The following is a 72,089-nucleotide window of genomic DNA, read 5'->3' on the forward strand; positions in this document are numbered from 1 at the left end:
CCCAAGAAGAGATATATACTATATGAGAAATATTTGGAATCAAGTCTCCCCTCGCTGTTATTTCAGATAATTTGAAACCATAACAGTAGGTTTTAGTCTCCCATCCATCAAGACCCGTGGTTTTGGGGAAATATCAGATATTTCTAGGTTGGCAGTCTTTTGCGTGAACAGTCGCCAGAGACGTCAGAAATTATCTGTTTCTATGTCTATACTTGTAGCCATGTCATTAGTGAAAGGGTGCTGGAGGTAAACGTTTTATCTGGGCTGACGTTATCCGCCTGATAGTCAGGGGCCGGAACCTTAGATTAACCACTAAGGAGGCTGTCCTATCAGCAGATGCAAAGTACTGGGGCTGCTGTATTGCCATTTGGTGAATGGATTCTGGACCATGCAAGAGCTTCTGGTGGGGCCTCTCGGTGCCATTTTAGTGGGTAATTGTTACGGTTTTACCTTATCATGTGCTACAAAAATAAATAAATAAATTTCCTCGTCTCTTTTTCTCTCTTAGTTTCCCTCTCTGTCCTGCTCTAAACAAGTTTGTCGATCTAGTCCACAAATCCCAAAACTCCATCATGACACGTTTCAAGAAAGGATACACGATTAAAACCGGATCTACAACTTCTAACGTAGACGCTCACTACCATATCTCCTTCTCCAACATCAAGGATCTATGTTCTAACCTTCCAGAAGTTGAAAGCAAATTACAGACTTAACGAGACTTATTATTTCTAAGCAAAACTGGCATTGGACAGACTATTTCCCTAAATGAGTTCGTAATTAAAGGATACTCGTACTTAACATCCAAATCTGACCCCCAAGATCGGCATGGGCATGGAATATGTGACTATATTACAGATGGCTTTCCATGTGGTAAGGACATCTCCAGAGAAGATCCTATCTTACCCTATATGTGCTTCCGGGTTGCACTTGCTCGCACTACTGCGTTAATATTTACTCTCTATTGCCCCCATAACAGCGGAGTTACTATCTTTAAAGGCATATCTGAGAAAATTGACCACGTCCTATCTGCTTATCCTTAAGCTAACATTCACACACGTAATGTTCACAACATGGAATGGTTAAGCCACTCAAACAAGACCGATGATGAGAGGAGGTTCTGTCATGATTTCTCCATTGATGATGACCTCACTCAGATCGTTCATGAACCCACGCGTGTGCCCGGCACTGACGGTCAGTATGCGAGTCTCCTAGACCTTTTTCTCACAACTTACCCTGAACTATGCTCACTTTCCTTTTCTGAATCTTCGAACACACTGTTGTATTAATTAAGATAAAATGAAATGTAATAAGTCCTCAGATGTACCTCTCCATCGTACAGTATATCGATACACTATAGCAGACTGGGATAGTTTCCGTACATTTATATCAGATCTACCTCTGAGTTCCATGTTTAAAAAGGATGTGTCCTCTATAGTATCAGACCTGACGTAATGGTTAATTGTAGGTATAGACCGTTTTAGACACTCGAAAAAGTTCCACAAAAACCTGATAGCCAGCTATGGTTCTCTCCAGAATCTGCTATTGCTATTGTGCAGAGAAATCACCTTTTCCATTGCTTCCAACGTAATAGATGTACTGAGACTAAAGGCCCTTTCAGGACTGCCAGCAACCACTGTAAAAAAGTAATAAAGAACGCAAGAGAGTTGTATGCTCAGTCCGTCATATCCAAAGTAGCTGAGCAGCGGCTTGGTTCCCACCAGTTTTGGTACATAACAAACAGAATCCTGGAAAGAAGCGTGTACTCTATCCCAACTATCCTTAATGGACCTGAGGTAATCTCTTCAGCATCAGACAAAGCCAAACACTTTGCCAAGAAATTTGCAGCTAATTCTACCATTCGTGACAAAAGGCCCCAAACCCCAATTTTTCCTCCTGTATCAGAAAACACGCTATATATACAAATATATGTACGTGATGTTGCCAAGTTAATCAAAAACCTTGAGTCCAGTAAAACAACCGGCCCTGGCGGTATTCCAATTATAGTACTCAAAAAAACTTCAACCAGAACTAGCGCCCATCCTTACAAAACTGTTAAAACATTGTCTTAAGGAGAAATGCTCCCAATCACCCTGGAAAATCTCATCAGTATGCCCTGTATTTAAGAATTCGGGTGATCGCTCATCTCCCTCTCAGTATAGGCCAATAAGTCTCCTGTGCGTCGCGAGTAAGTTGCTGGAATCTGTGTTAAATAGAGAAGTAATCAACCATCTCAGCAAAAATAACCTTCTTAGTGACACAGAATATAGTTTCTGTTCTGCTAGATCAACATCAGATGTACTTTTTTTTACAAGGTAGTCACGACTTATCAAGGCCCGGAAGCCACTCGGGGATAAGGGTTATTGTGTGTACAGTACGTTAGTTTTGGAGATCTGATAAAGTGTCTTACTTAAGGAGGCGGTTCACATTGGACTTGAAGACATCCAGGTTATAGTAAGGTCAGAAACAGGTAACCGGAACGCAGTTCCACAGGCGTGTACTTCTAAGAAAGAAGCTTTGTTCATGGAATCTACGTTTTGATTTTTGCACAGATAAGGAGTGAGGAAAATTTTTGACAGTGGTTTAAGCTAGACGGGTGTTTTTCGTGAAAGATTTGCGAGGGGGGACCACAGATTGGAGTTCAGACGAGCACCTGCCATGGTAGTAACGATAAAACAAAGACAGGCTCGCAACGTCTCTCCTGTGGGAGAGAGGTTGCAGAGAAGAGAAAAGGGCATCATTCACTAAGCCACGAAGCCTATTTTGTACTCTGTCAAGGCAGGATAGGCTGTTTTTACCAGCTCCTGGCCAGATGTGGTAGCAGTACTCCATCCTTGGACGTACTTGGACGTGCTTACAGTTATATCATAGGATTAGCGAATCTCTACACGGAGGCAACCGTTCTAGGGCAATTGCTGTTGTCATATCAAAGGCCTTTGATAAGGTATGGCATAAAGGTTTACTTCACAGAATCTCCAGTTATGGTATAGCTGGAAATGTCTTTTCAATTATTAAATAATTTCTCTCTGATAGGTTCATAAGATAACATTCATAATAGGTTCATAATGATGGGGAAAAATCAGAGGCTCACAGTATTAATGCTGGACTCCCTCAGGGGTCCATCTTGTGCCCAACTCTTTTCCTGCTCTACATTAATGATCTTCCAAATCATATCCTTACATCATTCGTAGGCATTTATGGTGATGACACTTCCATCTATGGTAGCACGTCTAAGAGCGTAAGCAACCAAGTTTTCTCCGATTCTATCTCCTTTGATCTTGAGCACGTGGTATAATGGGGAAAGGAGTGGCTGGTAACTTTTAATGCATCTAAAACCTTTTAAAAGATTTTATCTTTACATTATCAACGTTCTGGTCCCCATCTGGCATCAATTGAAATGAATGGCTCTCATCTTGGGGAATTTGACAAGCTTCTAGGCTAGACCTTTACTCCTGATCTAAAATGGAACATGTACATCAAATTTATTGCCTAGGCCGCTGGAAAAATGGTCGGATCCTTCTATCGATCCAGTAGATATCTCACTGCGCATTCAATTCTCTATCTACATGAGAGCCAGGTACGTCTAAGGATGGATTATAGAAATAACTTGTCCTGCCTTGATAGACTTTGTAGCCTCGTAGGAGATGCCCTTTTCTCTTCCCTGCAACTTCTATTTCAGGGAAGAGATGTTGCGAGTTTGTGTCTGCATTATCATCTGAGCTCCAATCTATAGTTTCCCTTCGCCTAACTTTCACAAAAAAAAACACTCGTATAGCTGAAAACGCTATCAATAATTTCCCTCACTCTTTATTTGTGCCTAACCCTAAACGTAGATTCCAAGAACAAAACTTCTTTCTTAGAACTGCACACCTGTGGCACTGTCTTCTGTTTTCCTGCTTTCCAGCTGACTACAATCTGGTTGTCATCAAGTCCAACGTAAACAAGTTCTTGATAAGCCCTTCTCTTTAAGTTAACAAATTTACCGAATTTCCACTACGAACGATTACTTTATTGTCCAATAGACTAATGTATACTCTTAACCCTTATACTCGAGAGGTCTCTTCGCCTTGATAAGTGGTGATGCCTATGTAAAAAAAATGTAATTCATATGCCAAAAGCAGGCAAACAAATGACGGATTGAAATATTCGTAAAGGTGGAGTATATTTTTACCCACGAGAAATCCTTAAAAATAACCAATATATATATATATATATATATAAGATCATCGTATAACGATTAGATCACTGTCTGACTGACGTAAATGAAAATTTAAAATTAAAATGTTTAAATTCAACGTTATTTCACGCGGTTAATGGTAACCGAATTTATACGGTCTTCGCTAATCGAGCCAGAGATGTCCCGTGTTGCGGGGTTCGAATCGTTCGACTGGTGTTAATCGTGACACCCTGCACTGAAGATTCCCGAAAGGATGAAACACTAGTGTATGTAGGTATTTAATTATTATAGTAAAATAATAATTATATATAAATATTATTTGTTTTTGCGATACGTTTTGAATGAATTCAAATATTTACGAAATTGCATTTTTACCTAAATGAGAGTCGGGAATAATTTTCCCTTTAACCAATTTGGTACCCCCACATGGTGAGCAGCATATATATTATTAATACATGAATGTATATATATATATATATATATATATATATATATATATATATATATTAGTCGATGAATCTTATCTCGTCGGGCCTCTTTTTGCATTATATCAAATGATAATATGATACGCTTAAAAAGATCAGTTAACATCATAAATTGTACACAATATGAAAAAAGTGTATTTTGCCATTCATTATATATATATATATATATATATATATATATATTGTACTAGCATGGGTGCCCGGCGTTGCCCGGGTGTTTGGCGGTGTATGCTGAGCAAAAAAAAAAAAGCTCCCTATTATGACCCCTTAATATTTATTGTTTTGGTCTCAAATTAAGTTATTAAGTTAGATCCATGTCCAAGAGAACCTATATCTAAAATTTAAAGTGGTTAGACCCAAAATTCTCGGAGGAGTTTGGTAAAGTTCTCAAAGGTCAAATCGTTGAACTTTGACCCCTTAACAAACAAATGTGTGGCCGAAAACAGCCATCCACCCGGTCAACGCCGGGCTGAAATGCTAATATATATATATATATATATATATATATATATATATATATGTGTGTGTGTGTGTGTGTGCGTGTGTGTATGTATGTGTGTGTATGTGTGTGTGAGGACAAGTCTCAACATATACACTCAGCGGATGTTTTGCCTTATGGAATTGAAATTCGGTATATAGATCATCTAGACATGTAGAAAACTTTTTAATCGGGTTTTATCGGAAAAAAGATCTGATAAATGGTTAAAATTGAATAATATTAGTACACGAGGATCATCGGATTTTCATGTATTTGCCAACTGTTTAACGTATGCGCATGCCTGCATTATTCAGGTGACAGGTTCCTTATGTAAATAATAAGTAGGGTTTTTAAAGATGGTGCCCTTGCCTTATGGTTATCATACTTGACTCACTGTTTTTAGGTTTTAATTTCGATCTCAGCTCGAGAATATTATTTTTCTTACTAAAAGTGACCTGTTTAGAAAAAAACATAATACTCGCATGCACATGTCTCAATTTCTGTATGCATTAAAATATGATATTTATGCGTATTTTACGACCTGAAAACGACGGGCGGCCTGCTATATATATATATATATATATATATATATATATATATATATATATATATATATATATATATATATATATATATATATAAATATATATATATATTTATATATATATATATATATATATATATAAGTATGCTAGAGATACTTGGGAATCGATGGGTCACAATCGCTACTACTATTTATTTTACTTTTGTTTAAATTCACTATATTTTTTACATAACAGAAAATAATATATCTTTTTACTTCTATATACTTACCATTGTCCTCATAATTATAAATATATAAAATACTAAATGGTTGACCATTTGAGACTTCTAGGTGCTGTATGTGCTTTGCGCTTATGCCGGTATTGTTTCCAGTCGTCCTGGACTTCTCCTTGCCAGTGGATCCAAACCGTGCCGAATCAGGAGAGGTGTTGTTAGGGATTGCGCAATCCTTGCCTTACAATTACACGCGCAGCTGCCTCTACAGGGGGTATCCTTTTTTCTTTCGAGACTGAACAGAGGTATTGATTATTATTATTATTTGTTATTCTTATATAGCAGGTAAAAGATATAATTTTGCAAACTAATTGACATAGGTCTGTGCTATTTTACAAGTGAACAAGATAGCTAGTCTAAAAAGAGCTTTCAATGCTTATAAAAAACATTAAGAACAATTAGAGAATGGTTGAATACAGATAGAGTGAGGCAAAGAAAATACATGGCTATTTCAATGAGGGAGACACAGAGAGACAAACATAGAGTTCAATTACTCACATATTACAACTTATCACAATAATTAAACCGGATTCAAACATAATTTAATCGCAAAAATATGTACACTTTAGAATGTGTTAGATAAGTATATAAATAGAAACCTGAATGAAACAAATAATAATAACAATAACACACAACAAATACAGGGAAGCGGAGATGATCAAAGCGAAAACATATTGGAAGAAATGGTCAACTAATGCGAGATTACTACAGCAATCTCATAGTAGGAGGCTATCAGAAGCGAATTAAAAATGTATAACACTTATCTACTGACCTCTAGACAACAGAACAAAGGATTGCAAATGAAGCGAGGCATGTGCTGAATAAAGTTTGCTTTTCAAAGCTGAAAATAATGGAAACAAATTATCTGGTCAAGAAACCCATGCGTAGCACATCCATATGTCGTGCACAGGCAGAACTTAAGCACTAGAATATCGAGACCGATTCCTTCGATAACAGAACTAACCAAAGACGTGTAAAACAATAAAGACTTTTGAGTGGTTACCAAACATTATTCCAATCTGTGATGAATCAATGGAAGAAATTAAAAGTAAACATTTAATACAGCGAACATTCATCCTAATAAAATAATATAACAGACCTGAACAACTCAGTTTATACATTGACACAAGTCAATAAATATGTAAGTAAACTTAGATGCAACACCTTACCAAACAGTGACCTAAAAAGCATGGATAGGAAATATTGAAGACCAAGATGAACAATCTTCTAAAAAGGAGGCAAAAGACAATAAAAAAATGAAAGAGAACAGAGAACGATAGAAAATGAGAAATATAACTCACATGAAAATACCGAATTTTTAACATGTCAAATGAAAGCAAAAGAAATTAGTAAATAAAAACGATAGAGATGATACAGTTACAAATCTGAACATCGCAAACAAAACAGGAGATTTGAATACTATGAAATCTAATTTCATCAAAATCTAAAAAGTAGAGGAACAAGACACAAGCAATTTGATAAACGAAACATAAAGCGTTTATGATATTATTTTACACAATGGTTGTTGTTTTTTTAATATTTTATCCAACAATTGCTTATTCTACTACGTATTTTATTATCAAAGTTGCTTGATCTATTTTTGCATGAAAAAAAAAATATCAATAATTAAAGAGATATCCAACTGTAATGTAAATAGTATATATATCTATATATCTATATATCTATATATATATATTTATATTTATATTTATATATATATATATTTATATATATATATAATGATACACATATATATATATATATATATATATATATATATATATATATGCGTGTATTATTATATATATATTATTTCCATTTAATGTATTCGCATGAAACATTTTAAGGAGATATGTTTTTTAATATTTTCATATACTGAACAGAATCTTAATACGACGGGGTATTTTACGTTTACAAATAAGGCATGATAATTATAAAAGCACAACTAAACTATTCTAATGGATATTGAATTTGAAAAACATCTCTGTCCAAACTGGGATATTATTTAACTTTGCTTTTTCATTTTGAAATATTATGAACTATATATATATATATGTATATATATATATATATATATGTGTGTGTGTGTGTGTGCGTGCGCGGGTGTGTGTGTGTGGGGGCTTAAGACGCATAATGTGGCCATAACCGTTCATCCGCAAATATACCATTTTATCTATATTCATCAAGCACTAATAAAGAAACGTTCCATTAACTGAATTTGAGGTCCTTTAAAATTAAGGCTTAAACGTTCGATTTTATTCGAAAATTAAAGTCATGTAAGAGATTTTAATCAAAATTGCTTTAATGCCTCATTGTCGTCTCTATATGTAGACATAAAACTATTCTGTTCGGTGAATTAATTTAAATTGTTCTGCAACAGATATCCTACTAGCATATATATATATATATATATATATATATATATATATATATATATATATACATGCGACATACATTCTAAAGAGCAAGTGTAAATGTTTCGAACACAGGAGATGCCTGTCAATAACTGCACTAAGAATTTTTCTCTTTCGCTTCTCAACACGCACGTGCACGAGCACATGTTTCTCGACATCCTCGTTATCCATAAATATCAGTCTAACTCCACAGCAAGGATTGGTTTTGGCTCTGTCTATTCCAGTTCGTTAGTACTGTATGTGGAATGAATAAGCGCTAAACATTTTCTGCAAAATCGAAAGAGATAAAGAGTGTGTGAGAGATAGAAAGAGAAAGTGTGTATTTGGGAGAGAGAGAGAGAGAGAGAGAGAAGGAGAGAGAGTATGAAAGAGAAAAAGATTGAAGTGATTCCTTTCAGAGATCAATATCTAAAAGCGCTGGCTTTTTCTGTGCGTGCGAGTGCGCGTAGAATTATTTATAGATCAGTCATACATATACGTATGTATCTGACACGCATGTATGTGTGTTTGCATTCAAGCAAATATGTTTCCATGTGTTTTTGTGTATGCATGTTTTTACACGGAAAGTGTCTTTCCTTCCTGGAAGTATGTGTGCAAAGTATACATCAGTAGAATATATATATATATATATATATATATATATATATATATATATATATATATATATATAAATAATATATAAATATATTATATATATAAATATATTATATATATATATATCTATATATATATATCTATATATATCTATATATATCTATATAGATATATATATATATATATATAATACGCATTTGTTCGCAAGTCTGACTGGGAATATGTAAGTATATATGATACCTACGTAAGTCTGATACCTGCATGAGGTATGTGTAGCTGATATGATGAGTGTGTTTACCAGTGTAACGAGGATGTGTGTGCATTTTGGTAGGCAAGTGTGTCTATAGATTGCCTGAAAGTTTGCTGCTATGCTTGTCTGAAAATATGCATGTATCTTTGTCATGCATGTTTGCTTCTATGTTTGTATGTGCGTGTACTTCGATATGTCTAGTTGCCAGAAAATATATGTATGTATTTGTGTCGTTTGCATGTTTAATTTGTGTGTGTTTACATGCGCGCCTGGCGCATGTGTGTGCATTTGTCAAAAATGTCCGTGTGTGTATGTGGGGGGGTGTCTAGCGTCCGGTACGAGCAGGCGAAGATTCCAGTAATCTCAGATAAAGAATGCGTGCGGAAGTAAGCGTTTGCCTTTCGTAGATTGGCATATCTGGTGCATATCTATGTATGAATGAAGAAAGAGAAAATGATATAGATAGACACAAATTGAAGATAGTGTTTTTTGCTTATTTATTGTTGGCCTTTTGGCTAGGAACAAAGTGTAATATCTGTTCTATATGTTACACTTTATCTGTTCTAGCCTCGGTGAATAAAGAAGGAAAGTGTTACTTTGCTGCAATTCTAAGTGCCTTTGTGTGGAAAGCTGGATTCCAAAATGCTAAAAAGAAAAACATGTAAAAGTTACAGCAAAAGATTAAAACTGGTCAAAATAGATTATGTACATGAATGCGTATTATAGAATAAAATAGATTATGTACATGAATGCGTATTATAGGCGCGATTTATAGATTGCACTAGCTTGCACAGGTTACCACGTTAAGTAACGGAATCTAGTTGTGTATTTTAAGAATATTTAAATATAGCATATGTGAATATTAATTTATTTAGACGACATATACTTTCAAAACTGAACGGAAATTTAAGTTTTTTCTGGAACAGAATGAGTTAAAATGGTGGATAGCCTACAGTAGCTTCCTATTTAACAAATGGCTACTTAAGAGGATTACAGACTTTGCTAAAAATAAAAACGCTACTATTTATTGACCCAATCTTAACATGGGACTCACCTAACTATATAAACAAATATACAATACTCACCATATATACTTTTATTTTACTTGAACATAATAATATAAAATATAACATTGTTCGTATTATGGATGACAGGTGAATTTATATATATATATATATATATATATATAAATATATATATATGCGTGAGCGAGTGTGTGTGTGTGTGTGCGTGTGTGCATATCTAATATATACATAATATAAAGTTGGCTCAGATGCTAAGGGATATGAGTGTAGAGTTGTATGGTTTGGTTTCGATTCCAGCTAACGGTACTCGAGTCATACATATATTTTTTAGTTTTGGTATCACTAATATATACTAGGTCCAATACAGTAATTGATCAAGCATTGTCTCTATAATAAAAAATACTTCATTTGCTTAAATTAAAATATCATATTTAAGCGTATCCTATGTCCGGGCAACGCTGGGCGACCTGCTAGTATACATATATATATATATATATATATATATATATATATATATATATATATATATATATATATATACTCTAGACTCTCTTTCTCTCTCTCTCTTTCTCTCTGTACACACACACACACACACACACACACACATATATATATATATATATATATATATATATATATATATATATATATATATATATATTCCGGAGGATTCCTCTTAGTGTAAATCAATACGTTTCTTTAAAAAGAGTTTTCTCTCGGTTTCCCATATTGTCAAATTTTTATAAAAATATATTATTTTTAAAAGAATAACATTTCTTCCACTTCGAATTAACCACTATATTATGATGCCATTCAATACTCTCGGTCATTTTGTGGTTAACCTTGTGATGATGTAGCAGCCGAAATTTTGATCTAGTAGCATTTATATATAACACAATATTAAATAGCACTATCAATATTGTTTTTTGTTGTTTTTTTTTTACAAAGGCATCACCACATTATCAAGGCCCAGAGGCCACTCAAGGACAAGGGTTAAAGAGTGTACAGTAGAAGTCGGTCAATATAGTAATCATTAGTAATGAAAATTTGGTAAATTTAATAACTCATATGGAACGGCTCATCAAGAACTTATTCACTTTAGACTTGAACACAACCATATCGTAGTCAGCCGGAAAGCAGGAAAACGGAAGACAATTCCACAGGCGTGCAGTTCTAAGAAAGAAGCTTTGTTCATGGAATCTACGTTTAGGTTTAGGCACAGATAAAGAGTGGGGGGAATTATTGATAGTGTTTACAGCTAGACGAGTGTTTCTTGTGAAAGTTTGGCGAGGGGGGACCATAGATTGAAGCTCAGTTGAACACTTTCCATGAAAATAACGATACATCAGAGACAAACTCGCAACATCTCTTCTGTGAGATAGAGGTTGTAAGGAGGAGAAAAGGACATCTCCTACGAGGCTACGAAGTCTATTTTGAACTCTATCAAGGCAGGACAAGTCCTTTCTAGCAGCTTCTGCCCAGATGTGGCAACAGTATTCCATCCTTGGACGTACCTGGCTCTTATATAGATAGAGAATAGCATCAGCAGTGAGATATCTACTGTTGCTTAATGGCTTATATATATATATATATATATATATATATATATATATATATATATATATATAGTGAGATATTTATTGTTGCTTAATGGCTTATTTTCCTTGATGTTGTTCGCATTCTTGTACAGAGCTGCAGAATTGCAGATTAACTTCCCATCAGCGGAACACGTGGGAAGGGGAGAGATAAACGAGAGAGTATCTCTGTGTACTGCGACTGAACGCAATCAGCTCGTTCAAGAGAAAGCTTTTCGCCCTTTTTTATGCTACGTGCCAATTGGGACTTCCGCTCGTAATTCAACTGAATGTACACGTCGCATTCGTTCTACTCTTAATTCAATTAGCGTGCCTATTATCTCTGACGATTAGAAATCGAACATTAGTAGTTACGGTTATCAGTCGTTTAGGTTCGGCTAGCAAATATTGGGATCGATGATCTGTTTATATCTAGCCACATTGAGAAGCAGAGAAACGTATATATATATATATATATATATATATATATATATAGAGAGAGAGAGAGAGAGAGAGAGAGAGAGAGAAATTTTATTGTTAATTCAGATAAAGACCCAACCAGCAATTCTTCTTTTCATTAGCATTTCCTAATTTTGGGTGGAGTTTAAAATTCAAATTTTATCCATGTAAGGCAGTAAGTTATTTTTCTCAACTGCTACTACCATAGTTCTTTGCCACATGTCGCTACAAATAGGAAGGCTTAAGATTTACAACAGCAGTTCCTTCTGCCAACCGTCACCCACACTTTTACTCTCCGATTGACCTGCTACAAACGGCTCGATTTAAAAAAAAATCAAACACTGTCCTAATCTTACCTTTTGTGGCACGGAACACTGCCATCGAGAGTAATGCATTTTCCCCTCGCCCGTCAATGATGTGATAAATTATAATCACCTCTATTTAGTACATATCCCACATGCTTTATTCCAACGTGTAGGGCTTTTTACATTCCTACGATTAACTAATTTTACGATGCCCAGTTTATCACACTTACTCAAATTTAGAAAGAATTAAAGTGGTGGGGTATATAGTTGCAATTGGTGCCGTTATTAATATATAGTACGAGAAGCCCCTTTCCTTTATTTCACTGGGTATGGGCATGAGAATTATAAATCGCAGAATGTCTACTTTTTTAACATTCGTAGCACGTTACTGTGGATCTAGATGGTACCATCGAATCTTTAATTATGTGCGGTTCTCGCAATCTTGCCTTTGGGTCTTATTTCTCAGTGCAGTCCTTGGCGCATACATTACCATTGTTTCTCTATCTCTAATTCATTTCCTGACTAATAGTTTTGCAGCTGATATCAGTTTGCTTATACTACGTAAGACATGCTGTCAGAGAATTTTGTAAGGAAAAAAAATGCTCGTCTGATCCAGCTGTCTTTAATTAAATGAGCTATTTGTTTTTAATATTGGCGTAAACATCTACTAATTCCCAAATCTATCTGAATAATTTAAGATTTTCGTGTGCTTCAAACGGACTTAACACTGTCACTAGTTTTATTTCTAGTTTCGTCATCAAACTGATTTCCATTACTTATCTCAAGGTACAAGTCAAGTGCATTTTTGAGGAAACATTAGAATGAAGCTAAGACAACCACGCATTTTTTAAAGCTTAACTACCATCTTCCGTTTCTTCATTATCTTTTCCATAAAAGACAATATCACATTTGCTTATCTTTACGTTCTTCATTTTATAAGCTTTTTGCCAAAATAGCTGGTAATCTTGTACTGAAATAAGGTAGAATTCTGTTTAACAACACCGGAACAAACAACAGTAAATCTTAACTTGCATTCAACTGCTAGTTTTCCCCAAATTCTTTTGTTCAAGTAGTTGTTATGATTAGCAAATGAAATCTGCACGAAAAAAAAATCTAATTACAGTGACAAGTTAGTGTTTCAGTGATAAACAGATGGCGAACATGTGAGAGTCCACCTGTTTCGAAGCTACTTACGCTTCATTGTCTTGTTCATTGATACAGTATGTGATATTTTCTTTTATGTTTTTGTTGTAGACCCGTGCTAGGGGTCACAAATGAAAGAAACCACAAGTAGTGTAAAGTATATAAAATATAATATGTGTTTATCATAAAGAATACAGGAGCCACTAAAGTGGTATGAGGGGGACGTGTTCGTAGCATGCGGTTAAACATGATATGAATGCCTCCATTTAGTCTCTGAAACCAGTGGTACTCATAGAACTGGTTGATTCAACTTAGTTCTGAAATAAAGCTGATTTGAACCACGTAGAAGTTTTAAATCATCACTGATTATTATTTATTTAATTATTGAAATATTTACAATTGTTCTAAATAAATGATATCTACCCGTATTTTTTACTTTCACCACTTGCCCTTGTTCATTTCGTTCTTCATTTGATGGATAATGTTATATTTTCTGTGCGCAGTTCTCAACCAGCTTTGATTTTTTAAAATTGTAATTACAACATCTCATGACTGAGTGCCAAACAAATAAGATAACACATACGATTAACAGAGTTTTATTAATTATTAAATGACCAATAAGGTTTTATGTATGACTTTTGTATCGGAATGTTTGCAATAAGTATCGAAAATCGATAAACAATGTATTCTGATTAAGAGTCCGAGTTTGATCAAACTTAACACCCTTATACATCCTAACATCCAAAGTGTATTTGAGATTTTTTATTCTCGAAAAAGAAAGGCCCGGTTTATAAACTGTACAGTAGATTCTATGATAATACAAAGGCGTGTTCGAAATTACTGTTTCTGTTTATAGCGCAAGTGAACCATGATACTTGAAATTTGCATTTTAAACTTTACTTTAAGCTTTTATAAGTAAACAGTAGGCCGCAATGTTCAATTAACTTAGTCAATAAGGAGAGAAAAGTATTGGAAATGTATAACATTCGTTGATCCTTATTGAATCCCTGGAACCGTCACGTATTTTGCTAGTATATATATATATATATAGTAATAATTATATATATGTAGTATGTATGTATGTGAGAATTAGAAGGCTATCACAATGCGAGGAATGAGATATAGTCGTTGTTGTTGGAAGAAGACGAAGACAAGTGACGATTTACAAATCAATAAGTACATACATATATGTCTATATATACATATATTTATTCAGTTGTATTAAATACAAATGGCTTACTTGTTATGTCTGCGACAATATCCATTATTAATTTCGAAAAAAAAATTCTTTTTAAATGGTAGATGTGACAGATCGATTCAAAGCATGCTAGATGAAGGAGCGGAAATCGGATGGCTGTTTGGAGCCTCGGAGCAAATGTACTTCAATTTATCTCCTCCAAAGCTAACCAGTACCAGCCTACTAGCGACTTATGTGACCTAGATACACCAAGTCATCCCACTGAATATGCTAGTATGTTAATAAAATAAACAAATAAATGAATAATGCAGAGCAACAGAAAATAATAATAATAATAATAATAATAATAAAGACAAAAAATAGAGAGAGAATATACAAAATTAAAAATGATTACGCTAAAGCAACAAGTTATAAACTAAAAATAAATAAATAAATAAATATATATATATGTATACAAAAAATTATATAAAGAAAAAGGAACAAAAAATATTGTTAAACCCACTCCTTGCATTTGATCCAAGGCTCAACACAGCCATCTAATTGACCACAACACACGCACCTATGCTACACAAAATACACACAGCCATAGATAAATGCTATCATTACTCTCTACAGACCGAAAAAAGACTAAAAATAAATTCACATGGCTGCTACACAAATACAAACACGCACACACTCCCAGACAGGAAGACACCAGCCTCAGTACCCACACACCACAAGCAACGCACACCCAAGTCACAGACCTCACGAATTCCCTCACACATGAAGAAAAATACCTTCTTTGCCTTGGACCCAAATTCATCATTATTCAAACAGTAAACAACAACACCCTGTTCAACATAGAAACACCTTTCTGCAGAGCAGCTTACCAGCTAAAATGGCTGAAATAGATAACCAACGAAAACACTAAAACACCCCGCACCACCGATGACTTCCTTGTATATCAACTAGACCGCCCACTACATCATCCACCCAAAGACCAGGAACACGACACTAAGCTTGCAAGATTAAAACGAACGACATTCGACATCATAAAACATGAACAAGGAAGAATTATACAAAACATCTGATATAAACAACGCTGTTCACTTAAGAGCCTCAAGCGCAAAGACTTTGTTTACCTTCCGATAAGGGAAAGGAGTTCTGCGTCATACCCCCTTTTTTACACAGTGATCACGACTTATCAAGGCCCGAAAGCCACTCAGGGATAAGGGTTATTGCAAGTACATTACGTTAGTGAAGGACATATACGACCACCTTGCACTCACACACCTACGCAACAAAACCTTATACACGCCAACTACTGACATTACATCTACACATATCGAAAACAACATCAACACCGCATGGGCCGACATATGTAGAATTAGAAAGCTCCCCAACAAATACAAACAGAACTTCACTACTAAAAAATAGCAGACTCCCTACTTTTTACCACCTCATCAAAACAAAAAAATCAGCAACCCACAAATTAGACCAATAGTTTCAAGCATTGAAGGACCCTTATATAAGATCTCTTGGCTACTCTCTCAACTACTTAAACCTCTTCTCTCCTCCTTCCCCGGACACGCCAGCAGTTCCGATGAAGTGCTCCGCCGTCTAACCACCAACCACAACAACTAAAACAAGGTAAATACGCCTTTAGCCTCGATGTAGTTTCCCTCTACACCACAGTACCTGCACATCCAGCAGTAGATCTAATCATCGACCATATCTCTTCCTGCAACTTACACTGCTCCGGTCTCAGACACCCACAACCTCTTACTTATAATAGCAGACAACCCTTACTTCACCTACCAACGCCAAACATACAGATAAATTACAGGACTGCCCATGGGTTCCAGTCTCTCAGGAATACTGGCCATCTCGTACATGGACAGACTAGAACGCCGAGCCCTCAACACGTGCAACTCGGTCATATTTCTCTCGAGATATGTCGATGATGTCCTGACCTCACATCATCACGCGCCGACGCTGAGAACATCTACACCATATTCTCCGATACCGACGCACACATTTTATATTTATTTCCCCGTATATTCTACTCTTACTTTTCGATATTTCTTTTCATGTTCTTTATTATTTCGCATTATTTAATCCCCTACTTTTTCCTTTCTTTTCTAAATTTTCCTAAGATCATTTTATCTTTTTTACAGTTATTCTTGTATACTGCCGGCTTGTCTCTTCTTCTGATACAAAGCATTGGATTTCGAAATGCATTGGCCTAAAATGTGTTTCAACATGTTTTCACTTTCGTCATTATTGATCTGATAATATAATAAAGTTCTTTGTGCTTTTATAAATGTTCTTTTTTCCGGTAGTAAAATACGCATAAATATATTTTATTCCATGCAGATTTCTAATTCATAATTACAGAGCCAATTTCCTATTACTTATCATTCAATTTATAATAATGATTTGATAAGTTATAAAAAAATCTGGTACTGTCTGCTAGAACCTAAATCATAAAATTTGGTGTTCCAGCCTTAGTGGTTACTAGCTTGGGTTCCCGGCGTTGCAAATGGGGTTGGAGGTGTGTGTTGAGCAAATAAAGAGTCCTAGTAAGCAGACCCTACAGCGAAGGAGAAGAACGTGAAAAACTAAACGTGGCGTCATTGTTGTTGCGCCCATCGCCAAACCGCAAGTAACGTATGTTTAAATTAAAACTCGACACTCGAAAAGAGAGGGTTACTTTCGAAAATATCGACGAAAAAACGATTTCTTTCTGTAGAAAAGTACCCAGTTGCGAATGAAGGAATTAATATTTTGGGCCAATGTTTCGATATTTAACGTCCGAATGGTTGACCTTCAAAATTATACCAATTTCGTGAAAATCCGACGCTTCTGTCGAAAGTTTTAGGCACACACACACACACACACACACACACACACACACATATATATATATATATATATATATATATATATATATATATACATATACATACATACATTTAAACAGAAAGATTTATTTCTCCAGCGTTGTTATCGTCTGAACTACCGACAGATGAATAGGAAATGTTAATCATTTAGCTGCTTATAGCTATAAATGTTTAATTTTGCGCATGTGTAAAATTAACAATAGGAGTAATGTTTTATCTACTTTACCCTGCAAAGTTCAACTGTTTATTTCTCAATTTTTTTCACATTAGTAGAAATTTTCACAGGATAAAAAACAAATCGAAAGTGTGTTACAGGTCCAAATGGCCTATAGATCAAATTTCAACTTTTTAGGCCAAATATTCAGAGAGTAGTTTGGTAGATAAATTTTCGTACACACATCGACAAGGTAACTTTTATATATGCATATAAATATTTCCGTATGCTAGAACTTTTTCATCTTAAATCCTCCGCAATTATGCAGAATGTAGAAACTACGAATTTTTTTTTATTACATTTCCACCCCAAACAAGGCAAATTGCCACTTGGGTGTAGGGGGCTACTATCAGGGGTAACAACTACTGGGGTACTATGTAGGGATTTGGGCAGCAAAATGTCGGTTCACGTTACACTTGAACTTCTGCACGTCAGTACTGTTGGGAAGCAGGCACCTGGAATGGAATTCTAGAGTCTAGCGGTTCTGGGGAAGAAACTATTGGAGTAAAAATATCTTTTACATCTAGGGATCTCTACAGTGTGGGGGTGGGATTTAGTAGCCTGTCGGGTTTGTCGAGGGTGCTCACGTCGTGGGGGCACAAGTGATTGCAGTTTGTCAGAGCATTCACCACTAAAATACTTCTAGAAAAGGCAGAGGGATGCAACATTTCGTCGATGAGACAAAGGCTGAAGCTTAGATGCCAGTTCAGGGTCTATCAGGTTTGCGACTCTCTTTTGAACCTTGTCAAGGAGCGAGGTACTAGTAGCAGATGCACCAGTCCAAATGTTACAGCAATACTCCATGCATGGGCGAATGGTGGCCTTATAGTGGTACAGGATACTTTCGGGAGTTAGTAGTTTTCTAGCACGGTAAAGAGAGCCCACCTTTCTTGGAGCGGCCCTGGCAATGACTTCAATGTAATTGTTCCAACTCATGTTTACTGTGAACGTTAGGCCAAGGAGTTTAAAAGATGTACTCTTAGATAAAGAGTCGTTGGCCATTGCTATATGTGGAAGAGAGGGTTTCTTGTAATTATTTAAAAAAATTAGTTCAGTCTTGTCAGCATTGAATGCGACCAACCACTTTTGCCCCCATCCCACCACAGATAGGATGTAATCCTCTAGTGTTTCTGCCATTTCTTTTAGAAATGTGTTCATTCGTCTTCCTGTCGTGCCTGCCATAGAGTGTAGTGTCATCAGCATATATACCCATCTCAGAGGCAATTTTGTCGGGGAGGTCATTTATGAATATCAGGAACAATAGAGGTCCAAGGATAGATATATCATATTGTTTAGATGTACGACCGTCGAGGACAACCTGGATTTTTCTCTTATCTAAGAAGGATTTAATTATGTTAAGTATTCTACCAGTGATACCGTATGATCTAATTTTCCTGAGGAGGCCATCATGCAATACCCTGTCAAAAGCCTTAGATATATCTAGAGCTACCGCTCTGCCCTCTCCCGCTTTGTCCAGTGAATGGTATATGCGTTCAGAGATCACAGTTATGATGTCTGCTGTGGAACAGGCTTGTCTAAATTCATATTGTTTGTCACTCAGAAGTTTAGCATCTGTAAGGTGCTGGACTAGAGCATGGTTTATTAAGGTCTCAAATATTTTGGCAAAAAGTGGGAGGAGGATAATGGGGCGATAATTTGATGGGTCGGTCCTTTCGCCAGACTTCTTGAATACTGGTACAACAGAAGCAGTTTTCCAACAGCCCGGAAAGCAAGCTTCATTAAGGCATTTGTTGTAGAGTTTCGAGAGAACTGGAGCTACTTCGGCTGAGCACTTTTTTAATAGCACAGCTGGGATAAGATCTGGTCTACATGCTTTTCAAGTGTCAAGGATTTTTTATGATAGCATGCACCTGAGCAGGAGTGGTTTTCAGATCGTCTAGCGTGGCGTGTGTCCGCATAGGAAAGTCAGGTAGGGGGGGGTGGAAGGGTCCAGTGTGGAGTTTGAGGCAAACCGACTGGCAAGCATATTAGCCTTGTCGGTTGCTGAGGAGACAACCTCGTGATTGTTGGTTAGTGGGGGAATTGTTGATTGCTCATTATTTACTACACTGTTGTAGATTTTCCAGAAGTCTCGAGTTCCTAGTTTTTGTGCTTCGATGCGTTTTTTAGTGGTTTCCATAAATTCTCTCTTAGCTGTCGCTATTTATTTCTTAACGTTATTTCTAGCTTCTATATACTTCAGTCTGTTTGAACTGGACTTATGTCGGTTAAATCTACGGTATGCATGCTGCTTTTGAGCAATGGCAGTTGCGCAAGTCGAGCTAAACCATTGGGTGAGTGGGGCTTACTATTAAATTTCCGCATGGGAACATGCGCTTCGATTGCAGTATTGAACCATTCAGTGGTCTCGTTTGCACACTGTTCAGCAGGGAGATAAAAATATTTCTCCATGGGGCATCTCTGATTAGTTCCCTGATGGCTTCCCAGTCAGCCTTTTAATAATATCTCGTTGTTTTGAGCACTGGCTCTTCTGTTTTGGCTCAAGAGTTTAGGGCGATTTCAACCATTATCACTGCATGATCAGCGTTCCCGAGTGGGCTATGGGCCTTCGTTATGCAGTCATCGGGAACTGTGGTCAAAATTCATCGTAACAGTGAAATGAAATCATCAAATAAAAAACTCATGTGTGGAAACTCCCTTAATATCACCTGTAAAAATAATAGCCGTCCAATTGAGCGTTAATTATTCCAACTTTTTCATTGAATGTCAAACGAAATAGATGAAATAAAGTGAAGCTAGTATTACGAAGTTGCCACATTGAAACCCAAGGTAGTCTGTCTACTATCAATAATATGGTACACTATAATAATATAATAATATATATTAAAAACCTTTTTATATCTTAAAAGAAGGATTTGAATTATCTGAGCATTAATCGACTTTCATGGACAATATTATCAATGAGTGGCCGATTAAATTGGTTCGTTACCCTAATATTAAGTCCGGTGACTTAAGCTCAATAGATGATTCGTGACCTCTTATTAAATAAGGTAGTTACCTACGCAAACGCACGTGACTACTAAAAGTAACGTTACACGTTTAAATACATATTTATCTATTTCAAATGTCTCAAGTCATCTATCAAACATGTTCAATAGTTCTATCAATTATAAATGTTTAATACCGCTTTGTCATTCGATCTGTCAATTCATGTATCTTTTCACTGCAATTTGTCATTAGTCACAATGTGCGAAATCAATTGAAATTGAGAAATGTACTGCAATTCTGTAAAATTTCAAAAGTCTTTTCCCAGTTAATCAATTGCTCACTTAGGGATTAAATCTCTATGATGCTTATTTTCTGTTTCCTTGTTTTCTAAAATCCAACTATGTCAAAGAGAAGTCCAATATTTTACAAGATATATATATATATATATATATATATATATATATATATATATATATATATATATATATATATGTAGATTTGGAAGTCCAGCAGATAGTTCTATAGTAAGTCTCTCGTACTATCTCTAGCCATTGTTGAAAATCCATGGATTAAGGAAATTAAACAAACTCCTTCTATATATTCTTTTAGTCAAGCAATAAATTCTTAAATCAAATATATGCCTCTATATGTTGTTTTTTTTCAGAATTTAAAATTTAACTACTAAACTTAGAGAGAGAGAGAGAGAGAGAGAGAGAAATAAGATAAATATTTAAGTAAATTCTGAAGCACAATAAGTGGTATGTTTTAAGCCTACCACTCCCGTATTTATGGCTATTCAACTTTTTTTAAGATAAAAAAATAGAATGATGTACTGTGAACCGAACCCCGTACAACAAACCGAGCTCCGGACCCGCATGTGCAGCCATGGTTCATCGATGGCAAAAGTGTGAGTATAATAATTGCTAAATTAATTCTTGTGCAAAAAAATGGTCGATCGTATTAACAGTATCACCCCCGTCTTCGTAGCATTCTAAATTTTGAGTTAGATAGAAGACGTTACTTTTGAAACGACCCTCGTACACACACATAAATACACACATGTACACACTGACACACACACACACACACACACACACACACACACATATATATATATATATATATATATATATATATATATATATATATAGTTTCGGGAGCATTTTTCATGTTAAAACCAAATAAATTATTTGCTTTGCTGGAAAATTATTTTGTCAGTAAGTCATTTAAACTCCTGCAACCGCTGAACAAACTTTCTTTCTCGAACTCACAGTTTAAAAGTTGTTTACCGCGAAAAACTGTTTCTGGAATTTGATATATACACACACAAAACACACACATATCTTTGTATATATATATATATATATATATATATATATATATATATATATATATATATATACACACATATCTATGTGTGTATAAATATATATATATATGTATATATAATATATAATATATAACATATATATACGAATATATACATACATATATATGCATAGATTATATATATATAGAGAGAGAGAAAGAGAAAGAGAGAGAGATAGAGATAGAGAGTATAATTTAAAAAGGAGGAGGCAGTTTTTGTGGGGAATCCTTAGTGTGAGAACTCACTACGAAGCAAAGCATAACTTATGGTTAAAACAAAGACATAACACGAACACATAACAATCTCATTATAAATTCATTTCAAGCTCCAAACCTGCATTTTCAAACCGAGATGATCCAGCATTAGTATAAAACTAAGAAAATAATAATAAAATAAAAATTCAGAAGCTTATAACTGTTATTCGTATTTATTGGGAAAATAAGTAAAGAAAATGTAAGGAAAAATGAAAGTGGAACATAAAATATCTTTTAAGAAAAAAGTTAAAAAGTATTGAATTTCTCCTTTCCTTCATACATTATGGCTTAAGCCAGAATGTATGAAGGAAAGGAGAAATTAAATTGACTAGAGAGGAGGGGGCACTGAGAGATATATATTGAGAGGTACAGAAAAACAAAACGAAAGAAGACAAAGAAAGAAGAAAAGGACGCGGGAGGACTGACCCATAATAGTATCTGCCGGCTGCTCCCCTCTCCCCAACAATCTGGCTAGTGATCTAAATGTTCTAACGATTTAAGATTGAGTCTGATTAAACGGACCCTTTTACATTGTACACATCTATAATCTTAAGCTTTATTTTCAACAGATTGGTCCAACTTCTAAAACCTGACTATACGTTGTCAGCCATTGAATGGCTTGAACCCTCTTTATATGTTTAGATATCTTCTTTGTTATTGTTTAGATATCTTCTTTGTTATGGCCTCCCTTTTCTTTATATACAAAATGTATGTATGGATTGTAGGTATTAAGTAGGTTACCATTTCTGATGAAGATATCTTACATACATTTTATACATAAATGTACATACCCTAACTCCTCCAAATCTAATCTCTCCTTCTCTCTCTGTCCCTCTCTCACTCTCTCTCTCTCTCTCTCACTCTCTCTCTTTGTATTTGATGCATCCGTTCAATCTCAAAAGACAAAGGATAGCCCATCCAGGGGCAGCTGCACGTGTAATTGTGAGACAATGATTACGCAATCTCCAATCACACCTCTCCTGGATCGACACTGTTTGAGTCCAGTGGTCAGGAGAAGTCAGAACTACTAGAAACAATCTCGGGATTAGCGAAGAGTAAATACAGCACCTGCAAGTTCTAAATTGTCATCCATTTAATACTGACCAGGTTCAACGTTGATTAACTTCAGTGACCCAGCGGGAACCGGTGTATTTCTTTCTGTATATATATATATATATATATATATATATATATATATATATATATATATATATACATATATATATATATATATATATATATATATATATATATATAGTGTAGTAAATAATGGGCAATCAACAATTGCCCCATTAACCAACAATCACGAGGTTGTTTGCTCGGCAACCGACAAGGCTAATATGCTTGCCAGTCGGTTTGCCTCAAACTCAAGACTGGACCCTTCCACCCCCCCCTGCCTTACTTTCCTTTGCGGACAGACGCCACGCTAGACGATCTAAAAATTACCCCTGCTCAGGTGCATGCTATCATAAAAAACCTTGACACTTCAAAAGCATGTAGACCAGATCTCATCCCAGCTGTGCTATTAAAAAAGTGCTCAGCCGAAGTAATTCCAGTTCTCTCCAAACTCTACAACAAATGCCTTAATGAAGCTTGCTTTCCGGGCTGTTGGAAAACTGCTTCTTCCAGTTTTCAAGAATTCTAGCGAGAGAACTGACCCATCAAATTATCGCCCTATTAGCCTCCTCCCACTTTTAGCCAAAATATTTGAGACCATAATTAACCATGCTCTAGTCCATCACCTTACAGATGCTAAACTTCTTACTGACAAAAAATATGGATTGAGACAAGCCCGTTCCACAGCTGACATCCTCACTGTAATCTCTGAACGTATATGCCATTCGCCGGACAAAGTGGGAGGGCAGAGCGGTAGCTCTAGATATATCTAAGGCTTTTGAAAGGGTATGGCATGAGGGCCTCCTCAGGAAAATTAGATCATACGGTATCACTGGTAGAAAACTTTACATAATAAAATCCTTCTTAGATAAGAGAAAAATTCAGGTTGTCCTCGATGTTCGTACATCTAAACAAAATGATATAAATCCGGGAGTGCCTCAGGGGTCTATCCGTGGACCTCTATATTTCCTAATATTCATTAATGACCTCCCCGACAAAATCGCCTCTGAGATGTGTATATATGCTGATGACACCACACTCTATAACAGGCATGACAGGAAAACAAATAAACACATATCTGAAGAAATGGCAGAAACACTAGAGGATTACCTCCAATCTGTAGTGGAATGGGGACAAAAATGGATGGTCACATTCAATGCTGCCAAGACTAAACTGGTTTCCTTCAATAATTACAAGAAACCTTCTCTGCCACAAATAGATATGGACAGTGACTCTTTATCTGAGAGTACATCTTTCAAACTGCTTGGCCTAACGTTCACAGTAAACATGAGTTGGAACAATTACATTGAAAGCATTGCCAGGGCCGCTGCGATGAAGTGAGGCTCTCTCTAACGTGCCAGAAAACTGTTAACACCCGAAAGTATCCTGTACCTCTATAAGGCCACCATTCGCCCATGTATGGAGTATTGCTGTCACATTTGGGCTGGTGCATCTGCTACTAGTCTCTCGCTCCTAGACAAGGTTCAAAAGAGAGTCGCTAATCTGATAGGTCCTGAACTGGCATTTAAGCTTCAGCCTCTGTCCGATCGACGAAATGTTGCATCCCTCTACCTCTTCTACATGTATTTAATAGTGAATGCTATGGCGAACTGCAGAAACTTGTGCCCCTACGATGTAGACACACTCGACAAACCCGGCAGGCAGTTAAATCGCACCCCCACACAGTAGAGATCCCTAGATGTTAAAGATTTTTCTATTCCAGTATTTTGTTCCCCAGAACCGCTATACTTTGGAATTCCATTCCAGGTCCCTTCTCCCCCAACTGTACTGACATGCAGAAGTTTAAGTATAACGTGAACCGACATCTTGCTTCCCAAATCCCAACATAGTACCCCAGTAGTTATTGCTCCTGATAGTAGCCCCCTACACCAAAGTGGCAATGTGCCTTGTTTGGGGTGAAAATGTAATTTAAATATATATATATATATATATATATATATATATATATATATATATATATATATATATATATATGTGTGTGTGTGTGTGTGTTTTTATTATTTCAATCTCCATGATATTTACTTAAATCATTACGATATTGTTTCTATGACGGGAATAAATTATCCAGCCTATGTCGTTGGACAATTTAAGCCAAAATAAATCATAAGAAAAATTTTTTTGATTACATGTAGATATTAAAAAGCAAGAGTTGGAGTAATAAATAGAAAAGGGAGAGAAGAGATAGAAAGAAAGGAAAACAAGTGATGGGGTTGGGGAAGAAAAAGTGCATATAGATGAATTAAAATTAGAATTTGAAAAAGGGAAGGAAAGAATGAAGATTCAGGATGTCAAAAAGAAGTTGTTTGTTAAAAGGGATGAAAAACGAAAACAAGAAAGGGAAAGATATGACAAAATAAGTAGAGGAGATGGAAAAGGATCAAATATACCGGAAGTGTATAGTTTCGGCATGTCATAAAGCGCTCTTAATGACATGCCGAAACTATACACTTATATACACCTTACGCTTATATATAATCAAAGATGTTTTCTTTTTATATAATTTATTTTGACTTAAATTCTCTGACTACATGGGTTCTATATCTCGTCTATAGAGACAATCTTGTAATGATTTAAGCAAAGTTTGAAAATAATAAAAACATATTGAGCTTTACGAACGTATCGACCACTTGTCCCCCTGTTCTTTTACTAAATATACCTCTTAATATATATATATATATATATACATATATATGTATATGAATATTTTATATATATATATATGAATATTTTATATATATATATATATATATATATATATATATATATGAATATTTTATATATATATATATATATATATATATATATATATATATATATATATATATATATATATATATATATATATATATATGAATATTTTAAAAATTGTTTTTTTCTTCATTTATGAAATGAGAAAATAGTTCCAGGACGTTCTTCCTCTGTAACAACAAAATTAAGAAAAAACAAACAAACAACGAACTGACTAACTACCCTGATGAAGCTACTTTTAGCGAAATATTGGACTTACAACACCAGCAAAAGGACATAAAAATGATGCTCTCATTCCCCCGACACCTAAAGTTTTCAAAATTTCTATTCAAAACAAGTGTCTTCAAATAGTGTGCAACTATTTTCTCATTATATATGTATATATATATATATATATATATATATATATATATATATATATATATATATATATATCGCTGTTTCTTATTGCATGCATGCATAAACCCTATGAGCCATTAATAGAGAATCTACTGTCTTAACATTTCCATGAAAATGGTATAACGATCATTTGTCACTATTCAAAAAAAATCAGTAAAATATAGAAATGACTTCTCCGAACTTATGTATTTCCAGTAAGCAATTCGTATAAACCATGTTTGCATCGCATCATTGTTTCAAGATTAAAATTATGTAAGAAGTCTTTGAAATTCATTGAAGACATTTCCATTCGGTGACCTCTATTAGCTACGGAAACGCATCAAGAAATAGGTTTAAAATCCTATTTCACATAATAATGCTATTAGCGAGTCAAGTATTTGCAAATTGTACCTTCATATAACTTGTTTCTGATGCTGTTTCTAATTCTAGTTATTAAATACATTTTAAAATACTTTGCTCGAAATAATTTCATATTTATCGATTTCTAGTTGTTCCAATATCAGAAAATGGATACTGTTCTTTCATAACTAGAAGAATACACGCTTCAGTGCGGGTTTATTCTATGTTAACTCATGTAAGACGTTCTTGCAACGTTGCATATATTTGTTTAGGTATATGTGGCATTGTGGCTTATTGACACCTAAGTTCAACGGCTAACACCCAAATAAAATAAACAACCAGAAACATATTCTGAATAACCAAATATAAAACACATTTTTCGTTCTGTCTGTTTGTCTGTCTATCTCTGGAAATGGTATATTGTAATTTGTAAAATTAAGCTACACAAAATATTACGCGTCATTTCCGTAGATAATCCTCATTCTTAATCATTCTTTACAGAGATGAAAGAATTTGTGTAGACTAATTACCATAAACTTTCACAAATTACTACCTGGCTCTAATCACGTAATAAACACTTTTAAGGAAAAAACTGAAAATTAATAGATGTCATAATATGTGTTCTTATAACAGTTTATGTAGAACCACTAAATAATTATATATATATATATATATATATTTATTTATTTGTTTATTATCTATATATCAATACGATAGCGTGTGTGTTCTTTTGTGTGTCACGAGTTCTTTTGTGTATCAAACTTTCCGATAAATTTCATTGGTTGAGATCTAAGAACACACACGCTATCATATTAATATATAGATCATACTAAAAGTGAGTTCATGGATTTGGTGAGTGTTTAATGAGATCCTATGCATAGTCTCCTTCTTTTCTAATATGGGGGATGATAGTCTGACGTGTTTACTTCCGGTTATGACGTCATTATCTTCTGTTAAAAAAGATGCATATAATATATTTATGATGTATTATATTGACATAAGATGTCATATTCCAAAAATCACATGGATGTACTGCTGATTCCAAAAATCATATAAACGGATCAGTGAACGCTAGGGGCTTATTTATAACATTCTAAAAATCACGTAAATATTTCAAGTAATCCTGAGTTAAGGAGGTGGGGATTAAAGTCACTGGAACGCTGAAACTGATACTACACGCAGAAATTCATGTTGAAGTAATGGTTGCCTAATCCCTAATCGTGTCAATGTTTTTATGCATTAATTTCAAAAAGCTGCTGAAACAGTTTATGATTTAAACATTACTTTATTTCGAGTATATTTTTAACAGTCGGGTAGGGGTATGAAGTCAGTCCCGGAAAAAGCTGCAACCATTTACGTTTTAGACATTACATTATTTAATGTATATTTTTAACAGTGGGTGGGGGGATAAGAAGTCAGTCCTGGAAATGGCTGAAACAGTTTACGATTTAGACATTACATTATTTCATGTGTATTTTTAACAGTGGGGTGGGGTATATAAAGTCAGTCCCGGAAATGCTGAAACAGTTTACAATTTAAACATTATTTTATTTCATTTATATTTATAACAGAGGAGTTGCAGATATGAAGTCAGTCCGGGATTGGAGGAGATAAATGCAAATATATCCAACCAGAATACCCGAAATTTTCGAAATTAGAAACACATCTAAGAATTATGAAAAATGATGAAATGTGAGTAAATTCATTGGTGTGTTTGTAATGAAATAATCCAGGAAATATATCAAAGTATTTATTATGGTAAGGTTGGCCGATAATGTGGGTTAAAATTATGGTAAATGATTGTCGAAATTAGTAACATATCCAAGAATTATGAAAAATGATGAAATGAGAATTAATTGATTGGCGTGTTTGTAATGAATAATAAGCCCAGATAATATATCAAATTTATGATTTTAGTAGTTTGGAGGAGGGCGATAATATGGGTTTAAATGATAAATGATTGTAGAAATTAGTACCACATCCAAATTTTATGAAAAATGATGAAATGTGAGTTAATTGATTGATGTTGTTTATAATGAAATAATCAGCCCACACAATATATCAAAGTTATTATTTTAGTAAGGTTGGGCGATAATGTGGGTTAAAAATTTAAAAAGTGATTGTCGAAATTGATAACATATCCAAGAATTATGAAAAATGATGAAATGTGAATTAAAAGATTGGTGTGTTTGTAATGAAATACTCAGCCGAGACAATATATCAAAGTTATTATTTTAGTAAGGGGGCGATAAGGTTGGTTTTAAATTATGAAATTGAATTTCGAAATTAATAACATATCCAAGAATTATGAAAAATAATTAAATGTTAGTTAGTTGATTGGTGTGTTGGTAATGAAATATTCAGCGCAGACAATCTATCAAAGTTTTTATTTTAGTAAGGTTGGGTAACAATGTATGTTATAAATATAAAAAATGATTGTCGAAATTAGAAACATATCCAAGAATTATGAAAAATTATAAAATGTACATTAAAAGATCGGTATGTTTGTAATGAAATAATCAGTCGATACAATATATTGAATATTTTTTTAGTAACGGAGGCGATAAAGTGGTTTTAAATTATGAAAATGATTTTCCACAATTTATGAAAAATGATAATATGTTAGTTAATTGATTGGTGTGTTGGTAATAAAATCATAAGCCCAGGCAATATATCAAAGTTAATATTTTAGGGAAGAGCGATAATGTTGGTCATCATTGTCGAAATTAGTAGCATATACAAGAATTATGAAAAATGATGAAATGTGAGTTAATTGCTTGGTATGTTTGTAATGAAATAATCAGCCCAAACAATATATCAAAGTTATTATTTTAGTAAGCAGAGGGTGCGATACCGTTTTCACAAAAGGGCTTGAATAATATGATGGTGTCTTCATTCATGCTGAACTCCACAGAATTCCCAGCAGCAATATATTACATATGAAAGATGCCGCTCCATCAGTCCGGTTAGTTGAATATTATTTTACGTGCATATAAGTATACCTATGGACACGCGTGTTTCTGGCTTTAAGCTTTCGTCAGCAGAGGTCAGGACGAAGGTTAAAAAGCCAGAAACACGCGTCTCCAAATGTATACTTTTATGCAAGTAAAATAATTTTTTATAATAAAAATAAATAAATACATCCCATAAAAAATAAGAGCGATCTATTCATACATATATGAAAAACAATAATAACTTATAACTCTTTAAAAAAAACTGCCAAGGTAGCGGAAAAAATAAAAAAAAAACAACAGCGTTTTGAAGGTGTTAATATCGCTAAAATAAAACAATGCCAATAAAAAAATCTTATATATATATATATATATATATGTGTGTGTGTGTGTGTGTGTGTGTGTGTGTGTGCGTGCGTGTGTGTGTGCGTGTGTGTGTGTGGTCACGATTAGGCTCCTATATGGTTGACTATTCTAAAAAACTGATTGCAGATAATGATAGAAGATCTATCGAGACACAGGAATGGGTATGTTTGATCTGGCAGAACGGTGGTTCATTAAAGTTGTGTGGTCTGCGTTCGCGCCTGGTCCACAAATATGGAAATAAAAAAAAAAAACGTTTACAAGTGTTTTTGATATAGATATACATAAGAATACTTTGATAAGTATGTTTTAACTTAAATAGGGATGGTATAATAAAATTGTGGGGTCTGCGTTCGCGCCTGGCCTCCATGAAATGGAAATATGCACAAACTTTAATAAAGACTTTTCATATCTATCTGCGTAAGTATACTTTGACAATTATGTTTCAGTTTGAAGAAATATGGTATGATAAAATTATGGGGTGTTCGTTCGCAACTGACCTCCATAGAATGTAAATATGTCACAAAGTTTAACAAGTTTTTTTTTAATATAGATCCACAGAATATTGTGATAAGTGTTCCAGTGTGAACAGGTATGGTATAATAAATTATAAGGTTTATCTATTTTATTTTTAATTTCATCATATTTTGCTTTGGTTTTGATACCCCCAACTTCGAAGCTATCTCTTTACAACCCTCCCTTTTCATAACCTATCATACTTTAATAAATCAGAATCCATTTTCTGTAGTCTGTTTTTGAACCCATTCAACGACGCATACTTTTGCTAGTATATATATATATATATATATATATATATATATATATATATATATATAATATTAACAGATGTCCAAGTGAAACCAATAGTACATCTGGATTCGAGGGAGGTTTAAAGTGTAAATGCACATTGTTTTAACTCAGAACGTTGGAGAGCTACAATGAATAGACTGATACTATTAAATGGAGTACCCTTTTGTGTTTTAGAATGCATTGCTATACATAATCACCACTATTCTCAATGCACTTTTGGCAGGAATTCAATCGTGCTCTTCTGTTCTGGTGTACATCTATGCCACGTGTTACTTTTATAGAGTTTCACACACACCGTCAGCATCTGCAACAGGTCATGAATGTTTGAGTTTGGTTATCACAACAGTATAATTTGCCGTCGTCTGTGATTAATTCGGTAGATATGTATAAAACTGCATTACTTTTGAAATGACATTCGTATTTAAATGGTTATTCGTATATTATAAAGAACTGGGTAAGTTACTTTAACGACATATCGGCCTTGGTAGTAATTTGATGCTGATAATCATTTTTGTTAGCAAATTTTCTTTGCTAAACGAGTTATGAAATCACTAGTAGTTGTATTATCTGAGAAAGCAATTGCTAACACCAGGGAATTGGCATATTTTCCAATTTTTATTACTTGTGTTTAACATATTTTATGCCCAGGCAATGTTGGGGAAATCTGCTAGGTAATAATTCGACATATTTCAAGAGAAAATGTTAGAGGCGGTTTATCAAATTGATTTTTATATGTTCAAGATTGAAATCATTTACTTACAGGTTGAGTTGTTATAACCGTATTTAAACCTGTTAGATTGAATTGAAATATAGCATAAATGATGTAATAACTACAGACGCGTACGATGGAATCGGTAAAGTGAAGTTTACCTGGTGCATATAAATTATTGGCACCATGTTATATACGTTTCTTTACAAAAACTGTGATGCGTATACAATTCCCCTTCTTTGGGAATAAGGGTGAAAGAATTCCTCAACGGCTACTTTCCTCAAAACAGACGAATGTTAAAGTATATATTATGTATATTAACACTAACGATACATCTATCGTTCGTTAATATTTGCCTCTACGGAGATGATACTGACATAGGTATGATCGCCCTTATTTACAAAGAATGTATAATGTTACATGTATATTCATTAAATTATTTAATATACCATAGAGCACAACGTTTAAACTCCTCAGTTTAGTATTCACAGACATGTAGTGAAATAAAGTCATAAAATCACTTTCAAGACTGTGGCAGAAAAGCTGGACTATTTTTACCTTGCTAGCGAGCTTCACATATCTGCTAGTGCCTTCTTTTACGTTAAAACCACAATACGTTCGTTCGTAAAGTATCGTTACCGGATTTATCTTCCGCGTCTTTAACAGAGTGAAAAAAATAACCTAATAGGCCCAGAACTGGTTTCCAAGCACCAGCCCCTGTCACATAGCTACAACATTGAATTGATGTACTTATTTGATAAACATATCCAAGAAATGTGCATTTATTAACTAGCTGCAAATGTATCCCTTAACATAAATACACCCAATCCAGCAAACTAGCCATAAAAGCAGATCAGTTCTCTGTAGGAACCCTAGACGCCGGTCAGTTCTTTACTGTCATCCCCTGAAATTGCTTTTTTGAAATTTATTTCCTCGACACTACTAAGACGTTGAAATTTAAATAAAATGTCAAGAAACATCTTACTGCTTGAATCAATACCAGTTTTTCCTTATAAACAGTAGGTCCTTACACTTGACTCACAATATGCCTAAATAAAAATAAAAATAGCCTAGATATTTTTTAATTATGGGATTGAACTAGATTTATTTTGAAAGTCTTAAATCTGATTAACGTTAGAATTGCTGTTTTAATTTCTTAACACATTTCGAGTGAGAACACTTCCGGTAAAGAGAACAAGATCATCTTTTGCATCTGGTTACAGACGCGAATAACATAACATCTGTTCGTGGTATTTTTTATTTTGTTTTTAAAGGCAATATTTAATTTTACTTCCCGTACACATTTGCATTGTCTATTTGGCGATATTCAAGGAATGCACAAAAAGAGAATCTTTAATAATGAAACGAACTACTATCTTCATGCATTCTACTCAACTCCCTTTGTCTTTGGTCTGGAAATCAATGTCTAGATACATATGCGAAGATAAGTGGTCCGGAATTAATTTAGCAAATAAAAATTGGATTATTTATTGTTTCCTTCTATTCTTCATTAGTTTTATCCAATCAAGTGCTGAAGGTTCAGTCCACTACAATATATCAACCATGGATCGGATGTGATGAGATGGATACATCTATATGTTTGCCAAAAAACATTAAAGATATATGGTCAGTAGTTGTAAATGCGTATTTGATTCATGGTACGGATATCAAATCATAGATATCCGACCCCGATAACTCTGTATTATTTAATATTATTTATTCTTCAACCAATCATTTCACATTTAAATAACTGTTTTTTGTGTACAATGAACGTAATAAAAATAATGAACTATATTCGATAAACGTTTAACATACACAACTCTTTTTAAACAAATTTGTATATTTAATATGCTTATTTATATTTTGTCTATATGTCCACATTGCAAACGCATTCTACAAAAGAGATCGTACGATAACCGAAGAATATGCAAGTAATTGTGAGATTTACTGTTCGTTAAAGTAAAAAATGGAAGGTCATTAATTTTTAAATATTTTTTCTAAAGTCGAATACAATCGCCTGGTGAATCAGTTTTAAATTCCGATGTTTTACTTTCTTTTTGTTTTAATGTAATGTAAATATACATTTGTTATAATTCAACACACCCACACATTCACACGCACACATATATAATTCAATTCAACATATATATATATATATATATATATATATATATTTATTTAGTTATTACCGTTTTATCTGCTTATTATACATGTATAAATATATATTATATATATATGCACACAAACATATATGTATATATATATATATATATATATATATATATATATATATATATATATATATATATACAAACACATACACGCATAAATATATAGTACCGACAGTTATTTTTAAGTTAAAAAGATAATATTTATTCTATGTAAAGCATTGAAAATGTGACATTTTTTCTGAATAAATAATATAGACACATTTGAAGGAATATCTTTTTCGTTAATGTTTTTCCATACTTTAGTTGAAAATAACATTTGGATCTTTTGCTAGAATGCACCACCTATGTAATCAACTCTCGCCACACAAAACAGAGGGAAAAGACAGTAAAAAAATGTTTCATTACTTACTCAATGGAATGGAATCCATTCATGTCACTGTGCATTTTCATACAAGCATTGCTATGTTCTGGTGTAAACATAAACGCCAACCGATAGCTGTTCAGGATTTCACGTTATAAGTAATAGTAGCGTTTATTCTACATATTGGCCAGCCTACTTACTTACGCTTACTTAACTCTAACATAGATTTTACTTAATCCTAATACTAGCCCTTACCCTAGCCCATAGCTGTATATCAATATATAACCTAATACTAAACCTCATATTAACGCATACTCTAATACTAATCCTAGCACATAACCTAATACTAATCAAACCATAACACATTAACTAGTTTTATATTAATTAAAACACAAACACATAGCCTAATACTAATCCTAACAAGGACAAAAAACATATTAACCTTGACCATAACATTTAACTTGATACAAACTCTAAGCATAACACATAACAACACGCAGATTTAAACATATCTCAAAAAAGTAGGTATTTGCGGACAACTAACGGTTATACTTTTGCGTAAAACTCATTGTCCCATTTCTAGTGACCATCTTTCTAAAAATGCCGAAGTATTTTTTAGTCTATAAAATATAGGAACGTAATTTTTAGATGCGTCTCTCTCTCTCTCTCTCTCTCTCTCTCTCTCTCTCTCTATATATATATATATATATATATATATATATATATATATATATATATTAAATGTGATGTTTGTTGGTCATTCTGCAAGTTTGTAAACAGCATTTCAGCCGCTAAGCGCACAGATTGAATGGGCGTACCTTAATAATCCACGTTATTCCTGCTTTATTATCATAACCACTAAAACGATTCTTGTGTTTATATTTGCTTGCATGTATCATAATTAGTTTTTGCCTGCTGAATTATGAAATCATTTTGTCGATTTCCGGATTTCAACGAATCTATGGAGCTACGTGCGCGTCTTTCTCCACCAGCAAGTGTATCGAGTGGGGTAGGTAAGTGTGACGCGCTATGATTTTTTTTCGTTATTCATATTTCATTTATTTGATTATTTATTTCTTTAGAAAGAAGCGCGCACATGTCTACTGGCGCATGCAAGAAAATGTGCCAGCGAGATGTATTCTTAGTGAAATGGTTTCCTTTTTCACTGCATGTAAATGCGAGGAAAACGATTATTTCGTTGTCAATATTGATAAGAGATCGGCTTCATTCGTGGCAGGCGAACGTATGATGGTATTACAGAGGAGGGGAGTGGGTTTCACCTGTGCACTGGATATATATATATATATATATATATATATATATATATATATATATATATATATATATATATGTATATATATATTCTAACCACCCGATATATGTAGGCATGTATATATACGTATATATATATATATATATGCATATATATATGTGTGTGTGTATGTATGTATATATATATACATTGTATGTAAGAATATATATAAGATTGGAACATGAAATGTAAATTAGTGAGTAGATGGAGTATCAATGAATAGAATAATGTATAATGATGGCATTAGCTTAGTACACATAACATCAAATGAATATAAATATAGTCGTAGGAATAAAGCGAACATTTTGCTTTCGCTAAAGTGATGTGTTTCTGTTCTGGTTTTTACTAGTCTTTTACTCGCTTATCCAATATTCCGTACACTAATATTCCACATATACATGAGCATGCCTCCGTTAGAATAATTAAATAACACGTAAGTCCTTGATAAATAAAACTCTTTACTTTTGTTTCAATAATCCATTTAGTATGTAAGTGAAATAGCAGTGTGTAAGTTCTGTTCATCTGTATGCTTTTTACGCATTATACACACTCGATTTGATTCAAAATATCATCATCAGACAAAAGGATTCACTGTTATATAATATTGTTTTTATCAACGAGGATGTATTGTCCAAAATCACACAAAAATAACACACACACACACACACATATATAATATTAAGAATCGTGACTAGAGAAATAGCATTATACGTTACATATTTACATTGAATCAAATAAATAAAATATTAGAATCTGTAAATTATGTGTAGAGATAAATATCAAATCAAAAACTTCGCAAACACAATTTAGTTATCAAAGAAGAAAAAATAAAGAATTTATAGCTATATTCAGAGACATAAACAAATATTTCCTTTGTTATTTCTTAACCACCAAAATCATAGTAAAAGAAAGAAACAAGATGAAAAATTCCTATTAGTGAACTAATTATTTACAATTAATATACAAAACAAAAGCATACAAACAAAAATACAATATATCAGTAAATATAAACTTATTATTTATATTAATAAAATATGGGATGGCGAAATATCGTTTGATATTTCAAGAGAAAGAGAGCCTTTTCAAATGAGAAAAATAAGATTATGAATATCATATATCTATTTTTAAATATGTAAACAATAATAAAACGTCGTTAGTTTATATATATATATATATATATATATATATATATTGAGAGATAGAAAAAGGGAGAGAGAAATAAAAGGAAACAAACCGAATGCGTTCATCAACGTTTTGTGTTTATTTCGAGACTTCCTCTGAATGAATGAAATTAAGAAAACAAAAACACTAATATAAATATTTTAACATTTTCCTGTGAAATGTGTGTCGCTGTTCTATTTCAGAAATGAAAAAAAGACGTTGGAAATTCAAATACAAATATATATATATATATATATATATATATATATATATATATATATATATATATATATATATATTACATTTTCATCCCAAACAAGGCACATTGCCACTTTGGTGTAGGGGCTACTATCAGGGTCAGCAACTACTGGGGCACTATGTAGGGATTTGGGCAGCAAGATGTCGGTTCACGTTGCACTTGAGCTTCTGCATGTCAGTACAGTTAGGGAAGCAGGATCCTGGAATGGAATTCCAGAGTCTAGCGGTTCTGGGGAAGAAACTACTGGAGTAGAAAGATCTTTTACATCTAGGGATCTCTACTGTGTGGGGGTGGGATTTAGCTGCCTGTCGGGTTTATCGAGGGTGTCTGCGTCGTGGGGACACAAGTGTCTGCAGTTCGTCAGAGCATTCACCATTAAAATACTTGTAGAACAAGCAGAGGGATGCAACGCTCCGTCGATGGGACAGAGGCTGAACCTTAGATGCCAGTTCAGGGCCTATCAGATTGGCGACTCTTTTTTGAACCTTGTCTAGGAGCGAGAGACTAGTAGTAACCCACCAGCCCAGATGTGAAAACAATACTCCATGCATGGGCGAATGGTGACCTTATAGAGATACAGGATACTTTCAGGTGTCAGTAGTTTTCTAGCACGGCCTTATAGAGATACATGATACTTTCAGGTGTCAGTAGTTTTCTAGCACGGTAGATATATATATATATATATATATATATATATATATATATATATATATATATATATATATATATATATATATATATAAGAAATAGCAATTCCCTAAGTTCATTATTCCCTCATTGATTACAGAGTAATCATATCTTTGAATTTAAGCAAAAATAGTTAAATTTATTTCAAATAAACCTCGTCGGAGACTTCTTGAATGAGTGCTTATCGCAAATTCAAGCACAATTAAACAACATGGAGGTTTCTATAATGCAGCGCCATTAATAATTAGACTTCTATTAAACGAGCATAGATTAATTGTAGATATAGGTTAACCTTCTCTAACCATAGAACCGCCTTGTATAATAAATAATACATATAATCTCAATCAATAAATTACATAACAAAAACACACTCATTTTTTTTTCAGCTAAACACCTATATTTGAATTTTAACGAACATATTTTTTCCAGAAAGAATATTAGGTGCGTCATATATTTTAAAAATATATTAACGACTATTTGACATTATTTAAAATCTCCCTCTCTTTAACAACGCAAGCCTCCCACACACCTTTTTTGAATATCCAACATTTTTTCCGTTTCTGAAATGGAACAGGCTCACACTTTTCGCAAGACCATTTTCAAATATTTGTACTGGTATTTTGTTTTCTTAATGCCATTTATTCAGAGGAAGTCTCGAAATAAAGACAAAACGTTGATGAACACATGACTCGGATTTTTCCTTTTTATTTCTTTATTTCGTCGGAATACTATATCCATTATTGTCATCATATATATGTGTATATATGTACACACACACATATATATATATATATAAATTGAGGCGTGATATATTCAAAAGTGGAAACTAATGAATTCAACGCGATAGTTGTTCTTTGTTCTTTTTTGTCTTTTTTTTTTTTTTTTTTTTGAGCGTCAGATGTTTCAGGGTCACCTGATGAAGTCTCCTGACCCAAACAGATGGATGTTTCTAGCGAGCAAATGTAACTGTTTACCTTCTAATATATATATATATATATATATATATATATATATATATATATATATATATAGTCATCCACATACAGTACTGTTTCGCTGTTTCACAGCTCATCAGTGCGGCTAGACAGGCAACTATATATATATATATTTCTATGCTCGCTTATGTCTTGTAGCAAGCGATGTTAGTTTAACTTACTTTTTTAGTAACATAACTTCTTTGTGAAATAATTTTAATTCATTACTAATACCGACAAAAGCATTGCATATACACGCTAAAATGATGAATCCTCCGTTGAGTCTCAAGAGGGAACGCATACAACCTGTAAGGGTAGGTGCGAGTGTAATTGTGTAGTAAGGGTTACGGAAGTCCAAACACACCTCTCCTTCATCAACACAGCTTGAGTGCAGTGGCAACGAGAAGGGCTAGACGACTGGAAACAATGATGACACAAGAGAAAAGCACATACAGCAACTGAAATTCCGAAATGGTCACCCTTTTAAGTATGGCCAGGATCAACGTTGCTTCCTTTCAGTGATCTAGAGGGACCCAGTGTGATCTAGAGGGACCCAGTTGATTATGCCGTATTTATAGAAAAATATAATGATAAAATTACGTAAAAAATAGCAAACGTTAATTTATTATAAACTATAAACATTGAATAAAATATTCTGCATTCATTCAATTACACACATACATATAGGGAATTTTTCAAATCGTTTATATATATATATATATATATATATATATATATATATATATATATATATACATATATATATATATATATATATATTTGTGTGTGTGTATGTGTGTGTAGGTGGCTTGCGAAATTTCGCAAATGGTTTGTTTCTTATCGATATTTTACAAAAAATGAAATGCAATTTTTTCTCCTTCCATACTGATAACTGTCTGATCGATTTTTGCGCAGACTTCCTTCTTCCTTTACTTTATGAAGTGACAGGCCCGAGGCTCAGGTGAAGCCCTTGTTTTGTATTCCTGGTGGGCATCCCTGCGATACCCTATCAATCGACCCCTTTTTTCTTTATGCTGTGATAAAAAAAAAATCTATAGTCATACCGTGAGACAGGATATTTATATTATTTTATTAGGTTTAGTCAAGCCTTGTAAGAACCTCCGATTTTTTTTTTTTTTTTTTTTTTTTTTTTTTTTGCGGGGTACAAGTCCCTCGAGGTATCTCGTCCGTTGAGAATTCTATTTGCGAACAATTGGAATTCTCTCGGCATTGACCATGCTTATCTTACAAGCTTTCGTCAGCAATTTAACAGAGTTGTTTACCCCCGCGGCATGTTGTATCACATATTGTTTTCTTGCTTGCAACAAGTAGAAACGTACAATAAAGTTTAACAGCTCAAGATAAATGCACTCAACAAACCAGACAAGCAGCAAAGTCCCACCCCTATAAAGTAGGGATCCCTAGATGTTAGAGAGCCTTCGACTCTAACAGTTTCTTCTCCAGAACTGTTAGACTTTGTAATTCCCTTCCGGGTTCCTGCTTCCCCAGTTATACTTACATGCAGAAGTTTAACTGTAATGTAATCAGACATCTTTCTGCTCAACTCCCTACATAGTATCCCTTAACTTATGTTCCTGATAATAGCCTCCTACACAAAAGTTGCATTGTTCTTTGTTTGGGGTGAAACTCTAATAAAAATAAATAAATGAACACAAAGTAACGTCAAATTCTCAATCAAACCTTCAACATATCTTTTTTATATCTGAAAATGCTAACACTCCTACGCGTTTTATATCGCATAAGACGTATGCTTACACTGATAGATCAAATGCTATACTAGCAGGACTATCTGCCATTGCCTAGGGTAGTAATAATTCGTTTAATCAATAGCTATTGATTAGTTACTGTTATAAAGATACACATAAAAACAATCGAGTTAAAAGTTACCTCTCTCCAACTAAGATCAACTACGCAGTTTTACAAATGTTTTACAAAAGAATAAGAAACCAATCGTTGAAATAAAACCATATAAGTACATGAACAGAATGCATGTATACCCACACTCATCATAAGACGTATACACCATTACTACTTCCTTTACCAGCTCACTTACACAGAACGCACATTTTTACAGAATAGAGACAAATAAAACTTAAACTAGCAGACACACAATCTCGCCGACCAGACATATTTGAAACTACATACGCAGATTACAATTCGCAATAGCATACTCACTATTCTGGCAATTATACTTTTAGGTAGTCTAAGCATAGGAAGAATAAATGACATGTTTAATGGTGTTGATTTTCAAATCTAGGTTTATCTGCTTGATTTCTGTTAGATTATTTCAATGTTAATTTCATAACTAACTTTATAGTCCCTAGAAATTTCGTAATGTTAATACATTTAATGATCCTTATTTCCAATATATAGCTATGAATTTAGAGACAGGGCCGAATCTCACAGGTAAGAAAAACATTTTTTATAGCATGGATAGGTTAGCCAAATTAATCGGGAGCAGGAAACTAGATCTAATATCTGGAACGTTTTTTTCTTGTGATTAAGGGAGGTGGTGTTTAATCAATACTGCTGGGGAGCTATAATTTCATATACTATTTTGTTATTAAATCTCCGAAACAGTGTTACATGGTAAACAAGTGATGATCCCTGAAATAACATTAGAACTATTGCGAATTCGAGAAAGCACATTGTAAACATTTGTAAAACTGCGTAGTTGATCTTAGTTGGATCACAGGTTATTAAATGACTTACTGATTAAATAGCTTTTCAAGGAATGATGAAAAACATAAAAAATAAATAAGTTTTTTATATAATTTTAAAGGATAAAAAGTTCCAAATCTACACACACACACACACACACACACACACACACACACACACACATATATATATATATATATATATATATATATATATATATATATATATATATATATATATAGTTTCAAAATTACGGGGTTTATATCCCAAGGTAAACGAATGAAACACTCTAGCCGATTTTACACCACACGCACGCACTTTGATTTCATGTATAAAATATAGTGTCATGTTATCAGTAATGATACCCATCTCTGACGTAATTGAACCAGTGAGGTCGTTTCTAAACATCAACATAAATAAAGGTCCTAGTATCGACTCCTTAGAAAAATGTGCATTAATGTGATATAATATATATATATGGGGATCAAGAACGACAAGCAATTTTTTATGTGCTCTAATCATATTAGTATACATTGAAGTAGATACACTTTTAGTTGCATCCATGCTATTTGTCAGAAAGAGGTCTGCCATTGTATATATAACTATTTTTGTCCATGTACTATATATAAGTATTGGTTTCCACACTGAACTTTATTCTATAGAATGTATTCTTAGGAATCTATTTCTGTTTAACGTATATGCTGCTTATTTCAGATGTCTGATTCTCGACTGTTCTACTCTGTCTATAGTGTTTACTTCCTACCTCAAAAGTAGATGCTTTACCATATAATTCTGTAGCCCAAACCCCAATATTCCTACGCATAATAGCTTTTCTACGTGCTTTCAGTTTTACTTACAGTTGGTGGCCACTCCAATATTTGTTTATTACCCATGTTCACGTGTGTAACAGAACGCGGTCGCGCGTATGTAAATACATGCGAACAGACATCACAGGTAAAGAAAGACTATAAAAAGAAAAACGTTTACTTTAGAGAATGGAGACCTTTCGAGATTATTTGAGAGGCGTTCATGACGTTCGAGGAGACGATCACGTGAGGGACGTCACAGTAGTAACGAGAGAATGAGGAATTAAATATCGTTGTTCAAGAAAAAATTTGAGATTTTTTTAATGTTTTGTCCACTTTACGACTGAGGATATAAAGTCTTGATTCCCGGACATCGTTACACATACATATAGAGATTTCGGTCATCAGGTTGTCCATAGAGTCTGAACCTTTTCCCGATTTTGGGTCGCATATTAATAATATTCTGTGCGTAATTATATTAAAAAAAAAAAAACATATTATTTCCAACTTGCATTTAGGTAAGAAATGCACTTTCGTATAAATAACTGAATTCATTCAAAAAGTATGGCAAAACAAAAGCAAATAACATCTTTCATAAACTTGAATATTTTTAAACACATCTATCATACTATATTGTCGAAAGGCTGTAATAACAAATGTTTTTTTTTTTAATGTTTGACCCTGATTTTTCAGAGTTGCTATCATATTTACCGAACAGATATCATTGGAACGTTTTTTTTAATGTTTTGATATGTTATGATCTCGTCGCAGCCTTTTTTTTTAGATGTTTTCTCTGTTAAAGTTTATTTATTTTGGAGAAGTAAAATAGGATACATTTAAAAATGCATAAGCTTCGATATTTGTACAATTTTTGTTTTCAAAGTTGTTATTTTTTTTCATCTAAATTAAAAGAGACAGTTTGCGTTTCTCATTTTATTTATTTTGGTATATTTTATTGAACACAAAAAGTATACGGAAATATTCATGTTTAAATCTAGACTTGTGGTGATCGTTTATGCTACTAATGTCGATCTGTATTTGTTGATTTTATCATCTACGCATCTAAGTGTTTCGGTACTCTACCACCATGTGACTCATCGGGTTGTTTATATTTCAATATCTACTCATGATCTACTTATGAACCCTAACCCTAACCCTAAACCTAATCCTAACGAACCAACGCTAACTCCATCAATCGGTTACGGGTAATTATTTATGGGAAGGGTTGGAGTTGGCTTTAGTTTGTTTAATTTAATTGGTAAGGTTCACATATTCGAGTGTTAATACGAGGGTCGTTTCCAAAGTAAAATCAAAAGATTTTTTTAAATTAAAAACTTGAAAATCTTCGTAGATGAGAGTGATTCCATTTAACAAGCAGTATTTTGTGCTCCAGAATATATTTTTTCATAGTTACTACTATTATCAATGCATGATTCCCACCGTTAAACGATGGATTTGTATGTCCGTTCGGAGAGCATTTAATCATGCAAGGGTCGTTGCAAAAGTAAAGCCATTTTACTTTATTTTTCTGTTAACTCAAAATGTTTAAGAGCTACAAAAACGAGAGTGGTACGATGAAAATGTACAACCTTTTATGCTCCAGTCTTTTCTTCATAGTCAACATCATTTTCAATGCACTTTTGGTCGGAATTTAATGACGCACCTCTGCTTCCCACGTACGTCCATGACAGGGAGGTAATTACTTAGAGTCTCACACCGTCAATATCTGCATCAGAGACATTAAACTTTCAGATGATGAATGCATGAGTTCAATCATAATATCAATGTGATTTGCAATCCTCTTTGGTCCATTAGTGCGGAATATAAAGAGGAGGCATTACATATTGAACACTCCTTGTAAATCGATAGATAACTCTATTCGTTAGATAACATATCGGAAAATCACCAATGGTCCTGTATCTTTAACTCCTTTTAAGTCATCAGTCATCCGAACTTAGTGGGATCGGCTCCATACTTATGCACAGATTATCGTAAAGACATCAAATTTTCAATTTTCTACCCAAAGGTGTCTAGAGAGGCATATTACAGGAGATTATATAGATGCTCATAGTTTTCATTAAATTGTGATAATTTAAAACATTCGAAGTTGGCCTTAAGGCAACACGTTAATATTTTAGGCCCACAAATTTAATTGTGCTGGGTCTACTATCGAATGGATTTCACCAGAGAAACATGTATATTCCATTATATATATATATATATATATATATATATATATATATATATATATATATATATATATATATATATATATATATATGTATGTATAAAGAAAAAAAATAACGGACCGAACTTCCTACACGGATGAAGCTATTTTAAGCAAAATATTGAACTTCGAACAACAACAAAAAATAAATAAAATGATTTTATCATTATTTCCGACATTTTTCAAATTTCCCATCTAAATTTTATTCAAAATAAGTGTCTTCTAAAAGTGTGTGGCCATTTTTTACTTCCAGTTCGAAACTAGAGAAAAACACACGCAGAACCACCAGAACAACACGTTTTATTTCTCTTCTCTTCTACTTCGAACCATTACCTCGTCCTTAAATCAAAGATAAAGAAAAAATCTATATATTTGTGTGTGTGTGTGTGTGTGTGTGTGTGTGCGTGTGTTCTCACGGAAGGCTTTACTTTACGAAAATTAATCCACACCTAGGAAAAGGAAGTATATCTCAGCATCAGTATTTAAGTGGGACTGAGTAAGCTTGACCGCATGTCTACTCCATTCAAAGGCTATCCCTAAATAAAGGCTTTATTTATAAATCTAAATTACACTTGACGCTAGCCAGTCTAGAGAAAAAAATAATCCTTCCAATAGCAATAAAAAATATTTTAAATGGAAATTGTTTTTACCATCCACTTTCTAAAGTGAAGCACGTAGGTATATATATATATATATATATATATATATATATATATATATATATATATATATATATATATATATATATATATATATACATTCAGAGGATGAGACATCCCAAATACTTTATCATCGTGATTTTACAGAAAGTATGAAAATATGTGAAAATACACACGGATAATTGGAGCGTGAAAAATGTTCAATCGATGAGAGTTAACTCATCTATGATTTTTTATCGGAGTACGTGAGATTTTTAGAATCTGTACAATATCTCATTTACGTATATTTAAAGCTCATTAAAGTCAACCCTAAATCAAATTCACACTGCAAAACAGATGCTGTAGCTCACAAAACCATGAGAAAATATATACATAATGGCTACATACAACATACACTGGTATAGGATTGTTCTAAGATTTGATGTTGTTAAATTAAATTTAGAAAAAATAATTAATGAAAATACCAACGTAAAAGTGAACAGATATTCGCGTCTTTTATATAGCAGTATAATACACACGCACACACACACACACACACACACACACACACACACTGTTAATGTTAATATATAACGTTGCATTCGTGTAGCTTTTTATAAAAAAAAGAAGTTTGTTTCGTTTTATTATTTTCTTATCAATTTGCTCAAGCCGTTGGATGAAGCATTCTATCGAATGGTAAACATTTAATAAAACAGAAATACACAAATTAAATATTCTAATTGAGAGGTATCTTTTAAAGATTCTGGCTGTGCATTTAAGTGCAACTGTTTGAATCTTCATCGCTCTTGGTTCACTGGATATAATTTGCCATATAAATAGCTTAATTTTTTTAATGAATCCAGTTGCTTTTTCTGAATACTAAAATCATAATTATTTTCATAGAAGTTCCTGCTATGACTAATGGGATGAGATTTTGCTGCGAAGAAGATAGGTTCTGTCTACCGTACTAGAAAGCTACTAACGTCCGAACGTATCCTGTGCATCTATAAGGCAACCATTCGCCCATGTATGGAGTATTGTTGTCATATTTGGGCCGGTGCATCTGCTAATAGTCTCTCACTCCTAGACAAGGTTCAAAAGAGAGTCGCCAAACTGATCGGTCCTGAACTGTCATCCAAGCTTCAGCCTCTGTCCCATCGACGAAATGTAGAATCCCTCTGCCTGTTCTACAAGTACTTTAACGGTGAATGTTCCGACGAGCTGCAAGCACTTGTGTCCCCTCTACGTAAATACCCCCGACAAACCCGACAAGCAGCAAAATCCTACCCTTCACAGTTGAGATCCATAGATGTAAGAGAAACTTCTTCTCCAGTAGTTTCTTCCCCAGAACTGCTAGACTTTTGAATTCCCTTCCGGCTTCCTGCTTCGCCAACTGTACTAACATGCAGAAGTTCAAGTGTAATATGAACCGACGTCTTGCTGCCCAACTCCCCACATAGTACCTCTGTAGCTTATGCCCCTAATAGTAGCCTCCTACATCAAAGTGGCAATGTGCCTTGTTTGGGGTGAAAATGTAATAAATAAATAAAAAGTAAATTCCTCTCTCTAGCGAGAAGTGTCCTTATTGAACTGGCAAACTAATTCATATATAACTATATGTATTTTAGCTTAACTATAATTTCATTTTATATTATATACCTATATAAAGTCTCTACATAAGGAATTTCTCCATATATCTTAAACTCATTTGATATACATATATATATGTGTGCGTGTGTGTGTGTGCGTATGTGTGTGTGCGTGTTCGAGAATAAATATACATCTAACATATGTAGTTTTTCTCATAACTAAATGTAATAAAAGGATTAAATAAGAAAAAATAAATATATGAAGACGACACGATATTAGGAGCACACATCCTCTAAGCTCTTATGTTTGAAAGTATTCCTTCTAAAGAACAATATATTTCTTCACTAATAACATACATTACGTTTGACATTATTTCTTCCAAAGAACAACAGATTTCTTCACTAATAGCGTACATTATGTTCGAGATTCATATTTTATAAGTCATGCACGCTCCGCCCATCGTTCCCAAATCTAAATAGTATTATTCATCATCAAATTGAACATTAACTAATATTCCTGGTGAACCAAGTGCAAAAGAGATTCAGACAATTGCACTTAAAGGAACAGCGAGGATACTAAAAAGAGCTCTCGGTTGGTTTCAATAAAAACGCGGGGCAATGTTGGCAGCTGGTTCGGCTGCCCCATACCCAGCATTACAATCTTCAAAGGAAGAAAAAAAAATTAACTCTCATCCGATAGTGACTTTTGACCATGAAAATGGTTACTGATTCGGATAGCATATATAGATGCCGTTGAAACTAGATCTGTTCACCTGTGGCTGGCATTGAAATTTATCTTATTTCTCTCTTATAAATAAACACATATCTAATAACGCGCATCTATAATAACTGATATATGCACAGATGCAGACTCTTAATTAATCCAAACAACACCAAGTATTTACACTGAAAATTAATTGATTTAATCATATACTTCATCAGACGAGGAAAACAATCATTAGCAAAATATTTCTTATTTTTGGTATATAAATAAATATTATATAGAGAAATTCAATAAAAATTGAAGAACGTACTACAAAAAAAAATAGAAAAAACACACTGGAGCTAAGATAACCCATGTCTGATTTTCTTAAAGCTTTTTCTTATATTTTTATCGTACAAATTGCACGCTAAAATAGATAAAATCTGTACTTAAACATACATATATATTATTAGAAAAATAACTGAAAATTGTAGTGGTAGACGTTCTTTACAATACTGTAAAAATTATAGAACACTCCCTATATAAGATAAATTATAGGTGTGCCATGTCGCTTTGTAGTTTCTTTTCAAGGTTATTCGTAAGCAATTGATACTTCCGCGTTGTCAATGAGAATGTTAATCCAAAAATCACACTTAAAAGACGGATTCAAATAAAGGGATTATAGTCCCATTCCTCACTTCCCCCTCTCTCTTTCTCGCTGGATATATATATATATATATATATATATATATATATATATATATATATATGTATATGTGTATATGCATATATATATCTTATATATATATATGTATATATATATCATATATATATGTGTCTTACTTTCCCTCTCTTTAATACACACAGAGACACCCATATATATATATATATATATATATATATATATATATATATATAATACACACACAGACACACAGACACACACACATATATGTATATATATATATATATATATATATATATATATATATATATATTCCATTTAAATAACTTCCTAAAGTGACTTTTGTTTTTATTTTAAAAATAAAAATGTTTGTTTGTACATCATTTAGCGATACTATTCCAATTTTCTTTTATTCTTAAATAATTACTGGCCTCACTTGTATAAAGTATAAAAATGTCCTCAGCGCAAAAATAGCATCAGCTAAAAAGCACCTGCTTATACCCTACCATATGTATGTATGTATGTATGTATGTATGTATATATATATATATATATATATATATATACATATATGCATGCATATATATATATATATTAAAAACTTAAATTGTATATATAAATATGGATATTAATATTCATACGAAATCCTACCACAATCTATATACTCAATATATGTATATATATATATATATATATATATATATATATATATATATAGTCATCCACATACAGTACTGTTTCGCTGTTTCACAGCTCATCAGTGTGGCTAGACAGGCAACTACCTCAAGCCAGGATTGAAACCCGACCGTTTATACGGCAGTCAAGGCTTCTAACCATTACGCTATTGGCGGCTGCTTGAACGAGTAGTGAGTTTAACGATGTTTTGATATCGTCCGAAATACCTCCGCTCGATTTGTTTACACAAAGAGCGTCGCTTATATGCTAATGGTAATTCGTTTTTCACTTCTCAATATGCTCAACTCAAGGTGAGGAGCACTATAGTCATCCACATACAGTACTGTTTCGCTGTTTCACAGCTCATCAGTGTGGCTAGACAGGCAACTACCTCAAGCCAGGATTGAAACCCGACCGTTTATACGGCAGTCAAGGCTTCTAACCATTACGCTATTGGCGGCTGCTTGAACGAGTAGTGAGTTTAACGATGTTTTGATATCGTCCGAAATACCTCCGCTCGATTTGTTTACACAAAGAGCGTCGCTTATATGCTAATGGTAATTCGTTTTTCACTTCTCAATATATATATATATTTCTGTAGAAATATAATTTCTTAAAATATGTACCATTCCTTATTTAAGAATCTCAATGTAATTACAAATCAATATATAGAATAAATAACAAAAAGTTATATTCCAAAACTCATGACGTTGACCATCTTATAATTTATTCTTTTAATTCCGTTGACTTATACAGATCTTGACAGTATCCGTTTCGTAGCAGAAAATCAATCACTTACTTATTATATCAATCAGTGAATCCTAATCATTATATCAATCAGTGAATAAGTAACAAGTTCGTAAAGTGTTTATTAATACTAGATTGTCGTATGTTGAACTGATTAAAGTTGGTGAAATATAAAAAAATTAAAAAAATACTACTTTCAATATAAATAATAATTATGGTGGTGATATTGATAATAAATAATATAAATAAATATTAAAACAAATACAAATTAAAGTGAATGTAAGTAACCAATTAATTTCTAATCCACCATTAGCAGAAATGAAATATAACTTAATAACTTATGACTAGCGATCGAAATTTTTAATACTATCATTTTATATTGGGCAGATTAGTGAATTAATTTATAATATACACTGATTAATTTTTTTTAATAATATTAAAATTGACCTGATTAAAGACACATAATTCAGTCGACTTGATATATAACTTAATAACTTAAGCCCCTAATAGTAGTTCCATCCACATAAAAACTATATTAAAATTAATTATTATTTGAATATGGATGACTATAGGTTACGAAATGTTTATAATATGAAGTTATTATTAAATAGAACTTATTGGTAGAAGATATATGAATTAATGTAGATTGTTAGTACGAATAGTTGGCTTTGATAACGTTGTTTGATAAAATTCAAAATAGCGTAATAAAAAAATAAAAAAGGTATATGCAGCTTCTCTTCCAATTTTCGGATTTTAATCATTTCAAATCACACTTCATTTCCTTTTGACGGATTGGTTGTTGCTATTTCTCCTGATGAGTTAGGGGCATAATAGATTCACTGATTGATATAATAATTGTTTTTGCGCTACGAAACAGATACTGCCAATAATTGTATAAGTCAACTGAATCAAAGGAATAAATTCTAAGATAGTTATCATCATGAATTATATATATAAAAATATATATATATATATATATATATATATATATATATATTATGGCGCCAAAAAGAAAGTCTGCACTTGACAGTTTTCCAAAAAGCGCAACTTTAAGATAAATTGGTGTGTACTGGGTAAAACAACCCTTTTTTTACACGGTGGTCACCACTTATCAAGGCCCGGAAGCCACTCAGGGATAAGGGTTATTGCAAGTACAGTACGTTAGTGTGGAGATTTGATGAAGTGTTTATTAAGGGGGCGGTTCATTAGGAATTTGTTAATATTGGACTAGAAGATATCCAAGTTGTAGTCAGGTGGGAAGCAGGCAGATGGAACAGAGTTCCACAGGCGTGCAGGGTAGAGAAAAGGTAATGATTTAGGCACAGATAAAGAGTGGGGAAAATTTTTCACAGTGGATTCAGCTAGACGGGTGTTTTTCGTGAAAGATTGGCGAGGGGGGCCAGAGATTGGAGTTCAGACGAGCACCTGCCATGGAAATAACGATAAAACAAGGATAGGCTCGCAACGTCTCTTCTGTGGAAGAGAGGTTGCAGGGTAGAGAAAAGGGCATCCCCCACTAAGCCATAAATTTTTTTTTGTACTCTGTCAAGGCAGGATAGGCTGTTTTTAGCAGCTCCTTCCCAGATATGGCAACAGTATTCCATCCTTGGACGTACTTGGCTTTTATATAGATAGAGAATTGCATCAGTAGTGAGATATCTTCTGGAGCGGTAGAAGGATCCCACTATCTTTCCAGCGACCTTGGCAACAGACTTGATGTACGTGTTCCATTTCAGATCAGGAGTAAAGGTCAAACCCAGAAGCTTGTCAAAACACGGGGCCTCTCACAGATGAGAGCCATCCATCACAATTGATGCCAGATGGGGATCAGAGCGTTGATGATGTAAGGATAGGAGTTTGGTTTTAGATGCATTAAAGGTAACCACCCACGTCTTCCCCCACTGAACCACACGCTCGAGATCAGAGTAGAGAGAATCAGAGAGAACTTTGTCATTTACAGCCTTTGATGTGTTGCCGTAGATGGTCGTGTCATCAGCATAGATGTCAACGAATGATTTAAGTATGTGCTTAGGGAGGTCATTGATATAGATCAGGAAGAGAGTTGGGTCCAGGATTGACCCTTGAGGGACTCCAGCATTAATATTGCAGGCCTCTGATTTTTGTCCATCGACCACTACTCTTATGAGCCTATCGGAGAGAAATGATTTAATGATTGAGAAAATATTTTCAGTTATACCGTAGCTGGAAATCTTGTGAAGTAGGCCCTTATGCCATACGTTGTCGAAGGCCTTTGATATGTCAAGAGCAATTGCCCTAAAAAGGAAGCCTTTGTCAAGAGATTCACTAATCCTGTGAGATATAAGCGTTAGCACATCTGCTGTAGATCTTGCAGAACGGAAACCATATTGTGTGTCACTAAGAAGGTTGTTTCTGCTGAGGTGGTTGACTACTTCTCTATTTAATATGGATTCCAGCAACTTACTCATAACACACAGGAGACTTATTGGTCTGTATTGAGAGGGAGATGACTTATCACCTGAATTCTTAAATACAGGGCAAACTGATGAGGTTTTCCAGGGAGTCGGAAAGCACTTTTCCTTAAGGCAACGCTTAAACAGTTTTGCAAGTATGGGAGCAAGTTCTGGTTGAAACGTTTTAAACACTGGGATGCCATCAGGGCCAGTTGCTTTACCTCATTTGCATTTTATTCCTCTATAATTTTTCCATATTCATATTTAACTTTTATTAAAGTATCCTAGTGTTTACGTCAATTAAAAAAAAATCCAATCCAATCGAGCAGCAAAAAAAAATGTCCGCAACAACAAATGAGCTTAAAAATAAATATCCACATTTTAGATGCAGATTCACCTTCAGAGATACAAAGTATCTCTGATCGTAATTGTTGTTGCTCCAGCTAATACAACGTAACATTTAGTCCATATGCCTCGCCTTTTTCGTAGCGGTCGTCAGGATCTCATTAATCTCCAACTTTCTGATATATCTTATCGGGAAAGCGGCCGCAGATAAAAATGTGATGAGAAAACGAAACAGAATGACTGTACAAAAGCACCAAAACACCATCAGTGTTCCTGATGCCTCTAAATCTGATCCTACTAAAGTTACTTCTTACTGGAAGGATACGGCTATCAAGACAGCAGCATCAAAAACAGATTTGAAACAGCTCCTTAAATCCGACAACAGTGTAATCATGTTAAAAACTGGTCTCTTTCTACAGTTAGGAACAGATTGATGGAATATAATTTGCGAGTCTGTGTTGCAAGAAGCAAACCAATGATTTCTCTAAAGAACAGAGAGTGCCATCTGGACTTCGTCAGATGCAATGAAAAACATGACACTTCATATAAATCGAAAGTGACTTTTAGCCACAACAGCAATAGGTTAGGCAATCTTGGTAGGCAAGTACATCGGTCGAAGTAAGGACAAAGAATTTAATCCTAGGTGCACAGTTTCAATGGTGCTAGGTGGCGGAGGTTCAGTTTTGGTGTAGGGAGTTATTAGTACTAATGACTAAGTTCACTTGCAAGGTCGAATTAATTTGACCAAGTACATTAATATGTTGACTGAGCATTTCTACCTTATTTCGGCCGGAATTTGGGTGATAACCCCATCATCATGCAGGGCAATTCCCCCGTTCACACGGCTGGCAATGTGAATAGGTTCCTTGGAGGGTATGATATTCCGTTTTTGGATCTACCTGAACAATCTCCAGACCGCAATCCTATCGAAACCTTATGACTTTTCATCGAGTAACAGCTACGCAAGAACATTTCAAATTTGGAAGAACTTTGGATAAAAATGAAAGACAAATGGGATGCGCTTTAACCAGAGTATTGCCACAAACTAATTCAAGGAATACCCAACAGATTACAGACTGTCAATTTTCAGAATGGCTATGCCACTAAATATTATCTAGTTCATTGTGTTCCTGTTGTATTTGTGTTTCATTAATGTTCTAAAGTTACATTAAATAACAATTTTCCATGGTTCGGAGTGTCTTGTTGCCTTCTCAAATTGAAGTTAATTTTAAAAATTGGCATAAACACTAGAATACTCAAATTAAAAGTCAAATATGAACAGGTCAAATTATAGTGGAATAAAAGGCGAATCAAATGACGTATAGGTTGTTTAAATAGTTACATTCAATTCAGCGTAATTTTGCGATTTTAGTATAAAATGACTAGTACTAACTTTTTCTGGTGCCACTGTATATATATTTACCAAAACTTCTAACCTTGATTGAGGAGAGACTAAAACGTAGTGCTTTGGTTTCAAATAATATCAAAAAACAGCAAAGAGAAACTTGATTTGAAATATTTCTCCTATGTTATATCACCCCCTTCTTGGGAATCAGGTATGATTATGAATATTTCCAGTCTCAAATAATATTTATGTACTGTGAAATATACTTTTATCTATAAAAACCAAATAAACTAGAGAAAATATCGGTTATTTTGAAATTCATATGCAAAACTAGGAAAAGAAATGACTATAATTGATTCATTTTTTGTTACAGAGAGAGAGAGAGAGGAGAGAGAGAGAGGTGAGTAAACGTGGAGTGTAGACACGTTTACCAGAACCGAAGGTCAGCTGACCAGATTACGTATGAGTGACGTGGTCAGGTTGGCTAGATCTGTGAGATTTGATTTGGGCTTTGAAGAAGACAGACGGCTTCCCGTTGTCTCCTCCTCTCAACGCGGGGGGAGACGAACGCTGACGTGTGTAGAAGAAGAACCCACACAGACCGATTTCACTTCCACCTTCTGCAGGACCTCTGGGGAAAGTGAAATAAAAACTATAAAACCCATTCATCGTCTTGGAGTGATAAATCTTCGTCAAACAGGTATCAAGTCTCCCTCCAGGATGAGAAATTTCCAGATGGTTCAACATCGAAGAAGCAGAGGTAGGTTCTGAAAATACATGTCACACACACGATTCCCTTTATGATAATCAAACACACAACCATTTATATTAGAGACAATCATACGCACACGGAATCCTTTTTTATGTTATACACTAAACGTAAATGGTGCTCCTCAAAGATAACCCTAGGATAACCTCGATGATAGATATGTAACAAATATTCAATTTGGTGCCGTAACTGACCAGACCACCTAGCAAGGGTGGGTTTAAAAGAAAAAAGGAGAAAAAAAAGGACTTTGGTTGCCACGGGGATAAAAAGAAAAAAAAAGGACAAGAAAAACAATAAAATGTATGGAAAAAAAAGAAAAAGAAAGAACAGTAGAAAAAATACAAATCAACACACACAAAACGTAGGGTCCATTAAAACACTAGGCGAATTAGAAAAATAATTAAGAAAAAAAAAAGAAAAAAAAAGAAAAGCAATACACACGTACAACCTTTTCACGAAGAAAGAAAAGGAAGATATACAGACACACAGATGTAAAACTTTATATAGAGAATTAGCAAAAAAAATGTTTATCGTATTAGGAGATATAGAAAAAACAATAGAAGAAATTGAAAAAAAAAACCAGCTATGACGATAGACATACAGATAATAAATTGTAAATTTTTAATGAACAGCCAGTGAGTAAACCAGAAAAAAAAAGAAATAGAACATATGACTTTAGTAAGTGTGCGTCAGGAATGAGCCTTTCAGCTTACCAAAAGATAAACACGTCAATCACAAATATGTGTTATGAATATTTTGTTGCAATTTTCAAACTGTGGAACTAAGTGTAACTTTTAATGAAAAACAATATGTACTTTTGATGAAAAACAATGGATAGGTTCTGAAATGTGATTTTTTCCCCTTTTTCATTAATTGTACGATTTTTTTTTCTTAGGAATTTTTTTCTGACATGGACAATTTTAGTTCCATCGAGTGTTAGGATTGTCTGAGACTTTATAAGTGAGTCGTTTTATTTTATTTTAGAAACGACTATGTATTCTAATTGTAAATGTCTAGGTATTTTTTGTAAACGACTGTGATTTTTCTTTAATTTTGAATTCTGTGGAATGGTAAAAGATGATGCACTATGCAGCCGACCTAGTTGATGACGTGGTCAAATGGGTTTCCATGAATCTGTGTTTTGTTATTTGGAATTTTGTTGTTAGTGAGATGGGACTTTGTGATTGCTTATAGGATATTTTTGTATTTTTTTAATTTATTATTTTTATGTAATTGATGTGTTGTCAAACGGTATTGGCAGAATTTTCTTGTTCTTTGACATGTATTTTTTTTCGTAGAATGGGGAGGTGGAATCTTTGCTTGTGGGGTCTATTGAAAGAATGATTAATAAAAGAAAGAATGTGTTGTTAATTAATTAATTAATAATCATAATAGTAATAATAAAATAGGGAAAAAGAGAAAGAAATAAGATTTAAACAGTGTAATAAATAATAATAAAAAAAAATTTCGGAAGAGTCAAAGGTTCAGTCGGTACTAATTTTAATTTTCGAAATGTAGAATAAATGTTCTATTCGACATGAGTGACGTTTTGACCACATAAGTAAGGTAGAAAAAAGCATAAATATAGGGTTAAATAAACTATATGAAGAAATGAAAGAAAAAAGTGGGGCGTGAATGGAATTTAATTTCTGTGGCAAGCATGTTAGAATTTTGGAGAGGTGTTGAATTACATGGGTAGTTATTAATTTCATTATTCTCGAGAAATGATTCGAATTTTATTTTTTTTATCGTGATTTCTATTGATTTCGAGTAGAATCAACATGGAGCAACTTTGAGTACTTCATGTGTGGAAATCCGATGTTTTCCGTGAAGCTATGTGTCTTCAAGGCAGGTTGCGCTTACCGACTTTGGAAAAAAAAAGTGTTTTCTGACATAGCAGTAAACGGAATGTATTCTGTCCAGCGTGAGCGGATCTAGTTGTAATCAACTTCAGGGAGCAAATGAAATGCCCTCTGACATGGCGTAAGGGGCAGAGCGGGTGCAATGGCTGACTAGGCTATTATGTTACGAATCGCTCAAGAGAAGATGAATGAAATATGTATGCAAGTACTGAGGAAAATAGAAGGCTACCCACCATAAGGAATGTTAGCAGGCTTGGGGTGGAAAAAAAATTTTGTGTGCTACCTATGGGAAGAAAAGCTGATCTGTAAAGCCAAGGACGATGATAGTCCGTTTTGAAGAGGCAGATTGACCTCGATTTTATTATTCGGTTGATTGCCGAGAATTTATCGATCACGCGTAGTGTCGACGGGAGTAAAGGATGCTCCTGAAATTCTGATTTAAATTATGAAGAGACCATGGGGTCATAGGGAGTTGTTGACCTTCGAGGGCGCAAGGAGTAGCGCCACATGGTATTATTTGTTGATATTATTTTACTTAGTATATGTTATTAATTATTGAATAAAGGTATGACAGTTTTCTTTGCCAGTGGGGTGAGCATATATATCCCACTCTTAGTAAATGTGGGAAGTAGAAAATGTATGCCTTCGCCATACATTTTGATAAAAAAGGGGGGAAGGAATGTTACAGAGAGAGAGAGAGAGGAGAGAGAGAGAGAGGTGAGTAAACGTGGAGTGTAGACACGTTTACCAGAACCGAAGGTCAGCTGACCAGATTACGTATGAGTGACGTGGTCAGGTTGGCTAGATCTGTGAGATTTGATTTGGGCTTTGAAGAAGACAGACGGCTTCCCGTTGTCTCCTCCTCTCAACGCGGGGGGAGACGAACGCTGACGTGTGTAGAAGAAGAACCCACACAGACCGATTTCACTTCCACCTTCTGCAGGACCTCTGGGGAAAGTGAAATAAAAACTATAAAACCCATTCATCGTCTTGGAGTGATAAATCTTCGTCAAACAGGTATCAAGTCTCCCTCCAGGATGAGAAATTTCCAGATGGTCCAACATCGAAGAAGCAGAGGTAGGTTCTGAAAATACATGTCACACACACGATTCCCTTTATGATAATCAAACACACAACCATTCATGTTAAAGACAATCATACGCACACGGAATCCTTTTTTATGTTATACAATAAACGTAAATGGTGCTCCTCAAAGATAACCCTAGGATAACCTCGATGATAGATATGTAACATTCTTAGCTGTGAAAAAGTGCAAAAAATAGGCTCTGGATGATAGATGATCCTTTAACGTATGACCGTAAGGGCAAATGTCACACCGACAACTAGACAAATCAAGTTTTTACCTTTTAAATCAGCATTCATTTGTTAAATTCTGATCAATAGTCGCTGAGATTTTGAACAAATAATATTGCCAAAAAGGCGGTATCTCTTTATCTTTCCCTCCTCTCTCTCTCTCTCTTTCTCTCTCTCTCTCTATATATATACATATATATATATATTTGTATATATATCTATACTCCTATGAATTTGTTTTATGTGTATTGATATTCATATCATACACCGTTTTCTATTTACTTAAGAAATACAATTTTTTTGTAAATGTTACATTCATTTGAAACAGATCTAGCTAATCTGCATGTTCGTTTAATCATTCATTTTAATTAATTCCTATTTGTTTTTTTTAGTTTTTTTCATGCGATAATCATCTTTAGTAAACGACTAGCATTTCAGCCCGGCTTTTCCCGGGCCCTATATACTGTCTAAAACTATATGCGCGCACACACACACACACACACACATACACACACACACATATATATATATACATATACATTCATATATATACATATATATACATATATATATGCATATATATATACATATATATATATATATATATATATATATATATATATATATATATATATATATATTAAAAAGGTTGACTCATGTCCAGGTAACCTACATTCCAAATTCAAGTGTTTAGACCCAAAATTGATGGAAGAGTGTGGTAGAGTCTGCAAAGAGCAACTCTTTTAACTTTGATCTCCAAAACTGATCGAAAGCTTGCATATCTGGATACTTTTTATCTACAATTTCAAATGTTTAATCCCAATATTGCTTGAAGAGTTTGCTAGAGACAGCGAAGGTAAAATCTTTTGCACTTAGACCTCTTGGCAATCAAATTTTCGGCCAAAAACAGATTAAAAACCTTGCCTTGTGTCTAAATTACATATATATATATATATATATATATATATATATTAATGTAAAATTTAAAATGTTTTGACCAAAAATCGGCTGTGCCATTTGGTAGAGACCGCAGAGGTCAAATTTTTTTAACTTTGACCCAGATTTTGCCCTTTTAACATTTATTGTTGTCAGCCCAAATCCAACTAAAATGTTGGATCCATGCTCAAGGAACCTATATCTAAAATTTCAAGTGTTTAGACCCAAAATTGGCGAAGGACTTTGGTAGAGTTTTCAAATGTCAAATCATTGAGCTTTGACCCCTTGTCAGCCAAAACTGTCTGGCCGAAAAACGCTTAAAAAGATTTTCCCAAATCTCAATACCTCTTACGTCAAATCTCGAGTCTGTAGACTGACAATTGACAGAGTAGTTTGGTAGGGAAATGTACACACACAGGCACACACAGAGACAATTTTATAAATATATAGATTACGTGTATATTCATTTAGATTAATTCAGATATTCTACAGGATTTATACTTGCGTAATATTTGCGTAAAAGCATATTGTTAACATAAAACTCTTTCTATATATATTTATATATGCGTATATATATATGTGTGTGTGTGTGTTTGTGTGTGTTTAATAACAACTACTTACCACGCTCCTTCGCCTTTTTGTCTAAAGACATGAAACTTAACATATAGTGTATGTGAACTCATGCGAAACTATATTTCGGTGTTAGCTGGGGAAAATTGGTGCAATAGTGTGAAAATTAAAATATCCAATTTGCCAGATGAAGGTCGAACGCCCGCATTACGAATATGCATGCATGACATAATAGCTATTGATTCATGCTTTAATTTTAAGCTTTGCACGGACAATTCTTCAGAGTACAGTCATTAACGTTAACGGAAAAAGTAAATCGTAAGCTAAACGTTTTGGTTTCGATTCTCGGTGATGGCGCACCAGTCAATTTTCAAAAACTTTTTAAACCATTGTTATATATTGGGTCCAATATTATATTAAGAATAAATGCGAAATCTACATTAATCAAAATATCATATTTAACCGTATTTTACGAACGGGTAATGCCGAGGAGGGGCTGTATATATATATATATATATATATATATATATATATATATATATATATATATATAAAAGAGCAAATAGTTAATAAAACATGTTAAAAATCACTTTGAAAAAGAGTTAAAAACATATTTAATCTGAAAAGGAAACACTTAATAAGTGGATAGTCCTTAATCCGTGGAGTTTCGAATAAATACATTCCTTCTCATCAGAGGGCAGGAATTAGCAAAATGCGGGATCGGATTTTGCATACAAAAGTATTTGATGAAACTGCAAGTAAGTCAAAGATCTTACTTGATAACAAAAAGTGGAGCAGAGGAAATATGGTGAAGAAAAAGGCGATTTTACGTGAATGGATAGTCAGGTGAAAGGTAAGGTATCCAATGACGGTAAAATCCAAAAATGTAAGTCCAAGAAAGTTATTCTTATATATAAGAAACTTCCAACATATATAGTAATCCACATACAGTACTGATTCGCTGTTTCACAGCTTATCAGTGTAGCTAGACAAGCAACTACTTCAAGCTAAGATCGAAACCCGTCTTGGAAGATTCTTTAAAACCTTTAAAACTATACAAATATTCTTCGCTTGCAATTTATTTTGTCAGTAAGTCAATTAATTTCCTGTATCGCTAAATCGTTTTTCTTACATAAACAAACAATACGATTAATATTCTTAAATGGTTCATCAGTGGTTCACCATAAAACACTGTTTCGGGGATTTAAAATCAAAACAGTATATTAACTCATTGCTCCCACCACCTTCTACAAAATATATGAACAAAAATATGTTTGATATTGTATCTTGTTTGTTCCTCTAGATGAATTAGGCTAATTAATTTCTGTCATTTGAAAATGTATTTTTTACCTGTGTCATCCGTCCCTTTCTCCACGTTTATGTTCATTATTTACAAACTACTGCTTTTATATTTCATATATATATATCTATATATATGTGTGTGTGTGTGTGTGTGTGTGTGTGTGTGTGTGTGTGTGTGTGTGTGTGTGTGTGTGTGTGTTAGTTAAACCATGGGACAATCAGCATAAATGGGTTATCATTCGTACACAATTTTATGTTTCAGACTCCATGCAGAGAGAAAAATAAAAAAGAATGCAAGAGAGAGATTGAGAAGAAGGACGAGAAAGAACGGATAGAGAGATTTAAACACCAACAGACGTAGACCGGCCGCCCTACAGAAATATATATGCCTATTCTATTGGTATAGCTATAAAAAGAATTGTTATATTTTTAGGAGAGAATTATAATCTATTAAAGTTTCTTGGGAAATTAAGAAACATTTTCTTCCCATAAAGATTTTTTAAATTGTGACACTTTTGCTTCGTTTGACTGATTTCTGTTTGCGTAAGTTTCTCATTCGGGCGTGAATTGTATCTGAGTAATAGTTTGTTTTTTACTCGAAAGAATGTTTGTACATAGTGTCGAATAAGTGCCCCAAATATAACACCGCTCCTGTATATGCTTAATTCGGCGCTCAGTTTGAAAGCCCTGTGCCACACAGTACTCGTTTTAATTATACATTTTAGTTTCTTGAGAATTAGTAAAACCATAAATTCTTTTGAATCAGCTTGCTAAGACAGTTGACCGGTTTAACAATGTTGTCAGCAATTGTCTCTTTCTAGAATCAGGTAGTCACAAATACAGGGTGACCAAAAAAAAAGAAGCTAAATGGAGGCCATCTAGAACATATGATGTAGAACGGTGAAAAAAAAAGGCCAAAGACCCTAGTGTTCTTATGCGGTCTTTTGAATATAATAAACTAGTTATGACCAAAGTTTCATTTCATTCGGACAAAACACTAAGAAAAGAGCCCTAATTAGAGCTGGAGCCCCTTTTTTGGGGGGAGGGGGGTCATCCTGTACACTCTTACTAAAAGTGATGCTGTCGATCTGATGATATTCCAACTTGAAACACTCAGGTCATCAGTTTAAATCGGTATCCACTTCACCACGATCCTCCCACAGGCTACGAATTCCTAAGTTTTTTTCTGGATAAGTTACTAGACGTTTACAGATTTCTTTGAGATCATAATATATACATTTATGTGGATTCTGGCACGGTTACATTTCTTTATGTATTTTGAAATAGCCTGTTATGTGACGTTTACTTAGGAATTTAAAACGTGAATCAAACGTTTGGAAATTTAACGCAAGAGTTTCTTACATCAGTTTCGGTTTAGCTGTTTTTTTTGTTGTTTTTTTTGTTTTTTTACACAGTGATCACCACTTATCAAGGCCCGGAAGCCACTTAGGGATAAGGGTTATTGCAAGTACATTACGTTAATGTGGAGATTTGATGAAGTGTTTATTTAAGGGGGCGGTTCATTAGGAATTTGTTAACATTGGACTTGAAGACATCCAAGTTGTTGTCCGGTGGGAAGCAGGCAGACGGAACAGAGTTCCACAGGCGTGCATTTCTAAGAAAGAAGCTTTGTTCATGGAATCCGCGTTTTGATTTAGGCACAGATATAGAGTGGGGGAAATTTTTCACAGTGGATTCAGCTAGACGGGTGTTTTTCGTGAAAGATTGGCGAGGGGGGGGGCCAGAGATTGGAGTTCAGACGAGCACCTGCCATGGAAATAACGATAAAACAAGGATAGGCTCGCAACGTCTGTTTATAGTTACATTTCGAAAAATCGAAACTAATATAGAGTTTACAACGTATTTAGTAATTATCATTATTTATGAACTCACTAGGAGTTCTCGAACTGATCATCACCATTTATTGCTCACTTATAATAACATGAAGTTTTCCCTGAAATCTGAGTAACAATAAATCTTTCAAGATTTTCGGTATTCTCCAACATTTTAAATAACCATCATATTTTCCGAATAGTCATTCCCCATTTCTTGTTGGCAACGATCATTTGTTTTCTCTAAGATTTGGGTGCTCATAAGTCTCTCCAGTAACCCAATGTTCTTCGATCTATTCTAGTGGAAGTCTGCTTTATGCTTCCGTCCTCTGTCTTTCTACTTTCATTGACATTGCATGACTTTTTATATAGCCTCATGGTGTTGGTAACATTACATTTGCTTTTTTTTGGGGGGGGCAGGGGCGTAAATCGTTTAAATTTCTCTCAGTTAGCAACTTATAAGTGGTTAGCGTTTGTAGTTCTCATGGGATAATTTATAATTTCGATGGTTTTCCTTATTATTATTATTATTATTATTATTATTATTATTATTATTATTGTTGTTGTTGTTATTATTATTATTATTGCTGTTGTTGTTATTGTTATTATTATTGTTATTGTTATTATTGCTATTATTGCTATTATTGTTATTATTATTGTTATTATTGTTATTATTGTTATTGTTGTTGTCGTTATTATTGTTATTATTATTATTGTTGTTATTGGTATTATTATTATTGTTGTTGTTATTATTACTATTATTGTTGTTGTTGTTATTGTTATTATTATTATTGTTATTGTTATTATTGCTATTATTGCTATTATTGTTATTATTATTGTTATTATTATTATTGTTGTTGTTGTTATTATTGTTATTATTATTATTGTTATTAGTATTATTGTTATTATTGTTGGTATTATTATTGTTGTTGTTGTTGTTAGTGATGTTGCTCTTACTGTTTCTGTTGCTGTTGTTTTTACGCTTTAAAAATTACAACGTGAGTCATTACTTACTGAAAAAAACAAAGAAACAAAAAAACATGTTATTGTCTGAAATTTGAATGACGAGTTTCTCTAGATGTGCATCAAGCTCCATTTCCTTCGATTACTATTGCAAATCACTTCCGTTATCGCAAAAGCTGCTTTCCATTGATTTCTTTCTAATTACAACTGTTAACTTTCTCTCTTCACCCTTTTAAAGTCAGGATGATGATTTCTCTCTCTCTCTCTCTCTCTCTCTCTCTCTCTCTCTCTCTCTCTCTCTCTCTCTCTTCGGGCTATATATCATCAATGACATTTTATGATGATTTTAGATGAAACTAACCTAGTCTGGTCCCATAAGTATATTAAAGGTGTGTACAGATTAAAATATTCGCAGCTGTTTCAGTTATGTTAGCATTCGTGCAGCGTTATTTGTATAAAGTTTTTTTTTTGTGATAATTATGTAATGATTCGGTTTCTATATTCATATGTCTTTCGTAGGTATGTCCATGCATTCTTCGCGCACCTGTTAATTATCCAATCTTATAAAGCATCTATTATTATTATTATTATTATTATTATTATTATTATTATTATTATTATTATTATTATTATTATTATTATTATTCACTAGATGTTTTCACATAAGCCACCAAAAAATAATCTATTTCAGAATAATCTGTGGTGTTCCTGGAGTCTGAGTGACAACAAGTCTCCCGAGATTTCCAGTACTTATCATCTCTTTCGATAACCCTTGCAAATTAGTTTGCGTCATCGGAATAGCCGTTTAACATTGCTTTCTCGTTGGTAGCGAATATTAGTCTTCAATGGAATGTTGGTGGCATTAAACCTTTCCGAGGTCTCAGGCCAAATCGCACTTATCCAGTGAAATTTTGGTTAGTGGTTATTCCTTCAACCTTGACCCCCCCTCCATTATTTGGTGTGGCGTCAGTTTATGGTTTTGGGGGAGGCAGAGGGGTTAACTTACAATTTTAATGTTTCAGTTTTCATGATTTCATATAGTATTTCTTTCTGTTTTACATCTGTTGCAGTTTCCTGTCCGTCTTGCGCCAGTAGTTAATATATCTTAGTCTTTGTAGTCAAGTGTTTTCCTTAATATTTCAGCCGTTTTCTTTCTGGCCATCCGATATATCTTCTCAGTCACCCCTTTGACTCTAAAATCTCCCATTCTTTTTTTCAACGTCATTCAAGATTGTTCCTTGTGCTCCTAATGATATTAGCGTTATCTCGACTTACTTCCTCTGCAATATCCCTTTGAGCTCTTATTTATTTTGTGTATTTGCTCAATTTCTCTGTCGCATTTATCTTCACTCAGTTGCTGCTGGGACGGCGAAATCTATAATCTGACAGGACATCTGCGTTTTGTTAAATATTATGGCATCCAGTCTTATTTCTTGGATAGTTTTATCTGCGAAAAGACTCTGTGATTTTCGTGTTCAAGTACTGCTGCCGGTTCGTACTTTTACGATTTGTCTAGTTGTTCAAGGTGTAGTTGTCTGCATAATTCCAAGTGTACTGTATTCTCTACTTGATCATGTTTATATTCTTCTTTTTCTTATTACTTACTAGGAGTTCACTTTGAGTATTTACCATTGAGGTATCGCTAATAAAAATAGCTGTTTTGGACTCGTGTATGAGCGACAAGTTTCTTCCAATTCGATTCCATTCTAATTTTATAATTGCTTTCGTGTTCTTAAAAATATAAGTTTTAATCTTATTAAAAAGATCGTTTCTTTCTTCTTTCTTAGCTTAATAAAAAAACATATATTTAGTATGTATTTAAAAGTAGCAAGCCGCCCGGCGTTACCCGGTCTTAAAACACGTATAATATATTTTAATTTATATAGAATCTGAGACATGTGCATGCGAGTATTATGTTTTCTCTAAACAGGTTACTTCTTGTAAGTAACAAAAAAATATACTCGATTGATATCTAAACCAAAACCTAAAGACAGTGAGTCAAATACGATAACCATTAGTCCAGCGTGAAATGCTGTTTAAGAAGTCTTTTTAAACTGACTCAAACTTAACAGAACATTTCATGTGAACCATTCACGTATGTGCAATCGTGAAACAGTTAACAAACAGAGAAAAATCGGACGACTTTCACGTATCGATATTTCAATGTTGACTTTTTCCAGATGAAAAAATATGAAACATTTTTCCATATATCTGACTAACCAATATAGCAAGTCTTTAAATAAAAAAAAAACTCGTTGAGTACATAGATTTAGACGTGTCCTCGCAGACATATTCTCGCTTTTATAGATATATAGATTATAACTAGGTAACTATTTTCCTAAACTATAAATATTCATTTTCTTTCGATGAACTTCTTTTACTTGTACTCCTTAAGCAGAAATACATCTTACACCCTTGCAGAGTTTTTAATTTTGGAAGATTTATTTAGGCTGGTTTGTTATTCCTCGGATCACTTGCCTTTGGAATTCTCTTATGCCTCCTGTTTCCCCAACTGTACAAACATGCAAAAATTTAATTATAGTGTGTAGAAAAATCTTGCTATATAACACACCGTCTAGATTGCGCCTTCATTGTTGCGCCTTCATTGTTGCGATTTTTGAAATTAAAACAATTAAGTAATTAAATAAATGTATAATCGTCAGTTAAATATGTTTCAGTTCCAAACAATAAATGCTAATTGTATGCGTTACGTGATAAAACGCACATGTGTATTACAAAAAAATAAAAATAAAAAGAATACAAAAAGTATTTAAAAACAACTAGATAAGGTCAATGAACGATAGAATCCATTTTTGAACACTTACTTTTAAAATGAATAAAGTCAGAATATTTTAGCTTAGCGACATCGGATAATTTTCAATGTTTTATTATCTATCAACGATAGCGCCAGTATACAACGGGAATAAGTGCATTGTTTTGATACTCAGACAGAATAATTGAGTTGGTATGTAATCGCTAGGGCTATGACAACAGCATATTATTTTCCTTGTTTTGATTCTCAGGTATATATCCATTGATTTCTTACATGTTTTTTATATAGAGTGATATGATCCTCGATTGATTACTTGCGTCTAACTATGTCGGATGTATACTCGAGAGTAAAAACAATAAAAGAATATGCTGTTGTCATACCCCTAGTAATGACTTGTTATTGCGAAAAGACGTGGCTCAAAGACGGTAAGCGGTAAAAAATAGTTCCTTTAATGGGGAAATCTGATTAGGTATAAACTTAGCCAAGAATAGATTCGTGATATCATTAGTAGGTATGCAACTGACAATAAATCATCGCTTGAAGGATAAGTTATAATTTAGAAAAATAGATCGAGCCGAACCCTATTTTTGAACCAAAGCCAGTGCAAGTAAGCCAGAATGAAATCAAATGCTGAATCGGTTGATATTTATTGTAGTAAAATTTAGCACTAAGCCTGAAAGTCGGAAAACCCAGTTCCCCGAAGGGATATTTTTGTCAGATTCAACAAAGACCAAAAACAAAGGCACATCAGACAATCAGCAATAGATTAACTCCCTTCCCAACAGAGGGGGTAATGCCTGCGAGTGTGCACCTCCTAGGACCCAAGCGAACCGTAGTTCATTCCGACAAAGAAAGTTATGATCGTTCAAGTTAGCTGTTAGGTTGCCAGAAGGGTGTAAAGATGAACCTCATCTCGTATGATAACCGATGAATTAGTATTTGTAGACATGTACTGCTCCCAGCAGAAAGCATTGTTATTAATGTTTGCTCCATTTTAGTTCGATCGAATCTGTTGCCTTGGATTTTGTTCACTTTATTTTTAGATATCCGTACATTAATATAACACGCTGCTGTTGTCTATCAAGTTTCATATGATTCCGAAATGGCTTCCCCATCAAAACTGGTAGCTGGAAAGATGAGGATAAAGACTAGATACCTACCTTGAATTTGATATATTCATACGTGCGCTATTTATGTTTTCAGATACAATTGAAATGCTCACATATAAACATTTACATAAAACTTTTTTGTGTATCATCGGCATTGGCGCCATAGTTTCACGTTTCGGCATGTCAGCCGTAAGAGGAGCTTAGGTAAGTCATTTTAACGGAGATGATGTGTTTATATGTATGTTCGCATTGATTCAGTATAAGTTTTAACTGAAGTTTATTTTCTAATATTTAGTTCAATCTAATGCTATAGTATTAAAAGTGCAACGAAGCGTTTTGGTGAAAAGTGTCTCAAAATAAAGATAAAATCATGGATTTGAATTCTTTTAATACACAAAATCTTAAAATAATAGAAATTTGCGCAAATCCGAAGAATCAGGGGTAATTTTCTTAATTTATATCTTAAGAAATACAATTGAATGAAATAAAATTTAATAAAATAATATATCAGTATCGACATCTAATGGAATCGAAAGGACAAAAACTCAGAATTTTAAATGCCATGTTTTCAAATATGTTTTTTGACTTTAAACGAAGACAAAGAAAATGTTTAAAACTGCAGTTCCATGCAGATACCTTCTCCTTTTATTAAATCGAGTGTTTTTATAAGTTTTTTTTTAAGAGTATCGTTTAGTTATTTGCTAAGTAGAAATAAAGTGCTCTCCCAGTCGCATATTTATTCTAATAGATGTGAGAAACGAGCATTTATTTCACTTGCAGCACCGAAATCAAGAGTTAATAACTAGAAAAATTAGACCATAAGCAAAAAAGATATACTACTCTACCCTTTAGAAGAAATAATACCTGTGATACTGGTTTTATGATAACAGGACAGATACTACGCTACCCCCCCCGGAAAAAAAAGAAAAGAAAGGTGTTGATTGGGAAGATTGTATTATGACAAGAGAGTTGATAATACACTACTCCCAATCTCTAAAAATAGTAACGCACTCACTGGAGGAGCGGTATGATTACCGCAAGGCAGATACTATCCACTTCAAAAAGAAAATAATATCTGTGAGAGGAGAAAAGATAATAGACTACATTATCCTCTAAATTGAGCATTGAAAGAAAATTAGTCTGAAATAGTAATCTGGATTGAGCATTAAAAATAGTAATGAAATCGTTTTCGGCTTCAGCTATTGAAGAAATAATATAATTCGGTTTCAGACAGACATATACCAAATCCCCATTAATAATAGATCGACTTAATCATTTTCTAATTAAAATATATTCAAAAACAAAAATGTCAATTTAAAAAGAAGTGTTTGAGCGTGAATTCTCACAGACATTTTATATCTTGTTTGACATTTTTATTACATTAAAAAACCTGCTGAAAAAAATATAACGTATAAAGATCGCAGTGATTATCATCACATAATTCCTCAAAAGAATGATATCCAATTAACGTCCAGCCATTTAAATGTGTCAACCTATGCGTTCTATGCTGATAATATTTATCAGTCTCTATGAATGTGTGTATTCATTATTATTATATCTAAACAGTAGTATTTTAATTTTAAACTCTCCTATGACACACGTGCATCAAGAGGCCACTTCATGGTAAATTTTGTTTTAATAGCTGGACCCGTGGAAATTCCACAGTTTTATCCTCCATCCGCAGTACATCGATGCCGTGATGAACAATATGAGCGCTCGGCGCGAACGGATACCCCATGATTTAGTATTAGCTTGCCGGCGCGACGCCGACTAGCCTGATCGATTATTATTATTATTATTATTATCTTCTCTTCTATATAAATAAAATGAACTCATTTTTCCCGTCTGATTTTGACATTAATAGGATTAAAAATCAAGATATTTCATGCAAATATAATATGCACAAACGGCAGAACAATATCTGAGGTGTGTTATAGGCTTATTATTTCTCAAATTCCTCGATAATCTTAGATTTCTATACTTTTTCTGCTGAGAAGTCACGGCCAAAATCGGTTAAGATCAATGGAAGTGGTAAAATAGTTTCTCTCTAATAAATTCCTCCTCCCCCTGCCACCACTTAACACCGTTTGGGGATCGTTCACAAGGAACAGTTGAGAAGAGAACACCGGTTTGGCTTCGTAGTTCTTTCATGTGAAGTTATTTAAAATCACTAAACTAAGCTGCAGTGCTCTGTGGCGTAGTGGTTAGCGTGCTGGACAATTCACATTATATTTTCACGTTCGCGCCGACCTACCGTAGTCGTTTTTTTTTTTTCCTAAGCAACTGGAATGGACTTTTCTTGGTTGCCGAACCGTTAACGTTGCAGATGTTTTGTTTTTTTTTCACTTTATTTTCCTACTTTTACTCATGACTCCGGGTTTGATCCTACCTACTTTCCTATCATTACATTTTTTAAAACTCCCCCCCGTCCCGGAAACAAACACTCGGGCAACGCCGGGTACCCCCGCTAGTTATTATTATTATTATTATTATTATTATTATTATTATTATTATTATTATTATTGTTATTGTTATTGTTATTATTATTATTATTATTACTATTATTATTATTAGGAGAAGAAGAAGAAGAAGAAGAAGAAGAAACAATTAGGTTTTGTAATATGTGGATTTACACTCCATACAATTGTATCCGTTCTGTTATTATGGTTATATGTGAACACGCACATATACATAAATATACACTGTTATTAACATACACAATACTAGAGAGGATCACACGAAATCGAAATACATGAACACAAATAGACGACACGTCAATAGTAAATAGGACTCGTTTATATACACGTTATATACACGCCACATATGCATACGATACATATACACGCCGACCGGGTAGCCAAAAACGACACCTTTGTTCAAACTAACACATACAGATCTGGTTAAATTAGTTTTAGAATATATCTGCTCATGAGGGTTCATCATCAAAACCTTTTTATGAGCTTGCGACATATTTTCATCCTACGGATTTTTAGTATGAACACAGATGTCAGGATGTTCATTTATCTGTAAAAAAAATATAATTTGATCGTAGCTTGGAAATCAATAAGTTTATTTGGGCTAAGATCTCACGTGCAACAATAGAATCATCAACTGAAATTTACAAAAATTACTTTATTTAATTTCGTCTTCAGCGGTCGAGTTTACCTATGTTTAAATTAACGAATAAAAATAACATAACTATGAACCTAAAATTGCCTTACCGTATTTTTATATTGATTATTTGTAATATCTTGAATTTTAAAATAGGAATTATTATTATTATCATTTTATTTTATTATTATTATTATTATTATTATTATTATTGTTATTATTGTTATTATTATTATTATTATTATTGGCTCACAAGGAGCTTTCACACAAGTCATCAAAGATTTCTCATTGAAAACAACCTGTGGTGTTCTCTGAAAGCTGAGTGACAACAAGTCTCCCCATATTTCCAACACTTTGTACCTCTTTCGATAACATCCGCTTATCATTGATTTCTCGCTGGAAACGACCATTGGTCTTCACTGGAATTTAAGCGACAACAAGCCTCCACAAGGTCATAGTTCTCTTCACACTTGTCCAGCGGAGGTATGGTCAGAGCTCTATCATCGGTTATTCCAATCCTCGTTTATCTATCTCAGTTATTTAGTTTTATTTGTCTTTGGGGGGCGGTGATGGGGCAATGGGGGGATGGGATAGCCAACATAGATATGCAGTTTCAATGTTCTTGATTCCATGTAACACTTCTTTATGTTTGTCTCTGCAACAACTCGTCTGGCTTATGTGGCTCAGGTGCATTAGTTTCCGCATTTAAGGGTGTTCCTTAATATTTTAGCTGTTTTCATTATTGACATTCGTTGTATCTTTCCAGCCATTCCTTGGATTTCAATTTCTCCTATTCTTTTTTTCGAAGTTTTTCGAAATTGTTCCTAGTGCTCTTATTATTACAGGTACTATCTTGATTTTCTTTCATCATTCATATCCCTGTCAGCTCTCTGACTAGCTCTGTGTATTTGCTCCGTTCTCCTTTTCTTTGATATTTACCCTGTGGTCAACTGGAAAAGCAAAGTCTACGATTTGGTAGGACTTTCCTTTCTTGTTAATTATTACGACATGATCGGATGTGTTTATCCGTTTGTATGCCAATATCCCATAGGATTTTGTGATTCTCGTTTTCAATTACTGATTCCGACTCATGCTTGTACCATCTGTGAGTTTGAGATGCAGTTGTTTGCATAATTCCTAGTGTACTGCCTTTCCCACTTGGTCGTGCCTTGCTTGTATATCTTTTGGGCTAGTTTTCTACATTCGCTTTCTATAGAATTTATCGTTTCGTCTCTTTGTCTACAGAGTTTGTATTTGCAGTTTTCTTGTGTTTTGTCGACTTTTGCTTAGATGTTATTGATTCCTATCGAGTTATCTTATGCTGCAGCTATTAGGGATTTAGTTTCTCGGTTTACGTTTCATTTTCACATCCATGTCCAAGTGTTTTCATTATTTTCATCTTTTGTCATCCTTATGAATCTTCTGTGCAGTTGTTTCTGTTCCCATTTTTCTTTTTTTGTCTTATTCCTTGTCTCTCTGTTTTCTGTTTTGTTGAGTTTTTTCAATGTCCTTCGCTGCCATGATTATCCTTTCAGTGGTTTGCATTTTTCTAGTATTTTTCTTGTCATTCACACAGATTTATATACAAGCCAGTCCTCTCCCGCTATCTTTCCGTTTCATGTCGATCAACATCGTCCTTTGACATCGTCCTTTTGTTATATAGGGGTTTCATTAAAGAGTCTTAGAGAGAGACTATTATAAGTGATGCTT

The sequence above is a fragment of the Euprymna scolopes genome, chromosome 2, assembly GCF_053919585.1.
Source record: "Euprymna scolopes isolate OS-2025 chromosome 2, ASM5391958v1, whole genome shotgun sequence".
Classification (NCBI taxonomy): Eukaryota; Metazoa; Mollusca; class Cephalopoda; order Sepiida; family Sepiolidae; genus Euprymna; species Euprymna scolopes.